Raw genomic sequence first — 60,948 nt, 5'->3', positions numbered from 1 at the left:
TTGATCCAGATGGGTATCAGACCGGTATCGGTCATGATCAATCTCAAGTCAGATACATGGATTACGAATCTTCGGGCTGGCCTGATTGGGTCATATTTCCCAACGCATAGTCACCGGTCTTACCGGTCATTCTTCATACTCTTCTTCTATGTCTAATTTTTAAGTCTTAGAGCTTTTGAAGTGCAAGCGTCTGCAAAATTTTCACAAAAAAAAAAAAAGAAAAAAAAGAAAAGAAAAGAAAAGAAAAGTCTGCAAAAGTTTAAAGATATCGCCGAATTTACCAAAAAAACAAAAAAAAAAAAGAAATCGCCGAGAAAATTTCATTTAAATTTGTACGACCAGTAGGCCCAGTACTGTACAGCAGGATCGCATTTGCTTTTCAATAATTTCAATTTCCATTTAAGCGTTGCAAGAATACAAATTTACAAACTCCTCTTTTCCTACCACCCTCCTTCATTCCTTCTCTCACCTTCCTTTCTTTCTCCCTGTCTTCTTCTCCTTTCTGACTCTGCAGACGAAGACTCTGCAGAGTAAGAGAGCGGAGAAGAGAGAAAGACAGGGAAGCCCTAAAATACGCTCCTTAGTCCTCCTTCTATGGAGGATTATCCTCGTGCTTTCCACAGAAACCAAGCCTCTGCTACCATATCGAAGAAAATATCCCCTGGAAATGGCTTCACTCCCAAAACTGTTTATGAAGACGTTTTTGGTGGTCCCCCAAAGTTTGGAGTACAGACCTTTTCGTCTAGGATTGAAGATTACACTGAGATATTTGGTAGCTTTCGCTCCTCACGTGGTTCCTCCATTCCAGTTCTAGATCTCCCCGTTCCAGACTCAGGCGATGTTTCTGTTGATTTCCGCGACTTCAAGTTTGATTACTCGGAAATTTTTGACGGTTTGAATGGTATTGATTTCTTCGATTCTCACGAGCAGCTGTTTGACGACTCTAAAGGAGGAGAGAGCTCCTCTGAGGAAGCCTGGTATGTATTTCCACTCAACTCTCACTTGTTACTGCGGATTCTTCTTCTTCTTTTTTCCCAAATAACAATAACAAGAAGAATCTTCGTGCGCAACACTGCTTGACATTGTTTTCTGTTCTCTGTTACTTCGTTTATGGCGTTCTTGTTGTTGTTGTTGTTGTTTATCAACTTTCAATTTCAACCTACAATCTTTATAATTTAGTACCTCGATACTCTGACCGGTTTCAGTGGAAGCTTGTGGAACAATGGCAAACCATCTGACCACTTTGACAATGAAACTAACCTACAGGCCTAATCAATGTTAACTTTCCTGTACCAAGGTCTGGGTGATACTACTTCGTAGGTATTACTCATTGTCCCAATTCCTAAACTAGATTATGTTACCTTGCCTATGAAACAATAATATTTGGTGAAGTATCTTTTGTGAAGTTATAGTAGTCTTTTGTTAACACTCTCTGACAGTTTTTTTGAAGCGTAAGGGCTTGAGAAGTACCTTTTATTTTTCAAATCACGGGATAACCCAATGCATCCCAATGCCAATCGATTCTGTTTTGCTATACAGTTGATGACCCTAGGCAGCCTCACAATTTCTAAAAGACTGAAATTACCTGTGCCAATTTGAGAACTTGAGGTCAAAGAGTTCTGTGAAGGCAGCCTTACAATTTCTAAAAGACTGAATTTACCTGTGCCAATTTGAGAACTTGAGGTCAAAGAGTTCTGTGAAGGCAGCCTCACAATTTCTAAAAGACTGAAATTACGTGTGCCATTTTGAGAACTTGAGGTCAAAGAGTTCTGTGCTCTGAAGTGTTAGCTGAGCAAGAGAGTTCCAAGCTCTGTGCATATCAGTCACAAAACTGGAGGCTAAGTCCCAATTGGACCCTCCCCCCAAAAAAAAAATAAAATAAAAAAAAATAAAAAAAAATTAAAGGCTCTCTCATACACAAACTACCAAGATTTGTTGTGCACGATAGATGCTCAATCTTAGAAGTATAACATCCCACTGCTCTGCCATCTGGATAATGGATTTATTTGTTTATATTGAAAATGTTATTAGCCCTGTTGTAAACCATAGACTTCTCAAAGCTGAAGCAATTGGCAAATGTGAAATTTGATTATACCAATTGTAGGCCACATAGTATGGACCAATTAATTGAAAGAAAGTTTAATTTCAGTGAAAGCAATGCAACAGAAAGTCCATAGTAATGCCATAATTCTCAACATAGAGCATGCAGAAGAAAATCATCAGTACCAACTGAACATGCCGTTGATAAGCCATTCATCATTGGCATATTAAGAGCTAGGGAAACTGCTCGACGGGCTGCCAGCTGTGCCTCAGAAAGTTGTGAACCTAAGTTGCTAACCATTCCCATGTTCGTGTTGGCCTGGCGCTTTCTTATAATGGCCCACCTCTGTGATATCAGAAAGTTCGGAATCAGAATTAGGAGAATAATTTGACTTGTCATTAATGACGGAAATCCACTTTATTTACAATGATTACAACCGCAAGAGCAAAATAGTAAAGAGGGAAAATAAACAAAATCCTAAACATAAAGAGAAAATATTCCAATCCTACGGTTCTCAACACTCCCCCTCAAGTTGGTGCGAAAATATCAAACATGCCCAACTTGGAGACTAGTGGATGGAACATCTTACAATTTAGGCCCTTGGTGAAAACATCAGCTAACTGATTATATGAACTAACAAAAGGGATGCAGATCAGTCCTTCTTCAAGCTTCTCTTTAATAAAGTGTTTATCGATCTCAACGTGTTTGGTGCGATTGTGCTGGACGGGATTATGGGCGATACGATGGCTGCCTTGTTATCACAGTAAAGGCGTATAGGATCTTCAGTAACAACTCCCAAATCGCCCAAAATCCCTTTAAGCTACATCAATTCGCAGATGCCCTGAGCCATGGCACGAAACTCAGCTTCTGCACTGGAGCGAGAGACAACTGATTGTTTCTTACTCCGCCATGTGACAAGATTGCCACCAATAAAAGAGCAATATCCAGAAGTAGATCACTTGTCATCAACAGAACCTGCCTAATTAGCATCAGTAAATATCTCAAGCCTTAGGTGTCCATTACTAGAGAAAAGGAGACCCTTCCTAGGGGCAGATTTCAAATATCGCAATATGTGATTGACTGCTTCAAGATGAGATGTCCTGGGGTCACGAAGGAAACGATTGAAAATTTCCACAACATAAGCAATGTCCGGTCTAGTATGGGACAAATAGATCCCCGACCCACAACTCTCTGGTATTGTTCTTTATCTACTGGATAACCCATACCACTACACAGCTGATGATTTACCTCAATAGGGGAGTTTGCAGGTTTACACACTAACATGCCAGTGTCTTGGAGAAGGTCTAAGACATACTTTCGCTGGGAAATAAAGATGCCCGTAGTAGATCTTGCTACTTCAATCCCAAGGAAATATTGAAGGGGATCCAAATCCTTGGTTTCAAATTCTCTTGCAAGCAAGGACTTCCAATGGGAGATTTCATCATCGCTATTCCCTGTAATCACTATGTCATCGACATACACAATTAGGGCAGTAATTGTGGTCCCATCCTTCTTCACAAATAAAGTATGACCGGCCTGACTTTGACGATATCCGAACTTTTGCATTGCTTTCAGAAATCGACCAAACCATGCTCTGGGAGATTATTTAAGACCATATAAGGATTTTTTCAACTTACAGACTTGACCAGTAGCAAAAGGGAATGAGAATCCTGGAGGTAGATCCATATAAACCTCTTCTTCAAGATTACCATTCAAGAAGGCATTCTTGACGTCCAATTGTTGGAGATTCCAACCCTAGTTGGCAGCATACGATAGTAATGCCCTAACTGTGTTCATATTTGCTACAGGGGCGAAAGTCTCTTGATAATCAATCTCATAGGTTTGTGTGAAACCCTTTGCAACCAGATGTGCTTTGTATCTCTCAACAGTACCATCAACTTTCTGCTTTACTATGAAAACCCACTTGCAGCCTACTAACTTTTTCCCTGTAGGGCGAGGATTGACTTCTCAGGTACCATTTTTATCCATGGCTTGCATTTCTTCGACCATGGCAGCCTTCCACTTGGGATTTTTTATGGCTTCCTTCCAATCCTGTGGAATAGACATAAAAGACAGAGAAGAAACAAATGCCTGATAGGAGGGGGATAAATAATTATATGAAACAAAATGATTAATAGGATGTTGGGTACACGAACAAACTCCCTTCCTATGGGCAATGGGATGGTCATCAAGGGCAACAATAGGAGCAGAATCAATAATAGGAGTAGTCGGAGAAATGTTACCTGATGGAGAGGGTGGATCTAGTGGAGACGCCACAATGGGTAGTGGTTGCGGATCAGCCATGGTATCCTTTAGCCTGGATTTGTTCCGAGTGTTGGTGATCTCGTCTGGGACAGGGACAGAAGGTGTCTCCCCCTTGAGTAGAAACAGGAGGAAAAGGAATAGGAAAACTACCAACAATAAGCATAGTTCTAGAACTCGCGAGATCTCGCCGAGTTTCTCGGTTTTTGGAAAAGCCGAGACGAGACTGCCTACGAGTCTCAAAAGTGCAATATCTCGGTGAGATTTCAGATCTCGGTTGGATCTCGGTTTGACCCATTATTTTAACCCACCTACCACTTAAATACCTTACCTAATTGGACAAAACTCGACATATCTCGGCGAGATCTTGGATCTCGGGTCCAGATCTCGGGTTGACCCAAAGTTGAGGCTTCGAGTTGACAAAAAATAAATGCATCAACTCGGCGAGATCTCGACTCGTCTCGGTTTTTCCAAGAGTTGAGTTGATACCGAGACCCGAGTTTTAGTACCTTGACAATAATTGTAGGTAGGGACAACTCTTCTTCCTCAAGACTCTCCCCTTGAAGAGGTGTCGTGTAATACGGTTCGGATTCATGGAAAGTAACATCAAGGGTAATATTGAGGCGGCAGGGAGGGGGATGATAACATTTATACCCCTTTTGAGAGGCCGAGTACCCCCACAAAAATGCACCGTATAGCACGAGGATCCAATTTGGATCTGGAGGGAGACGAGTTATGGGCAAAACAAACACACCCAAATATTTTGGGGGATAGAAAGGAAGCAATGGTTGGATCTGGGAGGAAGGAAATGGGGGTCTTAAAATTAAGAACATTAGAGGGAACCCGATTAATAAGGTAAGCAACTGTAAGGACAACATCACCCCAATAAGTTTTAGGAACCCTAGTAGTGAACATTAAAGCCCGGGTAACATCTAAAAGATGCCAATTTTTCCTCTCAGGGATGCCATTTTGTTTAGGGGTTCTTACACGAAGTTTGAGAGAGAATCCCATGGGAAAGAAGGTATTGTTGAAAGGCACCCTCAAGATATTTAGTTCCATTATCACTTCGAAGAACCCTAACGGTGGCATTAAATTGGGTACGAAGCATGGCATGAAAAGATTGGAAATAATCAATAACATCAAATTTATTGTGCAAAAGATATACCCAGGTGAGATACGTGCAATTATCAATGAATGTAACAAGCCAACGAAATCCATTACGATCAACGGTTCTGGAGGGACCCCACACATCAAAATGAATAATAGAAAAAGGAATTGCACTTTTAACATCACTAATAGGGTAAGAATCTCTAGTGTGCTTTGCAAATTCACACACATCACAATGAAGCTATTCCAAACCAAAAATTTTAACCAAGTCTGGAAATAAAGAATGCAAAATATGAAAACCAGGATGTCCTAAGTGACGGTTCCAATGTTGAAGCTTGGTCAAGGCACTATCAGAACGAAGGGTGTGAGCAGAATAGGGAAGAGGTGCTGATGGAGGAGAATCCAAGTAGTAGAGACCATCATGGACCCGACCATACCCAATCGTTGCGTCCGTCACCTGATCCTCAAACACACAGTGAGTAGAAAAGAAGTTAATAGAACAATTCAACTCAATAGTAAGGCGATCAATAGATAATAAATTCGCACATAACTTCGGAACATGTAAAACAGAAGAAAGGAAAGATGAGGAGAACATGAAACAAAACCTTTACCAGAAATAGAGGACATATACCCATCGGCAACGCATACCTTATCCCGCCCAGAGCTAGGGGTGTAGGTACGGAATACCTCAGAATTACTAGTCATATGGTTGGTAGCACCAGAGTCAATTAACCACAAAGGACTCAAGGAAGAAATAAGGAAATTATCTGACTGAGCAAGATTGGATGCAGAGGAAGAGGTAGAAGTAGAAGTTAATTGTGTCGCCCATTTTTGGATAGCAGCCATCTGATCAGGAGAGAAAGGTGCCACAGTAGAAGTGGGAGGTGCAGTTTCAGATGCCTCAGTAAGGTGTGCCTAGGAACGATTGCCGACTGGCTTAGGATTACGCCCATTTTTGGGGCGCCCATGTAACTTCCAACAGGTTTCCTGTGTGTGACGAGGGTGACCACAATAATCACACATCATGGGTGCTCGTGTAGTAGTGGAAGACTTGGAGATGTCCGTAGGTGCCGGAGTAGTTGAGGGTCGGGAAGTAAGCAGGGCAGATCGTACAGTAGCTACTGTAGGCATCATAACAGTCCGACGGTGCTCCTCAGATTGAACCAAATTATATGTCTGAAGGAGAATAGGAAACGTGTCACGTCCCAAAATTTGCACCCTAACTTGGTCATACTCAGGATTGAGACCAGTCAAAAAATCGTATACACGCTTCATTTCCCTTCCTTTTGAAAGGTGCCAACATCATTAGGACACACCATAGGAACTGGATGGTAGAAGTCTAACTGTTGCCAGAGGGTAGTCAGGGCAGAGTAGTATGCCGTGAAAGAGAGCTCCTTTTAAGTAGTATTACGAACTTGACGTCGTATCTCATAAATTTGGGCATAGTTTCCTGCGTGGGAGTAGGTTTGGCGAACAACATCCCATAGTTTCTTGGCCGAATTAAGTAAAACAAAGCTGGGACTAATAGAGGATTCCATTGAATTCAGCAGGAAGCCAGGAACGACATTACCAGTGCATCATTGGACAGCCAAGTAGTAGCAGCTATAGGATCAACTGGTTTGGGAGTGTCTCCTGTGAGAAGGCTAGATTTGTTGTGTCCTCGAAGTGTGAGAAGACATGCTCGGGACCAAGTGAGATAGTTCTGACCATTTAGTTAATAGCTCCAGGTTGGAGAGTGTGATGCCCAATGGTGCCAGATCAACCAATAATTTGCCCTGCAGAAATCCCAGAAGTAACGGTACTGGTATTCTCATCACCCATGGGAACCACAGAGAAGAGAACTCAGAAGCAGCGCAAGGAGAAGGCCGCAACACCACCGCGGAGAGGTGCGGTGATCGACGGATCACGGCGATGGCAGTGCCGGCTAGAGGAGGTCCGACGGATTTGGCGCGGCGACGGGATGTCACGGCGAGTAGCAACATCGGCCAAAGAAGAGGCCAGCGGATGTGGTGCAACGACGGGGTCGGGGCAAGAGGCAGCGCTGGCAAGAGAAGGATCGGTGGATGTGGTGCTGCAACGAAGGTCGCGGCAAAGGCAACGCCGGCAAGAGGAGGGCCAGGCGGAAAAGGCGCAGCAACCGGAGGTCGCGGCGAGGCAGCGCCGACAAGAGGAGGGCCAGGCGGGATGGCACGGCGACGATTAGTTGTGGCGAGGCAGCACCGGCAATAGAGGGGCCGGCGGGTTCGGAGCGGCGACGGAGAGGTTGCGGTGGGCAGAGGAGGTGGCTGCAGAGAGGATGCCAGTAGGGAGAGGGCCGGCGGACAAAGGCAGCAGCAGCAGCGGAATTGAGAGTGCTGGGAGGAGGCGCGGCAGAAACAGGAATCAAGTGTGCATGGTACGAGATCCGTCTACCATGCTAGACGAGGCGGCGGTGGAGAGAAGACGATGCAAAAACCAAGAAAAAATCTTCCTAGGGTTTTGCGCTCTGATACCAAGTTCGGAATCAGAATTAGGAGAATGATTTGACTTGTCATTAATGATAGAGGTCCACTTTATTTATAATGATTACAACCCCAAGGGCAAAATAGTAAAGAGGGAAAAATAAACAAAACCCTAAACATAAAGAGAAAATATTCCAATCCTACGGTTCTCAACATAGAACAATGTCATTACAATTAGCAGAAAGAAAAACAAACATTAAGCAGAACTGTATTCAGAAAAATATTTAGAACTTGGAATCGTAGTCCAGATCGGTCATGGGTGATATCAATCTAGATCACTCTGAATCAGACAATCCAGACCAAGGATTGGCCAACCCAGACAGATTATTTATTTATTTATATATATATGTATATATTATGGACCACAATCCTGCACTGTCCCAGATCGGATCGTCCTAGTCTACTATTGATCAGGCTGAACCCAGACTATGCAAAACTGACTTTTAAAACCCTGGTTCATAAAGTTAAAAATGTTTTCCTGTTCAGTTAGCACCAAACTAGCATATAACTGTGATTTAAATTTCACTTGGGCCTCTATTTTCAGAAACAATTATGCCATGTACCTTCACAGCATGAACAAACCAGAATCATCTGGTCACTTAAAACTGTAAAGAGGTTAATTGCTACATGTTTCGGTTAATAAGAATCTAAATTCGAATTGGCATCAAAGTATCAAAATTCGAACAAAGCCCAACCATACATCCATTATCTTTTAAAAGTTTCTCTCCAAAATCAGAAAGGGACCTCTTCTGAGGTCACAAAGGCTTTCCACCCACCTGTTAGTGTTGATCCTGCCTGTGAACTGCACCAAGATTGATCCTTTGAACAGAAGGTCAATAAGCCACTTCACCAACTCAGGATCATATTTTGAAACTGGTTTTCGATCTTTTGAGTTGCTTACCTTTTCCCCTCTCACATTTCATTGTCAATGATATCCCTTATCTCCTGAGGTGGAATCAGCCCTTCAGTCCGGATTGCATCCTTATTTGGGTGCTCAGAGTTCAGCTGGCAGTTGAATTTGTTCTTCCCATAGTAGTTATCCTTTATGACTTTTTTGAACTTTTCCTCTGGCTAGGGCAAGCAATCATCCAAAACAGTGAAACGAACCTGCAGTGATGAGAATCCACTTTTAATTACTACCTCGCACAGTATAATTCCAGTAGTGCAAATAAAAAAATGCAATTGAGGTCAGCAAGAAGTAATAAAGCAAATTATATAAATAAAAATTAACTAAAAGATAAATAATGTAGAGCTAGGTCTCTAGTAGGGAACTATCAACCCTGTCCACAATAGGATCGTCCAACACTGATAAAAGTACAATGTATCACTAGTTCCCAGAAATTGAAATGAGAGAAAAACCTAGACAGTAGGTAAACAGCAAAGGTAATGTGGTTATTCACAATGTCTAGCAGTGTCTTAAGATGATGCCAGCCACCATAGAATCAAACAACTTCAGTTCCAGGAAATAAATGGGCTGGAATGGTTGACTTGATCTGGAATTTCAAGTCTCTGTAGAAAATCTCCAGAACCAGGGAGCCGCTAGGAAGAAAAGTATGATCGATAGGTCTCCTCCTCAACTGGGCTTGATGGACTGCTATTCAAACATGAACAGAAACTTGATAGTGTCTACAGCACCTTTGAGTGTTTAATACTTGCTTCATATTTGCAGACTCAACAAAATAGGAAGTAGATATCACTGGAGGGTGTTAAAGTATGTACCACAGGGGTACATTAGTCATGTGGTCATGTGTGTGTACATAACCACGATAAGGGGAGTGTTCCTATCGAGGTCTCGGCGAGTTTTAGAACTATGGGAATGGTTCCTCTGTAGGGTTTTTAGATGGTCCAACCCATTAATGCATGTGGATTTTCCCTCCTCTTTTTCTCCTTTAATTATTCATTTTTCCTTTGATCAGAATATTGCATAAACAGATTCTGTTTGGGCTTGGATCATGCTGAACAGTGCAACCTTAATGGACTGGAAAAAAATACTTAAACCAATTTTCTATATTTCAAACTTTTAGTTTGTTTAAGGTTATAGATTGGAAAATGAAATAGACTGGAACTCCTAGTTAGGGTTCTTCCCAGTAAGACCCACGATGGATGCTACTTTCTTACTTAGGAGGTTCATGGAAAGATGTAGAGAGGGCAAGAGGGATCTCCATTGGTCTTTATTGACCTAGAAAAAGCATACGACAGAGTCCCTAGAGATTTAATATGGCATATATTGGAGAAGAGAAGCGTTTCATCTGATGTTTTAATAGATGAGAAGCAATATTTTCATACTCTAATGTTATGGTTTTTTGGTGGGATCCAATGGTCTAAACCACATTTTACTAATTGTGTAACAGGTGTATGTAATAGATTTTTCGTTTGCCAAAATGCATCTTTAATAAGCAAAGAATAAATGCTTTGTCAAGTTTATAGGCTTGTAGATTTTGGCATTCATCTTTTTGCAATTGGCTAACTGGCCTTCTTATTGTGGAGACTAGTCCTCATATTGCCCTCTTTAATATGTTGAGATGAGGAAATGTCTTGGAATTCATTCTAGCGTGTTTCAGATGTGTTATTGGGTGTAATTAAAAGATATACTCCTTGCTTGGGGGACTATTGGGAACTCTATGGAAGATTACTCCTTGCTACTATGTACATTTGCCGAAAATCTACTGCTACAGACCCAAAAATGCACTGTTTGGTTTACTGTCTTAATATATCTTTCCACATGGTTCAAAAAATTTATGATATCAATAGGAAAGAACAACTACATAGTTGTGATTTGATCTAGAGAGAGACTTATTTGATCAGTCATTGTGTTATTTTCTTTGTTGCATGTGTAGGACCCCGGATGGGAGAGGTTCTCCTTCAGAAGGCTCCAGTGTTGATACTTTGGCTTGTTCTGAAAATAACCGGTTTATGTCAGATGGATTAGCTGATCATAAATTTGATGGTGTGAAGCAATTCAATGTTTCAAATCATGAAACTGTGCAAAGAAGTGAAGAAGATGGGACAAATGGTACAACATACACTGCCCAACATCAAACTGTTCGAGGGGCTGTGTTTGTTGTTGATGGAAGTACTCCTCCACAAAAGACTGAAGTTGTCAATACGTCACCCCGGGGAGTTAATGATGTTGGTGGCAATATGGATTTCAATGGAGGCACAGTGGAAGAAAAAAATTTCAAGAAAACCATGTCACTCCCTCCCATTTACTGTTCCATCACAAGGTCTTCTGGAAGTGATTTCAAACCTTCAAATCATGAGACTGTGCAAAGAACTGAAGAAGATGGAACAAATGGTACAACACACACTGCCCAACACCAAGCTTTTCTAGGGGTGATGTTTGTGGCTGATGGAAGCACTCCTCCACAAAAGACTGAAGTTGTCAATACGTCACCCCGGGGAGTTAATGATGTTGGTGGCAATATTGATTCCAATGGAGGCACAGTGGAAGAAAAAAATTTCAAGAAAACCATGTCACTCCCTCCCATGTACAATTCCATCACAAGGTCTTCTAGAAATGATTTCATGCTTCAAAACAGATCTCATGGGAATGGTTCTAATTCTAGTAATATATTTCTAACTGTATCTGAAGTAAGTCTTCAGACACAGCCCTCTCAAGTGCCTCCACCAATGAGACCGCCACCAAAATTATCAATCAAACAGGGAAATTCTAAGATAGCTTCTGAAAAGTATGGTCTGGAGGGTGCTACAGGTGACAATTCACCACCTTTCTTTGATGTGGAGGTAGATGCAAGTTCATCTGCTGCAGCATCAGCAGCTGCTATGAAAGAAGCAATGGAGAAAGCCCAAGCGAGAATAAAAAGTGCAAAAGAATCAATGGAAAGAAAAAGGGATGGCCTTCAAAGCCGGTTGAAGTTGGGATTGAAGGATGATTTGAGTAGTAGGGCCAGAAAAGAGGATATTAAAGCTACTCATGAAGCCTTCAGATTTAGTGGAGAAGAATCTCAGGAGACATCTGAAAGAGAGAAAGTTGGAACGAAAGGGTTTGGAAGGCAGGAAGGGCAACATGATATTAGTACAGCTCAGGTAGCTCCAGATTTTGAAGGGAAAGAAAAGAGTCTAAATGTTGGTAAAGAATTTGTAGAACCGAAGGTTATGAAGGAACCTATAACTGCCCAGGAATTTCATATTCAGAAAGAAGCAGTAGAGTGGAAGGTAGAGAAACAATTCTATGAACTTGCGAAAACAGGTAAGTTGAAAGCAGCTCCTGAAGTCCTTGAGCAGGCCAAAATTGAGAAAAAATTAATTTCACCAACAATAACCCAGAAACATGAAGAAAGTGAGAAGGTAGCAGCAAAACAAGTATTTGAAGAGGGAGAAGAAAATGTTAAGATATCAAAAGCATCTAAAGGGGCTTGTGAACAGGAGAACATTAGGATATTAGAAGCAACTAAAGAGGCACATGAACTGGAAAAACAGCAGAAGAAACTGAAGGTGGCACAAGAGACAAGTGAGAGTGAAGAAAATGAGAAGAAACTAAAATTGGCACCAGAGATTTCCAAGTATGAAGAAGAAGAGAAGAAATTACAAGTGGCTCATGCGTTGGAAGGACATGGAAAGCAGCTAGAAGAGGCTCATGAACAGAAAGAAAATGAAAAGAAACTAGAAGAGGCTCGTGAATGGGAAGAAACTGAGAAGAGACAAAGAGAGGCCTCTTGGAGGGAAGTAAGTGAGAAAAAATTAAAAGATGCTGATGAACAGGAAGAAAATGGGAATAAGCTAAAAGAGTCTTGCAATATAGAAGAAAATGAGAAGAGATTGAAAGATTCTTCTGAGCAGGAAGAAAGTGAGAAGAAACTAAAAGAGGCTTGTGATGAGAGAAGACTACAAGAAATTCACGAGAAGGAAGAAGATGACAAGAGGCAAAAAGAGGTTTGTGAGGGTGAAGAAAATGAGAAACGACTGAAAGAGGCTTGTGAAAAGGAAGAGAACGAGAAGAGAATACAAGAGGCTCATGAGTGTGAGGAAAATGAAAAGAGACTAAAACAAGCCTTTGAACAGGAAGAAAATGAGAGGAGACTAAAAGAGGCTCAAAACATAGAGGAAAATGAAAAGAGACTAAAACAAGCCTTTGAGCGGGAAGAAAATGAGAGGAGACTAAAAGAAGTTCATCAGCAGAAAGAAAGTGAAAATAGACTAAAAGAGGTCTGTAAGATGGAAGCAAATGAGATGCAGCAAAAATTGGTTTTTGAGCTTGTAGAAAATCAGGGAGAGAGAAAGGCTAATGAGGAGGAAAAATATGAAAATAGACAAAAACAGGCTTATGAAGGGGAAGAAAATGAGAATAAAGTAAAAGCAGATCAAGCGGCTCATGATCTCAAAGTTGACAAGATTCTTATGACGGCTAGTAGGTCACGCGAGCCTGTTAACAGTAATAATTCTGAAGCAAGTCAAGAAAGCCTCGAACATGAAGAAAGCAATGGGAAACTGAATCTGGCTCGGGAAGCAACTGAGCATGAAGGGAGTGGTAGGATGACTGAAGCAGCTAAAGATGTCTGTGAATCTCAAGGGAGTGGGAAGGAATTGGAAATAGCCAAAGCAAGAAATGGAGACGATGAAAGTGGGAGATCTAAACCTGCCAATGTGTCTCAATGTGCCCCTGAACAAGATAGGTGTGAACAGATCAAAGTATCCATGGAATGCCTCTCATTAGATGAACTAGAGAATAAATTAGGAGAACCTGAAAATGCAATTGATCTGGAGCAAAATGAAAAGAACAAGAGAACATTGCCAGAGGCTTGTGACCAGGAAAGCCTTGGTAAGTCTCAAGTTGCCTTTGATCAGGAAAGTTACAAGAAGAAGAATGAAGCAGCTCAAGGGGTGAAAAACTGGGTTGAAAATGAGAAGAAAACTGGATTGACTCATCCTGTTATGTTATTCGAAGAGAAGGGGAACATGTTGAAGGTAGCTCAGCAGGTTAGCAAGAGCCAAAATACAGAAAGAAAAGAGAGGAATTACCATGAAACATGTAACAATGTAGAGAGAGAAAAAGAAGTAAGGTTGCAAAGAGAAAGAGAACTGGAAGCGGAGCATCTGAGAAAAATAAAAGAAGAGAAAGAGAGGGAAAGGGAAAGGGAAAGAGAAAAAGATAGAATGGCTGTTGAAAGAGCAACCCGTGAAGCTCGTGAAAGGGCATTTGTTGAAGCCCGTGAAAGGGCAGAAAGAGTTGCTGTGGAGAGAGCAACTGCTGAAGCACGTCAAAGAGCAATGGCAGAGGCCCGAGAAAAACTAGAGAAGGCCTCTACAGAGGCTAGGGAGAAATCATTGGCTGAGAAAGCTTTTATGGAAGCTAGACTGAGGGCAGAGCGTGCTGCGGTGGAAAGAGCAATCGCAGAGGTTCGGGAGCGTGCAGCAGAAAAAGCAGCTTTGGAGGCAAGAGGATGGGTAGAAAGATCTGTAGCTGACAAATTCCCCACGACAAATTCTAGAGACAGTGGAATGAGGCGGAGCTCTTCTTTCTATGTAAGCATAATGAGTTTTAATTGTACAATATTTTCTCTTTTGTTCTTCTATGAAGTGTATTTTCTATGCCCGCATGTTAACTAAATTGTGAATGGCAGGAATTGCGAGAGACACAACTTAAAAGCTCAGGCTCTGACAGTAGTTTAAGACCTACAAAATCTTCAGTTCATGGTGGTATGTGATTCTCAAAGTGCTACTTTTTCTACAGTTGTTTACCTACAGTTGTTTACCTTCATTTATTACATTTATTCTAAGCAATATTTCTTTTTCATCATGAAGCCTCCTATACTTCTGTTAAGTTTCAAGGAACAGAAGGTGAATCAGCTCAGAGGTGTAAAGCTAGGTTAGAGAGGCATCAGCGAACTGTTGAACGTTCGGTAAGTGTTCTTTAGGAGAATAAATTGAGATTGAGTTTTTTGATCTAAAATAAATATAAACTTGTATTTTTTCCTGTTTCAATTTCAGGCAAAAGCTCTTGCAGAGAAGAACATGCGTGATCTTCTTGCACAGAGAGAACAAGCAGAGAGAAATGTGAGTATATTGCTTCTTAGAATTGAAAATTTTCTACTTCTTGCTTAGCTTCCATTGTCCAAGATTGATAATGATTAACTAGCTTTTTGTTGCTCTTTGAATGCCTTGCCTTGTATTATGATTGCAGAGACTAGCAGAAACTTTGGATGCTGAGGTCAGAAGGTGGTCTAGTGGGAAAGAAGGGAATTTGCGTGCATTACTTTCAACACTACAATATGTAAGCACCATTTACATCTCTTTCTTTTTATTTCTATAGTAAGGGATTAGGTGGACTGCTACCGTATGTGGCATATGGCATCTTTGGTAGCACCCAATATACATGAGAGCCTACTCTTCCGCTACTCATATCAAGTTTCAATTCAAAAGAACTTTTTGGCAAAAGTAAGTTCTTCCCTTGGCAATTTTGACCTAAAAGGTGAAATTTGGACCGCTGAAAATACATGGGGAAGAGTCATATCCATGGTAGGCTGTGGGATCGAGATTGGCCTCCAGCTGAACATAGCTTAATTGGGCCAGTATCTTGCTTAGCTTATTTGGAATGTGCTTTAGTTTATTGCTTCTATTGTAATTCTATCTGGTTGAAATTTGATGAATCCATTCAAATACGCCATATTAGAAATTTAATTCTGCCAATGTTTTCCTTGGGATAGGGATTGTAATGGGGTAGGTATCGTCAATTCCATGAATATTTCATATCTGCTCCCAACCTACTCTATAGTCATTAGACATGCATGGAGTTCCCTAATTTTACAAGGAAACCAAGGTGGGTACCTGTGAAGTGGGTGCTCTGGGTTTTCCAATACCATACCTGAGCCTGACTCTTTACTGGTAAGTGATGTAGCTGTTGGAATAGGCTGCTTACACGATTGGGGTAAGCAGTCCTAGTTTGATTAGGATTAGTGCTACTAGTCCTAGCTGATTAGGATTAGTCCTAGTCAGATTAGATTCTTTTCTTTTATTTTATTTTTATTGTTTTACACTCAGCCGAGTCCTATTCTGGCATTCCTAGTTGTATTAGGAATTCCTAGTAGGACAAGGACTGAGGTGTTATTATTCCTATTTGTACTTTGATCAGATGTACTTCAAGTTAATATAAATAAAGGGGTTTGGGTGATCGATTCTAATCACTCAAGCATTCATTCCAAGGCTGTTAACATGGTATCAGAGCAGAATCTGATCTAAGAACAGCTTTCTCGATTTCTGGTTCTCTCCTGATTTTTCTCTGTTTTTTTTTTTTTTTTTTTCTTTCATCCGATCTTCTTCACTTTTTTTGGTTTCTTCTTCTGAATTAGGGCAGATCTAATGAGGTGATCTGTTGTTTAGATGCTGCCCTAATTAATCACCTCATCCCTTGATGCTTTAAGAAGCCTTTTTTGGATCGATAGCTGCTGCACCTTCCTCTGCGATTTTGTTTGGAGTTCTCCCCACCTGCAGATCAGTCTCCTCTATCAATTTGACACTGGTTTGATTATTGGGATCCATTCCTGCAGTTTCTATTGGACAGCTGCTATCACATCTACTTCATCAACAATCAGTACCATCAATGCAGATTTTTTCTCAGCCTTTGAAGACCTTATATCTGCGGATTTTTTTCTCAGCACTTGAAGACCCCTAAAACCAGATCGATTACCTTTCTTAGGGTTTTTTTTTTCTTAAACCCTGCTTCTCGGTTTTGGTTTAAGGGCAGTTGGTTGCTGTATTCCAGCCTTTGTTTTTGTTACCACAGGGCAGCTCCGAGTTTTTCTGCCTGGCTGAATCATGGGTGACTCAGAGATGACTACTGCTACTTCTGGAGGAGATCAAACTAGGTCTGATTTTCTCCCTTATGCTGCTGCCATCAAGCTTGATGGTACAAACTATTTAATTTGGGCCAGATCATTATCCCTAACAGTGGCTGGAAGGGGACTCACTGGCCATCTTACTGGCACCACCAAACATAGTTGTCACGGCGATCCAAGTCGGTGGAGGGGTGTCACGTCGATATATCGACATGTCGCCCGCCATGGCGAGCATGTCGACCATGTTTTATTTTTTATTTTCTCTATTTTTAATGTCATTTAGTATGATATAATATATATCCTATAACATCAAAATCAACATGAAAGTGTACTACTCCAATATACTATGGTTTAATTCATGAAAGTGTAATATCCATTAGTGTATATGAAAGTATGAAAACATAGATTAGTGACTGTGCAAGCCTGCAACTGCAAGGCAAGAAGAATGACAAAAAAAAACAAAAACCAGAGAGAACTACTTGCTGTAAATCTGTAATAAATCCCTGCCCCCACCTTCTGTCTCTCGATTCTTTCCTTGTCTCTGTGTGTGTGTAATTGTATATGTGTGGCTGTGTGCAGGGCAAGAAGAAGGGAAAAAAAACACCTTCTCTGTCTATGTGCAAGCCTGCAACTGCAAGGCAAGAAGAAGAAACAAAACCGAGAGGTCCATGATTGTGTGCAAGCCTGCAACTGCAAGGCAAGAAGAAGAAAAAATGAAAAAAAAAAAAAACCAGCGACTGTAAGCAAGCCTGCAACTGCAAGGTAAGAAGAAGTTAAGAAGACGAAGAAGTGAGAAGAAGAAGAAGAACTGACGGAGAGAGTTGCCAGAACTGAAGAAGACGAAGAAGTGAGAAGAAGAACTGAAGAAGAAGAAGAACTGAAGACGAAGAAGAAGAAGAAGAAGAGTCGCCGGAGGACGGAGGAGATTGGAGAAGAAGAAGAAGAACCAAATAAATAAAAAAAAAAAAATTACTTACCTGGAGGTTGCCTGAGGGGTTTGAACTTGCCGAGAGTTGCAGCTTCAGTTCTTCTTCTTCTTCTTCTCACTTCTTCGTCTTCTTGACTCCGTCAGTCTCAGTCTCAGTCTCTGTGTCTCTGTCTCACGAAGTCTCTCCTCTGTCTCGACAAATCACTTTGTGATTTCTAAAATCTCCCACATTCCAATTCCAATTAGGGATTTAGGGTATAGTAGTAAAGTGTACTGTTTAATGTTTAATGGTTTTAATTTTGTATGTTAATGTGACCAATACAAATCAAGGAAAAAGCATTTAAGCTTTTAAATGGTTTAAAAAAAAAAATATTAAAACCTAAGTTTTTTACACAAATATCGACCGATATGCCCATATATCGTGGTATGGCGTCCATGGCGCCATATCGGGCAATATTGGCGCCGCCATGGATGCCGTATCGGGCAATATTTATACATAAGCCATGTCGGAGCTCGATATGCCATCTTCTCCAACGCCAGGACGCCATGGCGACGCTATGACAACTATGCCACCAAACAACCTACTGAAGAAGGGGCTGCTCGTACTAAATGGGCTGCCAATGATGCAATGGTAATGTCCTTTATTCTCAACTCTATGACCACTGACCTCTCTAGTCAGTATCTTCTCCTTGACACTGCTACACAGATATGGACAGCTGTCAAGGGCACTTATGGTCGTTCAGGTAGTGGTGCTCAGGTTTATGAAATCAGGAAGACACTCCAAACCACTATCCAGAAGGAGATGACTGTCACCAAATACTATGCTGCCCTCAAGTGTTTATGGCAGCAATTGGATCACTATGCTCAGTTCCAGCCTACTACTACTACTGATATTACTGCCTACCATACCTATGTAGACCAATTCCGTGTCTATGATTTTTTGGCTGGCCTCAATGATGACTATGACCCTATTCGGGTGCAAGTCCTTGGACGGGTTCCTTTCCCTACACTAGAGGAGACTTTTTCTTATGTTCACAGTGAGGAGACACGAAGGGCTGCCATGATGATTACTCCCAAAGTTGAGAGATCAGCCTTACAGACTACTGGTTCCACTCCTGTTGCTTCTGCTGACAGTGTTGCTACTTCTACTACCAAAGAGCCTGTTAAGTGTGAGCATTGTCACAAACCATGTCACACTAAGGCTCAGTGTTGGAAATTACATGGAAAGCCAACTGATTTTGAGACCAAACGTGGTCGTGCTAAGTCTAAAAACAAAACCAATCATACTGAAAGTGTAGCTCCAACTTCCACTGCTGACATTGGTTTCTCCTAGGAAGAACTCCAGGCTTTGCGTCGTATGTTGAACACATCAACTGCCTCTACTACGTCTGCTGCCAATTCAGGTTCCTTCTTTGCCCGTATAGGTATTTCTTTTGCTGGCCATTGTGCATCAGTAGTACCCACTCCATGGATTATAGACTCCGGTGCTACTGATCACATGACAGGTTCTTCTAGCCTTTTTAATACATATTCTCCTGCCTCTGGTAAGGATAAAGTCAAAATTGCTGATGGTTCCCTCTCCTCCATCTCAGGGAAAGGATCCATTGGTTGTTCTCCTTTCCTTACACTGTCATCTGTGTTGCATATTCCCAAATTTACAACTAACCTTCTTTCCATTAGCAGTATTACTAAATCCCTGAATTGTAAAGTGACCTTTTTTCCCACTCACTGTGTTTTTCAGGAACTGGACTCGGGGAAGACGATTGGATCGGGTAAAGTGCATGGCGGATTGTACCTGCTTGATGGCGATCCTCCTCAGGCTTTACCTTCGGCATCTTTCTCTTCTGATTTACATAAATGGCACTCTAGACTAGGCCATCCCCCTTTAGGTACTTTATCAAATTTATTTCCAGCATTAGTTAAAGACTGTAATAAGGAAGAATTTTTTTGTGAGCCTTGTGTCTTGGCTAAACAGACACGTTCAACTTATCCTATTTCTAATAAAAGATCCTCTTCCTTATTTCATATTGTTCATACTGATGTGTGGGGGCCTAGTAGGAAAGCTTCCCTGACTGGCTATCGGTGGTATGTCACTTTCATTGACTGCTATTCTAGGTTCACCTGGGTATACCTTATGCACACAAAAAGTGAAGTTTTTTTATGTTTTCAACACTTTCATCACATGATTAAGACCCAGTTTAATGCCACTCTTCAAATTTTGAGGAGTGACAATGGGAAAGAGTATATGGAAGGTTAGTTCCACAAATACCTTGCTGCACATGGAATCCTCCATTAGACCAGCTGTGTCGACACTCCAGCCCAAAATGGTGTGGCTGAGAGAAAAAACCGCCACCTCTTGGAGGTGGCTAGGGCCCTTATGTTTGCTCGAAATGTCCCTTCCCTTTATTGGGGGGATGCTGTCCTTACTGCAGCCTATTTAATTAATAGGCTGCCCAGTCGGGTTCTTATTTCAAATGCCCTTATTGAGCTATTACTTGGCTCTCTTTCCTTTATAGTCCCACCTAAGGTGTTTGGCTGCGTTTGTTATGCTAGGGATACTAGGTCCCCTGGTAAACTTGACCCACGTAGCCTCCGCTGCATTTTCTTGGATTACTCTGCTACCTAAAAGGGGTACAAATGCTACTACCCTCCATTCTGTAGGACTTTTGTCAGCATGGATGTTGTCTTTCATGAAAATGTTCCATATTTTGTGTCCCCATCTCTTTAGGGGGAGAGTGTTAGTGAAGATGTGCTGACTATTGACTCTCCACCTCCACTTCAGTCTGTTTATCATGAGTTTGAACCAGTTCGGCCTGCCCCTAGTACTCCCCTTGAGTCAGGGGGAGAGGTTCCTATACAGGGGGAGACCATTTCTATTCAGGGGAGCAATCTACCCTGGTCCAAACTCCTATCCAGAGGACTATTAGTGAATTTCAGAGGAGGATTGATGCCAGTAATGTGAAGACCTATGCAAGGAAATATAAGCAGGTTCAATCAACTGTTGCTCCAGTACCCATCCAATTGCCGGACCCAGATCCAGAACCTGCCTCTCCACCTGGTAATGATCCTGACTTATCTATTTCTCTTCGCAAAAGTGTCAGAACTTGCACTCAGCATCCCATATCTCATGTTGTTTCTTATGATTCCCTTTCCCCATCATTTTGTGCCTTTGTTTCCTCTCTTTCTTCTGTTTGTATTCCTAACAATTGGTAGGAAGCTTTATCAGACGGAAAGTGGAAGGCAGCTATGATGGAAGAAATGGATGCCTTGAAGAAAAATAACACATGGGAGCTTGTGGTTCTTCCACCTGGGAAGAAAACCGTTGGATGTAAATGGGTGTTTGTGGTGAAACAGAAGGTGGATGGCACTGTGGATAGGTATAAGGCACGACTCGTGGCCAAGGGGTTCACTCAGACATACGGCATTGATTACAAGGAAACTTTTGCTCCTGTTGCAAAGTTAAATACTGTTCGTGTGTTATTATCTTGTGCAGTCATCCTTGGATGGGATTTGCAGCAGCTAGATGTAAAAAATGCCTTCCTAAATGGAACACTGGATGAGGAGGTGTATATGGACATTCCACCAGGGTTCTCTTGTGACAAAAACCAAGGAAAAGTATGTAGACTGAAGCGTGCACTTTATGGGCTGAAGCAGTCACCTCGAGCATGGTTTGGCCGGTTCCACAAGGCCATGATTTCTGTGGGCTATAAGCAGAGTATTGCTGATCACATACTCTTTATAAAGAGGGTTGGTGAAAAACTCACTGTTCTTATAGTCTACGTTGATGAGATCAGACGGTTGAAGACCTTCCTTGGACAAGAATTTGAGATTATAGATCTAGGGAAGCTACGATACTTTCTTGGGATTGAAGTAGCCAGATCTTCTAAAGGAATTTTTCTCTCCCAAAGGAAGTATGTCCTAGACTTATTGACTGAGACCGGGTTGCTAAGCTGTCATCCTGCAGATACTCCTATGGACCCTACTGTTCGACTCAAGGAGAAAGAGGGTGAGCTTGTTGATAAAGGCCGGTACCAAAGACTTGTAGGGAAGCTGATTTATACTTCACACACGCGTCCTGACATTGCTGTCGCCGTGAGTACTGTGAGCCAGTTTATGCATGATCCCTACTCTTCTCATATGGAGGCTGTTCTTTGTATCTTGCACTATTTGAAGTCAGCTCCTGGAAATGGAATTCTTTTGTCTACGCATGGTCATCTACGGATAGAAGCATACACTGATGCTGATTGGGCTGGTTCTGCAGATCGGAAGTCTATTTCTGGGTATTGCTCCTTTGTAGGTGGAAATCTTGTCACATGGCGTAGCAAGAAGCAAAATGTGGTTGCTCGTTCTAGTGCCGAAGCTGAGTTTCGAGCTATGGCACAAGGTATTTGTGAGTTACTATGGCTTAAAGGTTTGCTGCAAGATCTTGGTGTTCCTATTCGTCTTCCTATGATGCTGTACTGCGACAACAAGGCTGCTATCAGCATAGCACACAACCCAGTACAGCATGATCGTACCAAGCATGTTGAGGTAGATAGGCATTTCATCAAAGAGAAGTTAGAAGCTAGGCTGATTTGTATTCCCTTTGTGACATCTGCGGGTCTACTTGCTGATATCTTCACCAAGGGATTGTCTGGAAAATTGTTCCATCCCAATCTAGTCAAGTTGGGCATGATCGACATCTTTGCTCCAACTTGAGAGGGAGTGTTGGAATAGGCTGCTTACACGATTGTGGTAAGCAGTCCTAGTTTGATTAGGATTAGTGCTACTAGTCCTAGCTGATTAGGATTAGTCCTAGTCATGTTAGGAGTAGTGCTAGTCAGATTAGATTCTTTTCTTTTATTTTATTTTTATTGTTTTACACTCAGCCGAGTCCTATTCTGGCATTCCTAGTTGTATTAGGAATTCCTAGTAGGACTAGGACTGAGGTGTTATTATTCCTATTTGTACAATAAAGGGGCTTGGGTGATCGATTCTAATCACTCAAGCATTCATTCCAAGGCCGTTAACAGTAGCATACCTGAACCATTAGGGGCAAAGTGTGGAACGTACCCACGTTAGTCAGCCCCATTGCCATCCCTACTTGGAGACAAGTTTCATTATCTAATCATGAGTCATGATCAATTTATTTGACCTTCTTGACCCGGTGTGAGCTTGTCTAAGACAAGCTTGTGGTTTGCTAACAGCTTGACTAGGCATTCTGGATCATTAACTTTTGATTGGTTACCTTATAGCTCATTCATTGGTCCAATCTTGGGGCTGCAAACATTCTTGTTGTGGCTTAACCTTTTTTGTGTGGCCTTGATTCATGAGTATATGGGTGGTTCGTCTGCATTTATATCACATTCATGATTCGTCCTTAGGTGTAGATTACCAACTCACTATTTCAAACTATGAACCTAAAGTTAACCTCTTACAACTTTGGGTACATTTGTCATAATCTCGTGGGTTTTACAACTCTTTTATTGACCATGAACTGCATCTCCCATTCCACACTTGACATCCAAAAAGCACGAGGAATTGTCTTACAAGTTGTTGTTGATTTCATCAACTGGAATATACTTTGGCATCATATTTTTTAGAAAGGAAAAAATTAATAATGAGTAAGGGTGAAAGATTAAAAAGCTTCCACGTTCATATTAAGGCTGCGTTTGGTATGCATTCTAGGTTGATTATGCATTCCAATAATGCATACAAAGCATAGATATTTATAGTTTTTAAATATGAAATATATGTGCCTGCAAAATGTTGTGATTCTCTTGATTATCATTCTGACCATGCTTGTCAAGGCGTCACCAAGGCGCTGCCTAGGCATCCAGGCTCTTTCTTGGGTCCAAGGTGACAGCACGCCTTGTTGACATTTTACGTGTTTACGTTGATTTGTATTTATTGCTTTTTTTTTTTAATGAATATGCTAATATTAGGTCTTATACTTTGTTTATTATGTCTTGCTCATATTAGGTTATTACTAGCATAATTATATCATATGGCGTTGATATAACTTTTATGTTGCGTACAAGCATAATTATATAAAATTATTATTGCTATATTACATATAGCCTTATACTGAATGCCTAGGGCACCTAGGCACCTCTTCAACGCTTTGGGTCGCCTAGTTGCCTTGACAACCTATGATTCTAACACTGTCAAGGTCAAGTAACTCCTATTAGCTTTTTATGTCCTAATCATGATATTTCTTCTTTTACTGGAAATATACATCACTTCTTTTCTTATTTTGGGACGAGACTGGAAATATGTAGCTGTTACATCTTTGTCTTCTGCATCTTTAGTTGTTCTTTGTGTTAAAATTTTCCTACATTTAGTGATGATAATATTGTTACTCAAGGACCACCACCAGTGGATGTTATGACTAGGTTTTATTTTTCTTGGGCAGATCCTTGGGCCTGATAGTGGTTGGCAGCCAATTCCCTTAACAGAAGTTATAACAGCTGTTGCTGTAAAGAAAGCATATAGAAAAGCCACCCTTTGTGTTCATCCCGATAAGCTGCAGCAAAGGGGTGCAAGCATTCAACAGAAGTACATATGTGAGAAAGTTTTCGATCTTCTGAAGGTATGTTCCTGGCTTTTTTTTTCTTTCACCACCACTAGTAAATGATCTATTTGGCATTAAATTCGTGAGGATGTCATAATGCCCGAGCATCCTAATTGGCTTTGATATATCAAGAATTTGAGCCAACTTCTCTCTTTTCTAAATGGTGTTAAAACTTTTTACTTACAGCATATCCCAAGGCCTTAAAGAGGTCTAAATTAGAAAATATCAACATTAGAAAGGCAAACTTCCCTCCCCCGTAATTTATTTTTCTGTTCCCTAGGTTTGGGTGGCATGCTTAATGCTTCTTATTTTGGCAAATGGTGTGGATAGGGTTCGGAACAGAGTTTCCGCTAGCAAGGCTGTATTAGCTAACAATAACATCCTCTTCGAGCCATGTAGAGAAACTAAAGAAAGGCCAAAAAACTAGTCACTTTGAAATTTGTCAAATGAGATGCATGAGCCCTCATTGGGCCCTCTACCTAAGCTACAACATTTAGTATAGTAAGACATTTTTAAATCTTCAGTTGACCTGTCTACAGAAGATTGTAGCCAGAAACAAATGCATCCAGGAGAACTCAGGTGAGTAGAATGTGGGATAGGAGGATTCACTCGGTGAGCCATAAGGTTAGGACATTGATTGATTCTTCATGTTCTTAGATTCCACCTCCTCTTTTGATCATACAATGTTTTTAAGAAAGCCCATGATTCAAAATACCATTTGCCAAATGAATTTCCACTTTCCTATTTCTTTTTCATTTTTTTTTGGGGGGGGGGGGCATTTAGTGTTTTAAAGGATCATCAACTTCTTGAATAAAAAAAGGACTATTGGACCAGGTTTGACAATGAGTCTTTTTTTCTTGATCCGCCCTATAAAATTATGATTCTGTATGGATTGTTAAATTTACTGAATGGGTGGACCGTCAATCTTTTTCCTTGATCAATCCAATCCCTGGTCAGCATGAGATATTCTAAGCCAATATAAGGTGATGTCTAAGGTAAGATTTGTCACTTACTTTTTGTTTTTTTTTTTTTGGGGGTGGGGGGGTGGTGGGGGAGGAGTATGCTATGAGTAATATGGCTTTGAGTGTCTGCTTCAAGGTGGTCTTGCTGTTCCTAAGTCTTATTTAAAATGGTTTAAACTAAATGATTCCCTCCAGGAAGAGGCTGAGAGTCATAGGCCTCATGGCTCCATGTTTTGTTTCATTTTTATCCTGAATGATACTAAGCTCTGACTAGATATTAGATCCTGCTATATTCTGTTATTAGATATTAGATCCTCCTATATATTATGTTCATTGTTAGCTGTAGAATGATGATGAAATGATGAAGTATAAAGATGCCTTTGATTGCTCATATATGTTTTCTGTCTGACCATTATTTGTTCATGAAATCCTCAGGAGGCTTGGAACAAATTCAACTCAGAGGAGAGATAAATTTTTCCTTTTACGTCTTCTGTTGAAGCATGCACAATCTGAAATCATGTGCAGTTTGTAATTTTGTACCGAGCAAAATATATCTCCATGGAAGGAAAGATGTCTTAAATATTTGTAAGCATTCTTTCAACCACTTGCAAACGTAATTGAACTCCGAACCTGGCATTGTACATGCATTAAGGAACGTGAAAAAATACCGTACCACATTACAATTGAAATGCTTGTAGTAATCCTTGCATACTTATTCACACACACCCCCTCTTCCCTCCCCCCACCCCCAAAAAAATAAATAAATCCCTTGCATACTCTTTCCTCCTTCCCCAACAGGTGGCTCATGACATCTAATAAAGTACCTACTAAGATGGCCATACACAACAAAATCCTCCAAGACATAACTAGTTCACTCCATCAGTTACCTCATCCTGCCGAGCTTAATTATAGTTAGAATTATTGCTTATTTACTTCATTACATGGATTGTCAAATAGGTCCTAAAGTTAGGGTAAAATATTTATTTTGATAGTTTGCACTTTGCAGGGCGTCAAATTGAACTGAATGAGTGGTACCCAAAAATGGATGAGCAAGATGTAGTTGGGATGAAACAGTCGATTTGGTAATTTACTTGGTAAGATCAAGATACGAGTCAACAGGAAAGGGTGAGAGGTTGGATGTTCAGTGTTACCATATTAGATCCACATAAAAAAGGGCCAAATTTTAGTGGAGAGGTAGATCGTAGAGTCCCTTACTAACACGTTAATTTCCAGGTTTGTGGTATTCTATGCATAGTCTTCCTCTAAAGATGTATGTCCTATGTTACAAAAAAGGAAAATGATTTTGTGATATCAGTGTAGATATGGCTTTTCCATCTGCCCCCACAAATTTTTATCCTTTCAAGTGCAATGCATTATCCAGTGCACCTTTAAAGTGCATCCAACAGTGACCAAGAATATGTTCATGAATTTTTACCTTCTCAAGTGCAGTGGTCATCGTCGGATGCACTTTAAACGTGCAATGGGCACTATACCACACTTTAGAGGATGAAAATCCATGCCCTCACCCTCCATTTATTTTTTTTTTCCGATAAGAATATATGAAGAGGAGCATGGTTTTTGGAATTGGTATTAGATCGGTCAAATAGACTTATTTGTATCGGTATCGGTAAAGGCTGATAACCAATCCACTAAACGAATTGAGGGTAAAAAGGTAATTAGAAACAAATTCTTATAGAATACATGAGTAAAATTGTCTGATCCGGATCAATATGGGCTGATCCAAATCAGTATCTGCTGAGACCGACACTGTAGCCGCCGATACCGATTCCTAGGGGAACCCTTAGATATAAGCAAAGAATGGAAAGTGCCCATTGAATCCGATAACAAAAGGTGGGAAAGAAATGAAATTAAATCCCCCCCCCCCCCCCCCAAAATGGCGATGAGGAGGACGGTAAAGCAAAGAAGAGATAACATTGTCATAAGATCTAGAAGCGAAGACTAGACTTCTTCCTGGACTTGGTAGCCAAGCGCTTGAACAAAAACATCACATCACTATCAGACTGAATTTAGGAAACCTTACCAGCAAAGAGACAAGAACTAATCAAAAGAGTAGAAAATGAGTTCCATGGCAATAGAACGACAACCTTTACCAAGTCCGAATGATGCTCGACCACCAGATCCGTTGGTCTGCTATATTCATTGCAGTCCACAAGCACAAATTCTTGGTGCAGAATATAATCCTAAAGTACTCCAATGATTCAAATATAATCAATCAAGAAGGTAGTAAGACCTTTGCAGAGTTCCCCAAACTTGTCCTGCTCCAGCACCAAAGCCTTTAAAGTCTGAGAATCTGTCTCAACATCAACAACAATCAAGCCTAGCTAGGCCACCGCTAAAAGGCTTGAAGGAGACCTCTGGTTTCAGCTTCAACTTATTGGCCTATTAGCATGTAACCCAATTCTATCAAAACAAAATGGCATTGGTACAAGAGACCTTAGGACCAACTTGAATCGTTCAAGATGCTGTTAGAAGCTCATGTGCTATTGTGCATATCAAAACAGGATAATTCAACCGTTGACAAAGAAAACCTTTTATTAGAAACCATGTATCCTGGTTTTTACCCAAAAACAAAAAAGAAACTATCCTGGTGGCAAACCCAAGAGGAGGGAAAGACGGAAAAATAAAGAAAAAGGGTGGATATCCACCAAACTCTAATTTTTACATTAAAAGCGAGAGCATCGTAATTATTCAGCCCTGTCACAAGAGAACCACGCTCAGAAACACTACAACACTGAAGATTAGAACTCAGGCTATGTTTGGGAGCCAAGAAAAAAAAAGAAAAGAAAAGAAATGTTGCAGTCTTCAACAAATAAACGCAAAATAGGCTCTAAGGATGTGAGAAATGTTAGGGATCCTGATGTGTGGCTATTCTTTTTGTCATATGTGTGGATATCCCAACAATCTCCCCTTCCATGCGGATGGCAAACACGTGGAGCCTAAGATCAAATCCAAGAACCCTCGGCCAAACTGGAATTTTTACGCCCCGACTTTGATACCACTTGTTAGGAACTTGGGTTTTATCCTCAAAAGTTAGCTGTTAAGGAGATGATGCCCAAGTACCTATTAATCCACCTACATCCCCTTTCATATCCGATGTTAGACTATTCTTTTTACCTTATGCGTGGATATCCCAACAAGAAATAGTTGGATTTGAAAATAATTAAACATCAACGACAGCCACACCATTCAGATTTCAGAGTCCAAGTTCTCGTACGCTACAAGACGCATAGATGGGATCCAATTGAGTGATTGGATTCCATCGGTGCGGCTTGCAGCGTACAAGAATGGTACTCGTTGAAGAACCTGATCCAGCCTCTACGTGTAGCAGTTACTTATTGAAGCCTGTCATATAGAAACCCACCCCCTGTTAGATTCTGTTTCTTTGCCTGTAAAAGGGGAAACTCTGCAAATCAAATTTATCCCAACACGAGTAGTTGTATAATGTTGTACGTAGTTGGTCCTCGTTCAATTCAGGATTTACATGCTTGAAAACAAAATTATTCCTAGTACTCTTCCATATTAGAGTTTAAATTAATGATACAGACATATAAATGAAAAAGAGGAAAATTTCACCAAGTCCTTGACATTAATTAGTTTCATTCATTCCGATCCATTAAGATTCCAACAAAGAAATCACACCAATATGGATTTCAGAAACACAAAAGAAACTCTTGTAATAAAGACAAGGAACCTATGCCTAAAGTGGAATCAAGTTCTTCTCCCTGCATGAGCTGATAGCTCCATCAAACATATCCTCCGTGGTGTACTTGAATTTGAAGCCTAGATCCGTGAGTTTCTTTGAAGAGAAATGGACAGGCTTGATCGATTCATCAATACCCTTAAACCTGCAAAATAGTATTTTTCATAATGAAAACTATATTAGCTCATGAGGCCAGCTTAACCTTGTATGGAACTGAATCTAGCTAAATAAGGGCCTAAGTCCAGGTAATGAAAAAACATGGAAAGCCTTAAATAATTGTATAGGGAGTGTAATACGTGGTAGGAATGTTGTATTCAGGGTATCTTTCCCTCAACATCTTTGCAAGCTCAAAGATGGTGATGTCCCTAGAGGAGCAGATGTATCTTCCCTCTGCTTCGGAATGCTCCAATAGGAAAATATGAGCATTGCACAGGTCATCCAGGTGAACCAGTTGGTGCTGCTTCAGAATTGAATAGTGAGCTTCATTTCCTGTGAGCAGAGAGTGAATGAAGGGGAAATTGAATAAAAAAACACAATTAATCCTGAGCTTCAATGAAGCTAAATTGGAAAGACAATCAAATATGAGTGTTTATACATAAATGGAGATACCCAAAATCAGAGCCAAGGCAGTGAGCATGCTGGGTGGCATGCTTGACATAATAAAGGGACCAACAACTAGGGTTGGGATGATACTTATGAAGTCTAAGTTGTTCTCCTTTGCAAACTCCCATGCAGCTTTCTCTGCCAATGTTTTCGACACGAAATACATCTGGACAAACCAAAATTGCAGCAATCACCACTACTAATTAATACAGAGAAATAATGCTGCTTCAAAATCGGGTCAGGTACGAGGCGATTTCAAATGTGGGTTTAATTGCAAATGCTTAATAAATTAATGCAGTATCTGGGTAATAGAGATCAAATGAAAAGAAGCTAACCCAGCCGGTCATCTTGGTTCGTCTACAGAATTCAATATTGCTCCACCAGGTTTCATCATATTGCGGAGGCTGCTGCTCTTGGACGCCCATAGTTCCGGCGGAAGATGTGAAGATGATACGTTTCACAGTCTGGGCTTTCTTGGACGATCTCATTACACTCAGAATTCCGTTGACTGTGGGCTTGATCACTTCGTTCTACATTGATCAGTGAATTACATTTACATAAATAATTCTGTACAGAGTTTAGTTTAATTTCCTATAAACTTGTTTGGGTAATTTAAATTTTTTTTTTTTAAATCGATGATGAGTGAAGGGGAGCTTGTGTGTCGTAGGTTACCTCAGGGTCTGGAGAGTCAAAGTCCATCGGGGTTGCCACATGGAAAACTCCAGTGCATCCCTGGAATGCCTCATCGAAGCTGCCTTCGTCTTCCAGGTCTGCCTTCCAAAGGGTAAGTTGCTCGCTCGCTTCTGGTAGGTCCAACAAGTGCTTTGTCTTCGTGAGATTAGCTGCAAATTATTATATAAATAAATAAAATTAGGATGCTCTGTTCTGTGATATCTTCATCCGGAGAAGAAGAAAGAATTGAAAAAGTCCTGTACAGAATGATTCTTCAAGTTCAGTTAGAAAGTTGAAGTAACTTATAAGCAGTTAAGCTACCACTGTAGCAGTGGGAGAAAGAAAAGAGTTGGAAATTTGAAGAGAGAGAGAAAGATAAATACTGAACTGGGATCCCGAACTGTCGCCCGGACTATGTAACCCTCTTGAAGAAGCCTCATGACAAGCCATGATCCGACATAACCAGCAGCTCCAGTCACTACTACAGGACCCTTCATTTCACCGGCACTTGCCTTCCTCCCGATCTCTCTAGGTCTCTCTCTCTCTCTCTAGTTCCAGGAGTAGTTGTGCTGTTGCCCTCCGGTCTCATTTTAATATCTCTGATTAACCCTTTAAATAAAGTTTAGTACCTGACAATCCAGGAGGTCACAACTCACAACTCACAACTCGTAACCATTGCCTGCTTATTTTAATGAGGGAGAGCATAGAGATCCACATATTGAGACCATGAGAGGGAAGACAGACTGCCCCTTGGGGGTGGAAATCAAGTAAGCAATGGCTCCCTCCATCAATCCTTGGATTCCTAATTTCCCCCTTCGGCTGTTCTTTTTCCCTTGTCGCGACATGCTCCACAAAACGTGGCTTTCTTCATCAATTCTCCGACCAGGAAATGTTCCAGATAGATGCTCTTCCCTCTCTCCCCCTCCCCAAAACTTGGTGACTTGATTCCTACGCATCCAAATAAAATAAGGGAAATAGCTAAAATACTAAAAAATCATTGAAGATCACAGACCGATAGAGATCTATTATTGAAAAAGGAAAATCAAAGATTTAAAATAGAGTCGCAAGAAAATAGTTCAGTCCTTAGCCCTATAGCATTGAGCCTGGGGTGGGCCAAGGTTGATATTTCCAGGCCTAAGGTTGGGAAATCTATAATTTATATTTTCATCATATCCAGCTTAATTGTCTAGGTGGGTTTATGACTAGCATTCTAACATTGTCCATATTGAACCCAATCCTATTGAAGATCAGATCAGGTTTTATCTTTGAATGATTACCAGGGTTATCTTCTGTGGATCGGTCTGTTATTATTTGTGATGGTAGCTATAATCTTAATACATGAGGCATGATGGGCCTTAGTCTTAATTGTTTTGACTCATAATTTCTTATGGCCGACATGAATTATGATGTTTCAAGATGTACTCGGGATTCAGAAATTAGAGACTTCAACAAGGATTACGAGGGGCATATGACCAAGGATGGGAAACAGAAGACTGAATGCCGAGATATGATACTTTGGTTGCCTCAAGGTCCTTACCAAAATATAAAAAAGGGAGTAAAGCTTGTTGCCCATGGGAACTATTTTCAATCTTATATGATGTATTTAAATTAAGGGAAATGATATTTGTGGGGGAGCATGGTGTCTGCTCCCAGACACATTGGGAGCGAAATGACTGCCCCTCCCCCCAATGAAATGCTAAATGATGCCCTTATTGATGTTTTCATATGCAATTCCTTTGGCTCCCGTGCACGCTTAGCGGTCATGCTCCCCTACAAGAAACACCACCCTTATATTATTTACTTTTATTAAATTTGTAATTATGTTTTAAAAAAAAAACGCTAACCGATCTCGTAACCCCTGCGCCTAGACATAGGGAGATACAAAATAACCACTCCACCCCATGGAAAGATAGAAATCCCATCTCCCTTAATGCTTACCTGCATGCTCCCATTGGCCCCATCAAACCCCATCAAACATATCCTCCGTGGTGTACTTGAATTTGAAGCCTAGGTTCGTGAGTTTCTCTGAAGAGACATGGACAGACTTCATCGACTCATCAATACCCGCCTTACCGCTGTCCGAGCACTGTCATTTCTCGTTTTGCCTGGAGACTCTGGACAACACGATCCTATCGGACAGCTCGGAAGGATTCAAATTGCTTGAGGTACGGATCAGTCCACGTACCGTGTTTGGGATCCATCCACGTGTCAGTCATCAATTGTCAAGAAGCTACAAAAGCAAAAAAAAAAAAAAAACCCACTCTCCAGTATCCACTCTCTAGTCTCTCCTTCCCTCTCTGTTCATGACTCCGAGCTCTTTTTCCTTCTCAGAGACTCTCTCTCTCTCTCTCTCTCTCTCTCACTCTCTCTCTGTTTCTGGAATTTGGATTGGGCGAGCGATTTATTGTGAACTGTAGTGGCGGTTGCGTCTGTCCTGTGAAGCTCCTTCTGACTTTCAATCTTGTTTCTTTTGGGGGATGCAGGTTGGTTGCACTTAATAACGGGGTTCAGTAGTCGAACTTGTTAATTTTGACCTTCGATCTTCCTCTTGTTTATTCTTTTTCTGTTTGAACTTTTCTACTGGGTATGGCACTTTTTTTATATGGATCTCTCTCTTTCTCGACTCCTCGGTTGCTCGCTTTCTTGCTCTGCCAATATTCCTGACTGTTTTTTTTTAGAACCTTTCAAGTGGCAATAATCTCGATCTCTATTTATCTCTTTCTCTCTCTGTATGTGCATCCTTAAGCTCTGCTAATTAATTGTCTTTCTAATCGGCGCAGGCTGCAACATAACTCGCTGATGGGATCCTACTTCCTGCCTTTGTTGTAAACCCGTTTCAACACCTGTGAGATTTCGACACTTCACTTGGGTCTCATGAGACGCTTCTGTATTTTCTTTTGTCCTGCACGTGCATATATGTCTCTTTTCCTTCCGCACCTGTAAGAAGTAAATTTGCATTTTTTATCAACTACTTTTGCTTTGTGTAGGTATCAGACATAGGTCAAAAGAGGGTCAATTATGTGTAAACCCTTTTTTTTTTTTTTTTTTATTATTATTTAAAACCCGAATATTCACTGGGATTCAGGCCAGCCCCTAGAAATTAATAGCACAAAAATTGATTACACGGGGGAGGACATAACCCACCTAACCCTAAACCCACGAGAAGAACAATATAATTCTCTCACATAAGACATCCTGGAAAACCCATACATAAGACCAAAAACCAAGAAATACTTTCTAAACACTGGCAAGCCAGCTTTATCCTCACGAATAATGCGTCAAAGGTCTGCTGATAAATTCTGCTCAGAAAAATAAGTTTTATTATTAGTCTCTGCACAGGCCAAGTTAGCTAACCAGTCTGCTGCCCGATTACTCTCCCTGTACGAAAAAGATATAACCGCTCTTAATGACTCGCAAAGGGAGATGACCTCTTGAAACAAATACCTGCAACTCCACAGATTGCATTTTTTCTGGACAATAAAATTCACAATCATGGTGGAGTCAGAATTAATATAAAAATCCGAAACACCCAACTCTTCACACAACTGGAGGCCATCCCTGAGGGCTCTAAGCTCAGCCATAGAGTTGGTGCAAACACCATAAAAATTTGAGAATGCTGCCAGCACCCTGCCTGCACTGTCTCTAACCATTCCACCTCCTCCACCCAAACCAGGATTTCCTTTGCAAGCACCATCAACGTTTAATTTCACCGAATTAAAAGGCGGACACCAATAAATAGGGCGGGGAGGCATCACATTTGGCCTGGGCTGATTAATGTTAAAAATCTGCAAAATCATAGGCTCTCTCATTTAGGGCCTTACTTGAAGCTTGGAAGGATAAGGAATTTCGCGAATCCAACCTTTAATTTTCTCAATAATAGCTGACGCCGATCGCTGAATTTCTCCATGCCTTCTATTGTTCCTTTCTCTCCATAACCCACATGATGAGGGAAGGTAACAAACCTGTAATGAAAGCACATAACCTCTTTCCATTAGCATGAGACTGCCAGGACAACACTCTACTATGGACGTCATGTGTAGGAACTAATTCCACATCCATTAATTGCACAAAAAAGCCCTAGACTTTCATAGCAGTCCCTCCCATGACTAAACAGTGTACCGCCGTTTCCCTTGAAGGACTTCCACAACACACATACACTTAGAAACCAAGGGAATACCAATTCTCATCAAAGCATCATTCGTTGGAATTCGCCCATTCATGAGTTGCCAAGCAAAGAAACCAATTTTAGGGGGAATCAAGCTGTTCCAAATCCATTTAGCATATGTCACTAAGGAGTCTATACCCGAATTTCGTTCCAAGCCGATTTCGTTTTGAATTTTCTATCAATGGCCGGTATCCAAATAAGCCTATCCGCCCTACATGAGAGAGCAATGTTGCTTTGGAGTATACCATTCCGAACATCAGTAGAGTCAATGCCGCCCTACATGAGAGAGCAATGTTGCTTTGGAGTATACCATTCCGAACATCAGTAGGGTCAATGAAGTTCAAAACCTCTTGATCCCAATCCCCATCATTATTAAGAACGTCCCTAACTCTGAGAGAGAGATTCAACCGATGGGCTCCATCCACAAATCAAACAGGGGACCCATACTAAGCTAATTGTCCAGCCAAAAATTAACATTACCTTCCCCAATAATCCATTTTGATCTATTAAGCACGAGATCCTTCTGATCCAACGCCCTTCTCCATAATTTCGACCCAACTGCTCTTGACCCAGCTAAAACAATATGATTCCCACTACCCTTTTAATCTCAGGGATAGGCTGATGTCTTCCAATCGTCTAACACCAAGTCCTCCCTCCAACAACGGCTTGCAAATCTATTGCCAATTTACCCAGTGATGCCGTTTCCCCCATTCCGAATCGCCCCACTGAAAATCAGCACACAACCTGTAAAACTTAACCATGATTAACTTGGGAACATCCAACGTGGAAAGAATATGAATGGGCAAAGAGCAAAGCACATGCTTGAACGACCCCCTGAAGAGTGAAGCATTCCTTTCCAGCCCGATAGTTTATTTCTGACTTTCGCCAAAATATCTTCAAAATAACACACCTTTAACTTGCCAGTGTAAATAGGAGAACCCAAATAAATAATAGGCAAAGCTTTCCTAGAGAAGCTTGTTACCTCTCCCACCATACGATTACATGCCTCCGAAACCTTGGAGCTTAAGATATAGCAACTCTTTTGCTTGTTAACCATTTGGCCTGAAGCAGACTCATACCGCTTAATGAACCCCAAAGTTTGCTTCAAAGAAATTTTCAACCCCCTGGTAAAAATAATCGTATCATCAGCAAAAAGGCTATGCGAGATGCTCGGACATCCTCTAGGAAGCTGATAGGATGCCGCCTTTCCTTCTGCAAACAACTCCTTCAACCCCCTACTTAACACCTCTTCAACTAAGATAAACAAACTGGGTGACAGCGGGTCCCCTTGCCGAAGTCCTCTAGAGGATTTAAAAAAACCAGAGGGACCACCAAGTAAAACAATTGAAAACCAACAATTCTCAATTGTTTTTTTTTGATTAAAGCAATCGAATCCCTGTCAAAACTGAACCTGTGCAACACTTCATAAAGAAAGTTCCACTCCATACGATCGTAAGCCTTGGCCATGTCCAGCTTCAAAATCACATTACCACCTCTGACTTTCCTGTGAAGGTCTTGAGCCATATCTTGGACTAAGGCAATGTTGTCATGGATGCATCTACCTTGTACAAAAGCTCCCTGTTCCTCTGACATCAAGCTAGGGAGAATAATAGCCAATCTAGAAGAGATAATTTTTGCAATAATCTTATAAGCAAAATTACACAGGCTAATAGGTCTAAAGTCAGACATTACCTCAGGATTCTCCTTTTTTGGGATGAGAAAAAGATGAGCTGAAGTAAAACTTCTTGGCAAGAGTCCACCATCGAAAAAGTCTTTGACCGTTGCCCAAACATCATGACCTACCACCTCCCAACATGCAGTAAAAAGTGACCAGAAAAACCATAAGGACCAGGTGCGCTGTCCACCGACAAATCAAACACTGCATTTTTAACCTCCTCCAGCGACGGACAGGCAAGAAGCATCTTATTATCCTCATTGGAAACAAGTCGCGGAATGTTCCCAAGGAGATCTAAATCCTGTGCACAGCCCTGAGTAGAGAAAATATCAGAAAAATATCGGACTGCCTCCGCATATGATAGTCATTATGTTTTCATATATCATGTAATCTTCCTTTGGACTATTAAATCAGCAGGTTTCTTGTTGTGACCTTGCTGAATTTTACACCAATATGTTCTAGTACCAAAAACTAATATAATTAGTAACTACCATATCAATCTGATCAAGAGAACAGAGAACCTCTGTCAAATTTTTTGGAGAAGAGGCCAGTAGAAGGAAGAATTCACGGCAGAAGTTGATTCTACCAGATATATATATATATATATATATATATATATATATATATTAAATCAATGGTAGTAAAGCTGTACTTATACAATTTTTGGTAAATTACATTTTATTTTTATAGTAAACCACATTCACCATTTTTACAAGGGTCACTAACGAGTACTGTAAGGGTACCAAAGGATACTGGTTAAAGTGGTTTAAAGTTTCATTTAACCCATATTGCTATATTAATTGAAAAGAAAAAGGAAAAAATGCTTTAATGCAAGGCATCAACATAGTCTTAGTTGTGGCAGGCGACCAACTTAGGTTTTACATTTAGACATTTAGAATGCAGTCTACAATAAAGTTGGTGGTATACTTGTACAGTGTAAAATAAGCTTGTTGATATTAGATGAAGTGAATTTGTGGTGTTAAGAAACTTTTCAGAGTGTTCGGTACATGGATATCTAGTTTGCTGTTTCACGGGTTTTTTTTGCCCCACAACTTTCAAGTTTCTAAAAACTAATTAAGTACATAACTAACCCATAAAGAAAAACTAATTAATGTCTAAACTTTTAAACATAAAATCCATACATCCGCTCTGATCTTCTGTAAATCAATTAAATTCATGTTGCATTGCATGCCTGAAAATATTACTTGAAGTATTCAACCTGCCGAGCTTTGCTTTATTTATTTATTTCTGGAGTGAATAAAAAAAAAATGCAGAGTAGGACCTGACCTTCTAAATTAGAAAATGGGGGGGGGGGTAGAAGGATGTTGTTGTTTTGATTGGAAGCCATAGTTTTGATAAGATAGCCAAAATCAACTGCTGGCTGGTTTTGATGCGGAGCTTTCAATTCACTTCGGTGGGTTCTTTCTGTTGGGCATCCAACCACAAGTCAGCCATTTGAGTTAATGTATTCAATACTAATTTTATGAAAGGAAGAAGCGTAGTAAATAGGTTTTCTTTGGATATAAAGAAAATAGTGTTGTAAACTGTGAGTCATGAAAAATGTGGGACTGTTTTTTTTGTAGAAAAGACAAAATATGGACTAACACTCTCTCTCTCTCTCTCTCTCTCTCCCTCTCAGTTTTCTTGGATACCGACTGTTAAGTGAGTGAATGCTCCAAGTTTCGCTAAACTTTTGGCTTGTCTATTTCCAACGGAAGAAAATTTACAAGAATAACTGCATTTCTCTGCAAATTATTAGTTATACATGTAATTGATCACCATGGTTAGCAAGCATAGTGGATTGATGAGATTGATTGAACAAGAATTTAGAATTTGCAAATCACTTTATAGTTGTAACATGTAAATTAACAACTGCGGGATATTTTGCATAAATTAACTTTAGTTTATTCCTTTTGGATCCTGTAGATTTTAGGAAGTAATCTCCACTGGGAATGCATATGAACCTTAAGGCGGAACTTCAAGTTCATGTACTGGTCTTTGTTGACAATGCATATACATAGAAAATCATAACTTATAATCAAATATAATTTGATATTACATATTTCTCCTAGCAATGGAGACCAGTGGTCACCATTCCTTGACTTCAAATTACTGTTTAATTTGTGAATAAAATACTTTGTTTTGTTGGCATAATGAATTAGTATCCTCTGTTTGTTTTTGGTATGATAATTGAAGTTTTCTCCTCCCCCGTCTCTCCATGTGGATCAATGCAAATCCTCAGATGAAGTCTGGACCCTGGCCACTGCCATCTGGGGATCAACCAACAAGCCTCTAAAAGGAAGCCCTTATTTTCTCAACCAATTTGAGATCTTCCAACTTAAAATGCTGGACTGTGGTAACACTGACGCAAGACCTGGTGTATCTATGCATCCTTATCATTCTGTGTGGATGGCTCATTGGATGCGAAAAAGCTGCGACTCAACATCAGGGGTTGATAATCATTTATCATTTCATGATGAGAAAAAGAAAGATGATCATGATAATAAGCAGTCATCCTTTCTGGTTCAAACTGATGAATGTAGGAAGGGAACTAGATCGGATGTTGTAAGAGTTGGTCCAAGTAACTTTTCCAAGCATATAAGTGCAATGAGATGCCGGGGAGGCTTGTATATAGAATCTGATGGTCCTCATTCTTCCAAAGAAGTTGTAGCAGTAACTGATGCTGAAAGAGTTGAAATGAGAGATGGGGCACTGCCAATAAAGTTATTAAACTTCAGCAATGTCAGAAAATGGCAATCCTTTCCAATGATTAACTTCAATGAAAGGAAGGAGAGTATTTTTACTTCAAAGAAGGATTTATATTTCAATGGAAGACATCAACCAATATCTCAAATTGACGTCAGGTCTGAATTTGGTCCTACTGTGCTTGAGAATGAGGCACACTTTTCTTCAAGAGTTCTTGCATCAGCTCCAACTGGAATACAATTTTTTCCAAGAGCACATCATCCTGCCGAAGGTGTGCCTCAAAGTTCTGGGCAGCTGGTGAAACCTGATGAGTCTCCAAAGAAAAAAAGTTTCCCCGTTTCAAGGACTTTGCAGGATGATCATACGGTCTCAATATATGGGTTTGAGACCAGAGGATTACTGCTACAGTCTTCTAAGTTCAGAAACAGGGAAAATAATCCTCCAACATTCAATGAATGTGTCACAAAGTGCAATTTTGGTGCTACTGAACATAAAATCTGTAACTGCTGTAGATATTCAACATTTTTAGTTTGTGATGAGAAGATCGATGACCGACTAACTGCTAAATATTCTGGACACCCACCCCTGAAGCAACATGGTGAGAGCCAGCAACTACGTGTTCTTTCAACGAGTGATGTGAGATTCCCAATTACTGTTGGCAAACAGAATGAAAGGTGTAACTTTCCTGGTTCTGAATGTTTAACAAGCCACAGCTGCCCTCCTGGGATCGCCAAATCAGAAGAGTTGAATTATGGTAGTCATTCACTACACCAAATGCCTAAGTGTTCTGTTCATGATGCAGACACACCGAGAATATGCCCAACTGTGGATTCTGTGGAGGCCCTGCCTGGAGGTTCTTCAAAGATTTCTCTGCCAACTCATAATATGCTGATCACAGAAAAGACTGATGTTAACCTTTCTGAGGATGGTAAGGTGTGCAGGGAATCAACAGTGTCAAACGAACTCAAAGGAAATGCATTCCATGAATTGCTAACCTTGCCTCCTGATTTTGGTTGCCATACTAGAGCTAAGCTTCATTCTCTAAGGAACTCTGTAGACAATGAAGTAACAGGTGATGTTTGGAATGCCAAGCTAGGTTCAGAAGGTTTTAAGAATGTATCATCAGCTGAAACTGATGCAATGGATTTTGACATTCTTCAGGAAAGAAACTCACTTCCAGGTATGTATATTGGACTGTAACCTATATGTTCAGTGGTTAACTGAGCACTTAAGAAAAGTTTAATGCGGGTAGATATGTCCTTGTAATACTTACTTGCATATACAACTGAAACATGGTACTGTACGCATTTGCTCTTGGAAATGCTCTTTCTATTTCCTTTACTGATGTGTTGTTTTTCTTCTATGTTATTCAGATCCAGCTTCTTATCCATCAAACAAGGTACGATTGAACCTTGCTACAATTTTGACTACACATACAACTATTAGCCCCCAACTTGTTCATTTTCCCTACTTGGTTTTTCTGTAATATCTCAGCTGATGATGCCAACCAGTTGTTTCCTGGGTTTTTCAATATGTGCATTTCATCTGTTGCATCTCAGTGGGGCAATCTGTTCTGTGACACATCATTTGCCATCAAAGATTCTAGGGTCCATGGATCAGCCAGATCGGATTGGCTGATCCTAAATACAGGCAATCCTGGGCTATTTTCCTTGAGGATCTGGCCGATCCAATCCTAGTTAAAGATGATCCTGGGTTCTTTTCCTTAAGGATCTGTCAAGGTGGATTGGCTGGTCCAATCCAATCCTGGTTCCTGATCTATAAAACCTTATTTGCAATCAACTCATCCTTTTTTGGGGTCAAAAGATCTGCCATTACATGTTCAATCAAAGGATGTAAGATCTTGAATCTTGAGCATTTCTTGGTGTCTGTATGATCTTGGATAGGGTTTTGAGCTTTTGATAGAGCTGGCACCAATAAGCAAAATTATGTTGGCAACACCCTGCACAAAAATATGCACTAGCCAATGAAACCTTTTCTTTAATTATTGGTGATTTTTTCCCACATAAGTTCATCTCTAAATTTTATCGATTAAACACTGTTACTTATCCTAAAGAAATCTTGAAACTGCCAAAGTCACCTAATTGAAGTATTGCCAAAATTCATTTTCATAAGCTGAATGCCATCATGTATTCCGATCATACCCTTCGCAGATCAAATTGGGCTTACCAGATCTTGGGCTGTTATTGATTTATGAAAAAACTAAATATTGGCACAAAAAGTAAAGCTGAAAGAACAAGATTTGACCATGTTTCAAAAACCTCGCCGAAATTTTGCCCAATTTCAGTGATATCGAAGGCCTTGAGATAAAATGCCTGGCGAATTAAGGGATTGACCTTATTTCGGTTGAAATTTCGGTGTTTCGCTGAAATTTCTAAATTTCGACCTCATGTTGTATCGTTTTGGTGATACGGCTTTTGGGGGTATTATTTATACCCTGTTTCGAGCCAGTCTGGTTGACCAGACTCATCCTGTTCACCTGTGGGAAGAAGAAAACCCACTTTTCTTGCTGATTTTTGTCACCTCACCTATACACACTGCTGGAATATGGTGCTGGGGGTTGCCTTGTCACTCCAACAACATCGTTTGCTGCATATTGGTGAAGATATGGCTATATTCAACAGTTCAAGGTATGAGCTTCTATATATATATATTTATATTGGTTTCAAAAAATGGATTTTTCTACAACAAAAATATGAAAAAATTAGGGTTAATATCAACTGGATGGGGCTCAATTTTCTTGTTTTACTTGCCTTTTTCTGTCTTTAATACTAAAACAATGTGTAGAATAGGCAATATTACACAAGGTATACAATATGGTTCGACATATATTGCCAACCAAGGGTGCAAATCCAAACCCCCACTTTGTGCGACCTTTTTTCCTTTTTGCGTATGGCATCACCACTCCCTTTGGCAGCACCTACTAATTCAGACTTGATTTGAAAGCCATATGAAAGTGTCCGGTAAGCTATATCTAGCAGCTCCACCCGTCCGCGATGCATGGAAGGATTGGGGTGGCGGATCAGGAACCGGCTGATCAATCCCAAACTGCCGTAACACTCTCTCACCCAGGTACCACTCGACGTGGTCCAGGTATATCAGCTCCACTCGGGCAAGGAAGTACGGATCAGATATAGCTCTACAGCTGGCCTAGCAGCAGAAGGCCTATCTCCAAAGAGCCTCCAGGTGATCTACATCAACATAGCATCAATCGGCCAACCTGGACATTTTCAGGATGCCCCTAATAACCAACCAATGTTAAGTGCTTTTCCTTGTGTAGATCCTATTTCAATGGGAGCTTGATGAATTGATCCGCCTACACATCTTGCGTATGTCTTGGATTCATATGTATAGAATCATTACTATTCTATTGTATATTGCTATTATTAATATTATTATTATATGAGATCCAAAAAAAATCACAAGAGAAATTGTATCATTGGAGAAAAGAAAAAAGTCAAAAACAACAATGTGAAAAACAAGACAAGGATTCTCTACAATGACATGGTAGACCAATTAAAGGGATGTAGCACAACTCCATAAAACGGCACCAAAAGCATGAGTCAAAGTGCCGTTTTGATTTGATTTCGAACGGCTTTTGAACGTGCAGTATGACCATATGTTTATATAGGCTAAAATAAGGTTTCCCTGAAATATTGGAGTTTAATATGGCTGTTTGCCCCCCGAAATGGTCAACCAAAACATATTGGCAAAAAATGCACTGTTTTAGTGAAATTTTGGCAGTTTCGGTAGATTTCGATCTGGTTGAAATGAGGATTTTATGATGGATGTGTGGAAAAACAAGGAAGGATAAAGTACGAAATGAATATATAAGAGCGAACTAAGGAGTTGCCCCTATCAATGACAAGCTTCGAGAGAGTCTTTTAAGGTGGTATGACCATATTCAACGGAGACCTACAGACGCCCCAGTAAAGAGGAATGATATGATCCTGAATGAAGGAGCTAAAAGAGCTAGGGGCAGACCTAAAATGACCATAGCAGAAGTGGTGAGGAAGGACATGCATAGTCTAGGTCTAGTCCCAAGTATGACCTCAGACAGAACCTATTGGAGGGCAAGGATCCATGTCGCAGACCCCATCTAGCTGAGATTAGCCTGCGTGTTGGGCTGTGCCTCTTTCCTCTTGCTACCTTCCATCTCTCTTTTATTTCCCATCTCACATTTGTCCTTCTCCTTTGTCATTTATCATCTCTTTTTCCATCCCTCTTCTCCTATCTTGTCTTCAACTTTTATTTTTGAGTAGAACTATGGTTTCTCTATTTTTATCTGTTTTGGATCCATGTAGCCGACACCATTAAGTTGGGATAAGGCTGAGTTTGTTTTTGTTGTTATTGTTCGATCTGGCCGAAGCAAGACCAAAGTCCGAGTTTTTGAACCTTGGTTTTGACACATAAATTAAGTCCAGAGAAAAAAATGACCAGTTTTCTGTTTTGACTCTCTATAGCTTGTCCCGTTACATTTATTACTCCTATAACAATTAAGAGGCTCACATATCCATAAAGGCCACCACTGAAAGGTTGAAACTCATGTTAATGTTTTGTGTATAAATACCTTTTCAAATGAAGCCCCATTTGATCCCTCTGTTTCTGGATTCTGGGATTGGATCTTCCACAAGAAGAATGCTCTGTCTTCTTGGATACAACATGCTTCCATGTCAGACTCAAATGAATCTTCATTGGTCAAGAATATTATTTTCAGCTTGTATTATCTATTGTTTATGTTTAGCATGTTTGCATGCTCCATGAATCTTCATGGAAAGAATTTTTGGATGTTTGTCATACTTCACAGATGGCTGGCATGGCCATTTGGTGAATATTCATCCTTTTTCCTGCCCAGGTGGTTGGGGGGTTGGATCTGTTCAAAAAAAGTGTCTTTCTGTACTTTTTTATCTTCCAGAAATCGAAAGACTTTCTGAAATTGTTTATATGTATAGAATATTTTTGTGGTGATCTTAAATAGACAGTATGGATGCATATGCATATAGACTTTGCTGTCAGCATGCTAAATGCTTTTTAATCATGTCTAGTTCTGACTGAAGATGATTCCATATTTGAGTTGCTTGATTGACCCTTCGTGCCTTGAATCTTTCGATGGGGCAGTGGCTTCATGTTGATAATAATGGGAAACCTCTATATCTCAACTGTTACAAATACCTGTTTTTGCAGGATGTATGTCAAAGCCCAGCAAAATCTCAAGCGACAATTGCTTCCCTGAGAGAAAAGGTTGGAAGTAGAAAGGCAGAAGCTGATTTACCCGATATGTTCCAAGTGCCCCCTGCTTCAGCTGAAGGAGGTGGTATTGGCGACCGGGAATTGATCTCATCAAGAACTGAGAGTTTGGAGGTGGATCACCTCCTTTCCTTTGATGAGCAGCAGCTTGCTAAGTCAAGCTTCAGTCCACATCGAGACAGCCCCCAATGCCTCAAACCAGACAGTAGATGGGTTAAGCGTCGCCAGGTAAGTTCCTGGGACTGTCTTTCTTTTGGTACCAGGTATTCAAAAATGGGTGATGCATCTGCAAGTGAAAAAGTAAATAAGGTGTTCAGCAAAATTATGAATCGCTGCAGTAGTAGCTCACAGGACAAGTTGGGTAAATATTTTGGAAAGGGAAAAATGGACAATGAAACGATGGTGTTGCCAAGGAACAGGGAATCCTCTTCTATGGATTCAGTGAAGGAACATTTAGATTTTACATATTCTTGGGTTCAGAGATGGTGCCATAACAAGTCAGCAGCACAATTGGTGAAGCCAAGAGTAAATTTGGTTGGTGAGCCTCATAGCTCCAAGGCAGCTTTATATGAATTTGAAAGGAAGCAATTTCCGAGCATTGCTGCGAGGGCGTTGATGTGGAAGTATATAAATGGTTTCCGGTCATGTGAGTTCAGGAGAAGGGGTTCATTTGTAGTTTGGAATAATACTGAGGGGTTTTAAAATCATTCTGAGTTGCACATTGCAGAGTGGGGGGGGGGGGGTAATTGTGATTCCTCCCGTGTCAGGTGCTAGAGAAGAATGAATCAGAAAGTAGAGACTATCTTTGCTGTCAATAGAAAATTTAAGTTAAGTTTGTGATCTCTGAAGGCCAAGGGACTGCAATGGTATGTACTCCTGCTTTTCCTTTAGATATGCTCTGTTGACCTTTAAGGAGAGCAATAACCATTTTTCTCGCTGTTTTTCCTTAGGCAGATACTCCTAGGAGATGTTTCAGTGCTCCTTGTGTTGCTTTTATGTATTGTTTCAATATTGTTGTTCTTTTATGTCTTGTGCTCACAAATTTATCAATCAAATATATATCTTGTAAAACAGGGATCAAGGTATACTGTGCTGGGAAAATTTATTGACTCAATTGGCCTGGTTAAAATGATTTGTTAATTAGTCAATGTTTTGAGATAATGGTGCTCCACAAGGTTGATACAGCTGTGATACCTCCTGGATTTTGAAATCTTGGGTGCTTGATAAACTCTGAAACGAGGTCATAATATAGTTTCTTGAATCACAAGATGTCTAGATCTCAATTTGAGCCAGTGTTTTTAAACCTCAAACGAGTTATAGAAAGTAGGTCTGAATTAGTTGAAGCTGTTGTCTGTTTTTCATGTCAAAAGCAGTTGGTCATTAAGATTAGCCTAAGGCAGATGGAAGCAAAGTGTGGATGACTCCTGACACTGAAGTTTTCGAAAGTTTATTCAGTCCCACAGTCTCCTGTAGTGACGTTTACTTATAAGATTTCATGTTGGCATCAATTCCAGGTCCAAATTTTGAGCTTGTAGATACTTTGAAGCTACATATATTTTCTCCTTTTAGCGGCCATGTTTTTCTTGACCAGAACACAGGAAAGAACGAAGTACTTTTTTATTTTCACTAGTAGTTTGTTTCAAGTTTGTGGAAGAAGATTTATGTTTTTTCATGCAGCAAATTCGTTTTAACTTTTGAAAATAAACAGCTTTTGTGACCATAAGTTGTAGATGTCCTCTAGGAATTGGTAGTTGATTATGGAGTCATTGGCCTACCTGTTTTCACTGTGCCACAGGCTTCCAGCAATAGTCTCAACAGTTTCTCCACACTTATATTCAAGGTAAACACACTATCTTCCCTTTTGTGAATGTACAATCATTTGTATATCATGTTTCAGTGACAATTTCCAACTTAACCTGTGGCATTCTTTTGATTTCAAGTCTTACCTAAAATTTCAGATCAAACCTTTGAGATATCTTGCTTGTTTCCCTAACTTGCTCAAAAGTCAAAAGTCCAACCATTCTTCTCTTTCATTTTGTGTCTCTTTAGAATACCAAAAGATGGAAATGACAAAAAGAAGTTTCCACTGTTTTGGTTAGCTAGGATAAATCTACACTTCACCATGCCTAGTGAAGCTTAATGCTTCATTGCCTGCCACATGGTGGTAACATTGATGGGTCCATGTAACTGCAGGCCCCCATTTACCTGATGAGAGGCCATGAAGATAAGTTGCTTAACGCTTTATAACCTATGAAGTCATATGCTCTGATAGCAGTTGCAACCCAATGTCAAGGATTGATGTCTGGTATTTTATGGTTTGGGTTGTGGGTCGTCTCCGATGGGGCATATTTGGAATTTGAATCTTCATGTTTTCTCTTTAAACTGGTGGTGATGGGGATCCATTAGGGTTAAGAGGAATTCTTTGTAAACAGTGAGGCATAAGGAAGAGGGCTTGTAACCCTATTGTCGATTTCTAGTGAAGCTGCTTTCATCTCACTGTGAATGTAAGCACTTTGTTAAACCATGTATTCCGCTTTGTGGTTGTGGTTGTGGTTGTTTGATTATTTTTTTCATTTGTTACATTTTGTTTTCTGCATAATGGATAGGTTTCTGTTCTTACACCCAAAACCCGGCTTGTGGTATCGTGGCTGCAACCAAATGAAGCCAAGTGAGACCTGAACTGGTCCTAAATCTGGTTGTATGAATAATAATTCTGTTTGAAGGCTGAACCAAGAAAGTGATGGAATTTTTCGTCTGAGTTGATGTGGGCTCCAAGAGGGAATTATTATAGTTATCTCAGCATGGTATGATCAACTTGTTGTAAACCTTTGACAGCAGCTGTAAGTACACTTGGAAACCTTAATTTTTGTTTTAGTTTCTATCTTCTATCGGCAAGGCCACCTTTTATGAAATTTGGAAGGTCCAAAATGTCGATAGGTCATTCCCTAAAAATGGTTTGTTACTATGAGAAACAGATTAGATAGATGGGAATTGGAGTTTTACTAGTGCAATCGTCGTAAATAGCCAAGGGTAAATATAGATTTGAAACTTGGTAGTTAACTTGGACAACGCATCTCGCGAAGTCAATCAAGGGTTTAGGGAACCGATCCTGTTCGGGAACTAGGGTTGTTTTTTTTTTTTTGGCTGATATCCAACTATTCTGGATTGATTTTGGCTGATTCCGACCTGGATTTTGTTTGGAATCGGCTGGGACTAATTTGGATCCCAGTTAATTATTATTTTTTTGCCAAAAAAAAAAAAAAAAATCCAAGTCAAGCAGTTATAACTCCTCAAATTAAACGGAGGAGGTTGAAAAATATTGGTTTTGGCTACGGGTGAAGGTTGGCCTTGTTGGCCCGACCATGCTCTGAGCCTGGACAGGGTTTGAGCTGAGATATCGTGGCCCTGAGGGTGGGTCAGTGGTGGAAATTTTTGGATCTAAGTTAGGGTCGGACCAGGCCAGGGTTGAGGTCTCGAGCTATGCCCGACCCAGTCTAGTTGACCCTGTTTAAGTCATACTATAAAGTGTATATTGATATAATATATATATCATAAACTTTAAACATCACACACATTTTTGTTAAATAATATATTATATATGAAGATAATAAGTGACATAATATATTTTATCATAATATTATTTTATGTAAAATTGATAATTTTCTCTTCGACCCAGACCATCCCATGCATCTATCCCTTTTCCCCATAGTCAGGGCAAAATAGAGTCAGCTCGGCCCGACCCTGAGGTTGGGTCATGGTTGGATTTTTCAGGCCCTAAGTTAGGATCGGGCCGGGTTTGGGCCTAGCTATGGGAACTCAGGTTGGGCTGGGGTTTTAAAAAGTCTAACCAAACCCAACCTTTTTGGAGCTCTAGTCTTGACCTTGTCAATTAGGATGATTGTTGATGATATTTGACACTTTTCATCATATTGTGATTAGTGTGCTTCTCATTTTGTTCCAAGGGATCCAAGACCCTTGTTAGTAAGGCCCTGTCTATTACGGGTAAGACAATTTATCTTAATTCCGATCATTGTCAGTCTGTTGAAGTTGTTTCAAACGGCTAGATGGCAGAAGTGTAAACCGTGATCATCAGTAGATGTTCTTTCTACTATTTTTTTTTAACTCAATGATGAATAACATAACATGCACAATATTTGGGTTGTGTTTGGTATACATTCTTGCAATAGATTTTAGGTATAGAATGTATTTTGATGCCCGACTCTTTCCTATTTTCTCCTTCATAATGCATTTTAGTCTGTAGATATTTATTAAGGCCCCGCTTGTTTGACAATGACTTAGGTGGGGTGGGAGAATTGGGTGGGAAAGGTCTGCTGTGGCACTTCAAAATCCCACCCAGCCTTAGGTTGTTTAACTTGGGGTGGTGAATTTTAAAAGCTTAGGGAATATCATTATAAAAATAAAAATAAAAAGACTTCGGTTTTTTTTTTTTTTTTTTTTTACCGGTTGAAAAGAGATTAATTGAAGATAATCTCGCGCTATAGCCGGTGCATCAAGACAGCAAAGCTCTTGAAGCCAAGGAGAGGAAATATGCCAACGTATCTCGCGCGGAGAAGATACCGCTTTCCAGGCAAGGGAGTCAGCTACGCTGTTACTCTCCTTGAATACATGGTTAATACAAAAGCTCCCAAACATAGGACCAAGGAACCTAATACCTTGCACAATGGGAGCTATTTCAATAGGACTAGCTTTTGATGGATCTTGGATAAGAGTGGCTAGCTCCAAGTTGTTAATTTCGATCTGGACCTTATCCAGCACTTCTCTGAGGGCATGAATGAGGGCTGATCTTAGAGTCAACGCTTCCTCTACAAGTATGGACGACGCCTGGACAGACATAGACATGGCCAAAATGGGCTCCGCTCTCTGGTTTTGAATGATGAAATCAATACCACCATGAGATTTCAAACCAAGAGAACATCACACTAAGGACTTTGGTTAGTGTTTTATGGGAAAAGTAAAAATCCCACTTTGTTCTTCAATTACTACACTGTGGGATCCAATTCCATAACATTCCCACCCCATCTCCCGGTCAAACAAACAGGGCCTAAGGGAATGCATATCAAAGACAATTTCGTCTCCAGTGAATTGATACATGGTAGGTATTTTTTTTTGATAATACATACATGGTAGGTATGGAACCTTCAAAAGTCTGAGTGGGATGAGAGTGAACTCATTTGACTCCCTTGTCATGTTTCTTTCCCCCCCACCCCCAACACAAAATTTAAAAAAAGAAAAATAAAAAAAAGAGGGGCACCCCTCACGTTTATAGTTGATTTTTATACAAAAAATTGTAAAAAAAGAGTCTCTAAAGTTTTGACTTACAAAGAATTATATTTTGACTAACATAAGAAACTGCTTGACGTGACGTGACGTGAATAGAAGAAGCATGGGGTGTGAGGTGACCTCCATTTTTCTAGCGATCTGATTGGGTTTGCCATTTTTAAAAAGAAAAAAATTTCATATTTAAATGCGAAATGTTCCATGCTTGGGTTAACTAAAGGTCAAAGATTCTAATCGGACAATCTATAACCAACAGGAGGTGTTCTGATTGTCCTCCAAGCAAACTCTACCGTGGAGTGGACATCTGCTCTTCACCACACGTATTTCCGTGGGCTTCAAGTGTATATGATGAGGAGGAATACCTAACGGCAACGAGAGCCCTGACGTGTGGCGGATGCCCAAGCCCCCCCCCCCCCCCGAGCCCCCCATGTCACCATGACCAACCAGCTCATATCATCTACATCATCATCAAGCTGCGTTTAAACTTCAAAGGCTCTACAGTGCGCCTTTTCAAAAATTTTGCGGGCGAGGACTGACGAGAGGAGAAAGCTTGGGAAAGGGGTTTGTTTTTCTTCCGCACTTCTGAATAAGAAGGGAAGGGAAAGAAGGTGGTTTATAGTTATTGGAGCCGCCTTATTATTACAGTACACAACTCCAAAACCCTACACAGATCTCGAATGTGCTTCTGTCATTCCTCTATCCTCTTCTCAAAGATGAAAAAGTAATCCCTCCAAATATTCGTAGAAACTACTTCCCTTTTTTGTTCTTTCAATCAGTATCCAATACATCATAACATAATCGAAATTGTCATTCTGAACCTCTTCCGTCTCTTCTTCTTGTTGCGTAATTTTTCTTCGTTTCGGATTTTAATGGATTTCCTATTTTCTCAGGTCACCACTCGGCGTTTGTTGGGTTCGATGCGATTCAGTTATTAAGGCGACTGGTATTTGAATTTCAGCTTTGAATTGATTGCGTTGCCTTGCCTCGCTTCACATCTGGTTCCTGCTTTTTTGGGTTCCATGCTGCGGATGAACAAAAGGACGTCAATATATTGTTGAGTTTTGGGTCTCCCGTTCTTGAGCCCTAAAGAAACTAATTTAGGGTTTTGCTGTGGCTTATAGATTTTCGGTGATTTAATCTCTTTATTGTTTGAGGAGAGGCCATGCCGACCTTTACAGCCATCGCCCTTGATAGGTTTCTGGAACCGAGTGCTACAGGAGTTTCGAAATCCATCGGTAAACCTCCCAATCTGAAGCTGGAGAGAAAACATTCATCGACGGAAACGAAACAAACGCAGTTGCCACAGATATCTCCAGCGCTCTATGCCACCCCTGCGGTAACCCCTGTCCCGGATTCTTCATCATCCTCATCCTTCCCTCCCTCTCCTTACATCATCAATCACAAACGGCGTGGTCCCCGTCTGCTCAAGAGCGTCTCTCAAGACAACGTCTCCTTGGACCAACAAGCTCCTGAAGGAGGTATCACCGTTGATGAGAATGGAAGAAACACAGACAGTACCGCTATTGGTTCCGCCGAAGATGTTCTCCCTCCTGCTACTGTTACTATTTGCAGTCCTCATAATGAGGGGATGGGTCAGAACGGTTTCCATGACGAGGATATCAGAAGCAGTAATTTTGATAGCAATTTGGTTAGAACCGAGAATTCGTCATCAAAGTTGGTGGCGTTGAACTTGGAGAGAGACTCTGAGTGTGAAGATTTCTTTGATCCTCAGGATTCCATTAGTATCAGCAGCAATAATGATTTGGAACTGGACAATAGTGGGGGTGAGCGCTCGTTCAGGTTGACTACTCCAAGAGCGGAATATTATGATGCTTGGGAAGGTTAGAGGTCCTTCTTTGTTCTCTACTACTATATTAATCAATTTTATGTCATCTCATTGTTTCTATTTTGTCAACACCATGGTAACATCCTTAATCTTTGCTCCTGTCACTTAAAGTGTCTACTTAGATCTTCTATGCCAAAATTTAAGCTCGACGGATGTCCCAACATATAGACCTAATTTTGGACTAATATCATTAAAGGTCAGTCACCAGTTCTTTTCCATGATTCCACTCTAAATGTCATAATAGTACCTTGTCTCTGTCATGGCATCGTCACTACTCCGACCCAACATTTTTGTCCCTACTCTTGCCCTTTTACCACCTCTACTTGAACAACTTCTCCCATCGCTGGTATAGTCATTTGTCATTTGGGCATTACGAAACCATCTCAATGCACTCTAGGTCATCTTGTAATGTTTTGGTACCGTTCCTAATTTCGTACCTAGTTACCTGTGCACTCATTTCTGAAATAATTCATCTTTTCTTGTGTTGTTCATCCATCTCACATTTGCATCTCAGCTGTACTCCTTTTACATACTTCTCCTGTGCACTGTTTCTTGGTTTCCAAAGATTATGCTTCATAATTGTCACTGGTTTTATTGCCGTTTTGTGGAACTAGTTGCAACCCCCATTTGAAGAGCAAATAGGTAGAACTGCACAGGGAATTTGCAATTTGCAAGTGAAGTTGTCAACTGAATGTAATGCTTTGACTTATTATATGGAACAAATATGATGTATGTACGGTAAGATTTTGTTTACTGTCATACTAGTGTATTATGTAGTAAATAAACCTATGTTTTTAGAGGCAGACTGCAGCCGAAAAGTTTGGTCTGTGGTGCATGGTTGTAATCTCACCACCCATGCCAGATGGTCTAGGCCATGATGCTATATGTTCTGGTTTTCATAAACTGTATATCTGTACATCTCATATTGCTCTGAAGTAAAGCTTTATATCAATGGTAAGATGTGTCTTATGAATTGTCAAACTTATGCAGGAGCGCATTTGGGGTTTGCAGACTCGAATGGGATACACTTTAGCAATGGGCATGTGTAACTCTTTATATATTTAACTGTATCAGGTGTATATAATGCAGTGTTGTTGATGCTGATTACTCACATAAATGGGCTTATTTTATTAGAAACAAGCCTTGGGTTGGGTTATGTATGTGTTGGGCCTTTGATCCCATGTATTTCCATTGTAGTGGGTCACTTTAATGGGCCTAAAATATGGTTGAAGATAGGCATATGGGATTAGGCTTCATTAATTTAGTTAGTCTTTATTATGTGTTGTTTAATAGGCCTTAATTCCCCTCACCTTGCATGAGAAGGTTTCCTTTTGTGATTATGCTTTTTATTTATGTTGCTTAGTAGTGGGATTTTACTTTCCTATTCAAAATAGTACTATTACTAGATTTCTCTTTAAATAGCTTGTAAGAGCCATTGGTTCACAGACGATTTAATGAATAAAAGTTTGTTTTTCTACAATGGAGTGCTGTGTTATTCAGTAGAGGGAGGGAGATCGTTGGAGGACAGTGAGATTCTGATCCTTGTTCTTGGTGCGAAGCCATGGTTATCTTTCTTCTTTCTATGTTTTGTTTTTTTCCCCCTGCAATACTTATACTAGGATTGCTGGAATCTAGACTTCTACATGTCTGATTCGTGTTCTGATTTCAGAAATTCTTCATGGTCGATATTCTAAATGCCATTGTGTTATCAGTTTCTGAATTTGCTGCGTGAATGGTACAATCCTACAACAAGTGGGATTCAATTGATGGCTGTTCTGTATCTGATATTACTGCTCTGTTTATTCTGATATTATTAACATATACTGAGTTTCTGCTTGGCATATTAAATTTGTAATCAAATCAGTTATATGCCGCCTAGTTTGACTGGTTATGCCTAGTTCCACTAGGAGTTGCCCACATCAGCGGATCTATCCATTGGATCTGGCTGAAATTTTCAGCATTGATTCTACCCCATAAAAGAGGCACTGATCAGCTTTATAAGCTGATCTGATTTTCTGATCTTGAGTAATTACTTTTAATCTGACCGTTGGATCATTGCCATCTTCTTAAGAGTATCTATTGTATTTATTTGTGATTGATTGTTCGAGTTTAACCTTCATTTGAGAAGTTTGGTTTTGTTGATTTTTCTGTTTTGGGTGATTTGGGATCCTGTCTGAGGGGTGTTTAGCCTGAATCTAGGGTCCATCCTACCTACCCCCACAGTTGACTTGGTTGTAGTTGGGCCAATGTATCGATTTCTTCTACTTAATTGATAACGAAAAAATTATCTGACCTCAGATCCTAGCACCAACATAAACCTAAAACAGTAGAGGAGATAATATTTAGAAATTCTATGAAGGAAAGAAATGAAGTGCATGCTTCAGGTTAGATAAGTGTCTTTATTTCTTTATTTTAATTGTTATTGAGTTTTTTAGTTAGGATGGATTAGGATTCTATAAGTCCAGTCCTGTTTTGAGTCAGTTTCCTTTAATAGTTTAGTTTTCTAGTCAGTTTATGTTACCTTATTAGTTAAGGATTATGTTAGGACTTTCTTTTTTTGAAGCAATTAAGTCACCTAAAGGGCTTATTTTATTAAAAATAAGCATTGGGTTGGGTTATTTTTGTGTTGGGCCTTTGATCCCATGTGATCTCTTTGTAATGGGCTACTTTAATGAGCCCAAACTATGTGTAGAAGGAAGGAGTACGGGATTTACCTCATTAGTTGGTTAGTTGTAAGAGCCATTGGCTCATAGACGATTTATGATGAATAATAGTTGAAGCTTTCTTCATGAGTACTGTGCAATTCGGTCATGATTATAAGCCTTGGTGGTGGGGGGAGGGGTAGGAACAACTCTAAAACTGTAACGCCCCCAAATCTGGGTTAAAGATATGGGTGCAGGCCCTCAAGGGCCGCCGTTAAGTAACGGTTGGGTATTCATTTCTGTTACTTTCTATGTGCGGAAACTATAACCTCTACCAGATAATATCAGAGACATCAGGATATCGAAGCGGGAATACTTTAAATATTACTGGAACATCTGTGCACTCTGGTCTCAACCATCTCATATCATAAACATCCATAATCTGTTACATCTTTGAAACTACTGTTAATTACATCAAAAGGCATAATTACTACTGATGCCCTGCTTTTTATTAAATAGAAATCTCGTATTTACTGCATTTTTCAGTTTCGGATTTTAATATCTTCTAATTACTCTTAATCCAACTGTTAGATCATTACCATCTTCTGAAGGACATCTCTTTTATTTATTTGTGATTGATTGTCAGAGTTTAACCTTCATATGAGAAGGTTGATTGTTTTAGTTGACTTTTCTAGTTTGGGTTACTTGGGATCCTATCAGAGGTTTGTTTAGCTTGAACCTAGAGGTCATCCTTTCTACCCATCCAGCAGTGTTTTAGTCTGTTTTTAAGTTTCCTGTATAAGTTTGTAAGGGGGTCCAACATTGGACACAAATTTTGATTAATGAAAAGCTGTTACTGCGTTTGATCAAGGCTGGTTGGTGTTTGATCCATCCAAGCACCTTGCGTTGGGAAGCCTGGGTGCCTGTCTCTTTCCTTTACTTCTGTCCCCTCCATTAATCAAGTACTCTTCTGGTTTTCTGCAACTCAAGTTCTGATCTGGAATTCATATGCAAGTGTTTTTTAGAATGAATTATGATTGAGGGAATCTGGCCATCAGATCGTCCCCAACTTTTGAAGAAATCATCATCTCAAGAAAGACCATCGATCTTAGTTTGACCTATATCAGACTTGCTGATCTGGTTTTATTTTATAATTCCAATTCTGCCCTTGTATCCTCAGATTTAATACCATCTAATTTAATTGCTATTTGAATTGCTGTTTCTATTGTTTTTTTTTTTTGCTGATTGTTATATCATCTGACCTGAATTGATTGGCCATCATATTCCCATTATCTGAATTTCAATCTGATCTTGGAATTACTGATATGCCCCTATCCTAGTCCAACTATACTTGATCCATATTTCTGGATCCAACCGTTGGATCGAACTCAAACTTTCAGCAGGTGTTCTTAGCCTTAAGAATAGAACTCGACCTGAATTTCAGGTCCATCTGAACTCTGGATTTTGTCTTATGTAATTTCTCCTTAGTCTGATTTTTGTTTCTCTGAGAAAAGATTTTGTATTGGGACTGTTTTATATTCAAATTCAGTTCTACATTAGTTCACCAAATGATATCCAAAACCCGATCCCTCCCCCCCCTCCCAAAAAAAAAAAAGAGGTGGAATAAATGCCAGTTCTAGTGGTTGGTATCAAGTTCATCAGTTATCTACCTTCTGATTTTTTTTCCCCTGTGATTTTGTTAAGAAGTTTCATGGGCAGTCTCATGCCTTGTTACCATGTGACTCCATATTCTGTGATGATGTTCAGCAGTCAGCTTACAAATCTTGGATGCTTGATGCTTCAGTAATATATAAGTTTAACATTATCTGAGTCTTACACAATGAATAATTTGGATCCCTACACTATTCAATCTTACCAAGAAACTCAATGACCCATCCTACCGAAAAAAAGCCTTTTTATATCTTTTTCATATATCGTTGTTATTTTATTTTGTTTCCTGAACTCGACCAAGTTACAATAGTTCTTTCGAGATTTTCAAGTGGTACAGGGATAATATGAATTTTCAAATAATAAATGCTTTACCTCTTGAATTGAAGGTGGTTTTGATTGAAACATGTTGAGTTTCTGAAGCATTAGATAGGTTTTTTTTTTTTGTTTTTTTCAATTCATGTGATGACATAATACATATCTTTAAGAAGAAAAAGATGTGGTTAACATGTCATGGTCAAGCTCTAACATCTTAGTCGGTGCAGAACTCTCTAGTGAGGGGGGCCCGCTGTCATCTTTTCGTGACATGGAAGCTGAATTGCGTGAGATAAGACTGAATTTGTTAACAGAGATTGAAAAGCGGAAGCAAGCAGAGGAAGCCCTCAATAATATGCAAAAACAGTGGCAGAGGATCAGGGAACAATTATCCCTTGTGGGGCTGACAATCCCTCCAGTTTCAACCATTGCTGGAGAGGATGAAAATTTGGATCTTGATCCTGTGGAAGAGCTTTGCCAGCAGATAAATATTGCACGGATGGTATCCAATTCTGTAGGGAGGGGCACAGCGAGGGCAGAGGTTGAGATGGAGATGGAATCTTGGATTGAGTCAAAAAACTTTGAAATTTCTCGATTGTCGGACCGGCTACATTATTATGAAGCTGTGAATCATGAAATGTCTCAGAGGAACCAAGAAGCTGTTGGTGAGCTCTCACTTTGTGTGTGTGTGTATCACTCTGCAAAAGTCTTCTACAAAATTCAATATGTAGGCATATAGAAAAATTAAGGGAAAATGTTCTCTGCACTGGGGGCGCAGGATGCTCCCAGAAACATGGGGGTGGGGTGGGCAGAATGACTGGCCCGCCCCCCCGAATTACCAAAATGGCCGCCCTGTCCTACCCCATGTGTCTGGGCACAGCCTGCGCACCTAGGCAGAGAACATCGCCCCAAAATAAAAATACTGAAATAATTACTATTAGGTATATCCCTTTGAATTTAGCCTTTAGCTGTTCTGGCTTTCATCCATTTTTTATCCCCTCTCTTGGTACTGTATTTTGGTTATTATGATTCATGTCATTATTCTCTTCTTGTATGTAAAGAGGTGGCTCGGCGTCAAAGGCAAAAAAGTAAAATATTGCGAAGGTGGGTTTGGAGCTCAATAGGCACTGTCATTGCAGTCGGTGCTGTGGGCCTAGCATGGTCTTACCTCCCAACAGGAAGAGAATCATCGTGCTCCATGCCTTCTCAAGCTCTTGATGGTGATGATGCAACCATGCCATGAGCTTCCTGTAAAATGAATGATGATGATACCATCTTCTCAGTAAAACAAAGAGTGGAGGAGTCGAATGTATGATGATGATGATGAGCTTCCCATAAAATGAATGATGATGATACCATTTTCTCAGTGAAACTAAGAGTGGAGGAAGGTCAAATACATTGGCCTTTCATCAGTTACACTGTTTTCTCTTACTAGATAATGTGTGAAAGCACAAATTTGTGTAAGCAGTTAAGAACCACTAGTACCTCCTTCCTTGCAATGTGCAACAAGTCAGGCATTTGCACCAATTTTTGTAGCTTTAATTTATCTTGGTTTATAATGCTCTGTAGAATCAGTTTGAACCTTGCTGTGCACCAGATAAAGGATGCCTCTATTTTGAGAGAGGGCCCAGAATTCGGGAGTATAATGCTCTGTAGAATCAGTTTGAACCTTGCTGTACACCAGATAAAGGAAGCCTCTAATTTGAGAGAGGGCCCAGAATTAGGGAGTACTCATCTCATGAATTGAACCAGGATTCTACTTCTGATTTGCAATTCCTTGGTTTAATTTGCGTAGGCATTTATGACCTTGAACTAAGATTAATCAGTTGGGCTTTTTCAATTTTACTAGCTGACCAGAATGTTTTAATACTTGCAGGTAGTCTAATAACCATTGATGAGACTTATCAAAGAAGAAAAACCATTGATGAGAATGAGTCAGAATTTAACGGACTCCTGCATGAGTGGAAACATGCTGTAAAGGTTAATAGTAACCTCAAAGAAATGTGGTGCTATAACAGAGATCTCTATTCTCTTTTTTTTTTTTATCTAGCGTTGGTATCAAATGGTGTAGTAACAAAACTTTCTATAATAACGGTTTTGGGTTTGGGTAGGACTAGTTTCAATAGCAATTGTACTATTCCATATCCCAGTGATGTACATATGTTTCTTTAATTTAAAAAAAAAAAAAGTAAAAGTCTGGTTCTGGTCGTTTTATCCATGATGAACAAATAAATATATGGATCAAATTTTCATGAAGCCACAGGGAAGTGGAATCCTTTGATCGTGGCTTTCGAATGTGCGGGAGAGGGGGTATCAAATCATCTATCAACTTCGTACAATAGCCGGGAGGATTGTTTCAGGAATCAGGACCTTAAAATGTGGGTTGAACCTTACACTACGGGTGTAGGAAAACTTTTTCCTAAATACATAGCCAAAGAAAAAGGGTAGGTTTTGTTAGGCAGTATCACCTCTCACATGGGGCAGTCAAATGAGGACCTTTATCCGCTGCTGTGCATTGCAGCAGATAAAAATTCGTCAAATGATCACCCTATCCTACCCCCCTTGAATGCCCGTGCGATCCCATTGTCCTCCCTCTTTGTTGCAGAGCCACACTACCTGACAGCAAACCCCTTCCCATAAAATAATTAGCAGTTCATGGTATTACAACTTACAAGTTATATAACATTGTACTGTAAATAGGTTGGGAATACAGAATACTTTGGGCATAGCGGACTCCAGGGTTGGGGTTCTGGCATCGACATCCTCTACTTCCGCCTGCCCCTACTTTCGTGTGCGCCCTACATACTGAGGCACACAAAGACCACCTTACCCCCACTTGGGCAAGGCTCTCGGGCAAGGGTAAGGTGGTCTTTGCATGCTCCATTATGTGTAGGGCACACACGGCAGTAGGGGCAGGCGGAAGTAGAGGATCCGGACTCTGGGGTTCTATCCCTGTAAATCGAAAAAGATCTTGTGCAGACATGGCAAGAGCTGCACAGATGGAGCACCGCTAAAAGACAGCAAACACAGGGGTAAGGTAGTCATTTCACATGTGAGTCTCACCTAGGCCTCACATGTGAAATGAGATCTGAACTCCCTCCCTCCTGTATTTGGGGTGGTTTTCGTGCTGCACCTGTGCGGCTCCCGCCACGGCTGCACAACAGCCAAGTCCTCTGTAAGTGGATCTTTTATAATTTATCTCAAAATTTCCGGACAAAATATAATATGGGTTCCTTGCTCGAAAGATAAATTAAATATGAACCGATAAAGGAAACAGGAGGAACAAAGTTAGCTCTCCAGTCTCCTCCAATGGAGCTCAACCGGCACATCCATGCAACTCTTCCTAGAGAAAATGCTCTCTGTTATTTTTCGTATCATTTTCCTCAGGGTAAGGTCCTATTTCAGCGGTTGACGCGAAACCCCTTTAGGGGAACATTGTTGTGGGCGCGGAATCGAGAGGTCGTGTGGGAGAAGCGGCTTTCAAGTAGGCAAAATTTCAAGCAAGAAATGGAGAAACGAGAAAGGACGAGCTGCTACTCGGACGACGAATTTTCTTTTCTGTCTTTAAGTGATAAACCAGACAGGAATTTAGCTTTGCTCGACGACTACGAGATGGAAGAACTCAACTTTGAGACTGATTCTAATCATCGAAGCGGTTAGTCTTGTTTTCCTTTTATTTTATTATGTTTTTCATTCCCACGTTTTTATGCAGTTGGGTTTTTCTAGGGCCATGAAAAATCTTTACGGAAATAGGAGCGGAGAAAGATAATAATGCTGCGGTTAAATATAAAAAATGAGGAAGCTGACAGAAGTTGAACCCATCCCATCCTGCTGTACGAAGGATTGTGGTCCTCACTGTGTGCCCTACTATCCTTATTACTAGAGATGGTTGAGAAATAAGGTTATTGATTAGGATATTACTAGAGAAATTAAGGAATATGAGGCCAATCTTCTGAAAAGGATGGTATGGGAGGTTTTTCTTAGAGGTTTCCAGCAGTATAGTTTAGTGGTGATGGTTTGCTTGATAGTTTGATGCTGCACCAGGGTCCATGGGATTCTGGAATTGAATCTTTTTCCAGCACCAATACTTTTACTATTATCAACAGGCCATGTGACATGGCAACAAATAAACTTTCAAGCCAATATGTTGTTTTTCTAGTTATATACATCAGTTATTCTTTATGACTTTGGGTTCCACTTGCAGGTATTATAGAAGCTCGTGCTTAACTTCTGTGAAACTTTGGGCGTCTCCTCAAAGTTATCTTAATGTTGGTGAAATAAATGCAGGTTATGTAGCTGTGCTGGGTAAGCCTAATGTCGGGAAGAGTACACTCTCGAACCAAATGATAGGTCAAAAGCTCTCAATTGTTACTGATAAACCTCAAACCACGCGGCATCGAATTCTTGGTATATGTTCTGGCCCTGACTATCAGGTACATTGCATTCTACAACAATTACTCTTTTGTGGAATCTCTTACCTTGATTAGACTTAAGGTGTCATCGTTTCATGTTACAATTAAGTCATGGTATCTGATTGCGAGTGGTGCAAACAGTACGAAATGGGAACAGGCAGAGTCTTTTTCTCAATGGGATTGATTCGAGCATAAGGCTTTCTCGTAGGCACTTTCTTTCAGAAGAGGATCAATGTTTCGATTTGAAATTGGGATGTCTTCTCCCTCGCACTTAAGTGAGCTACCCCACGGCAAACTTCTAATGAATCATGGACTTTCTTAAACATTCGAAAAAATTTGATCGATTGATACGAGTTTCTTTTTGTGAGCATAGTTCGAAAACTCGCCGAAATTTCAGCGAAATTATGAATATTTCGGTAGTTTCGACATGTCCGAGACGAAATAGGATGTGAACGAAATAAGCACTGTTTCGCCAAAATTTCACTCATTTCGGTCTAAAAAATGCACTGTTTCATAAAAAAAATTGGTCATTTCGTTTCGATATTTCGCTCATTTTGGTCTAAAAAATCCACTGTTACGTCAAAATTTTGGTCATTTCGCTTGTTTCTGTCTAAAAAAATCCACTGTTGTCGAAATCAGTCATTTTGTTTTGATTAGCTCATTTCGGCCGTTTGCCCTTTGAAATGGCCAAGCGCAACTCATGGGGAAAAAATACACTGTTTTGGCGATTTTTCTCTCGTCTGGGTCTGAACGAAATGATGAAACGAAACAAATTTTCGAACCTCGTATCTGATTGCGAAAAAATATCTAAGGT

General features: G+C 40.3%; 5 protein-coding genes across 7 annotated transcripts in view; 4 read left to right on the top strand and 1 right to left on the bottom strand.

The window, feature by feature from the left end:
• Positions 1 to 441: 441 nt before the first annotated feature.
• Positions 442 to 25,839, top strand: LOC122662473 (auxilin-like protein 1). 3 transcript variants are annotated; one of them, XM_043858108.1, is made up of 9 exons: positions 443 to 977; positions 10,749 to 10,924; positions 11,207 to 14,394; positions 14,493 to 14,568; positions 14,674 to 14,771; positions 14,860 to 14,925; positions 15,053 to 15,142; positions 24,026 to 24,202; positions 25,582 to 25,839. In XM_043858108.1, the coding sequence occupies exons 1-9, from the start codon at positions 595 to 597 to the stop codon at positions 25,615 to 25,617; spliced, it is 4,290 nt and encodes a 1,429-aa protein (XP_043714043.1). In that variant the 5' UTR covers positions 443 to 594; the 3' UTR covers positions 25,618 to 25,839. The 3 variants fall into 3 exon arrangements, with proteins under 3 accessions (XP_043714042.1, XP_043714043.1, XP_043714041.1); XM_043858107.1 differs by having other exon boundaries at positions 442 to 977; positions 10,749 to 14,394; positions 14,493 to 14,565; XM_043858106.1 differs by having other exon boundaries at positions 10,749 to 14,394.
• Positions 25,840 to 28,864: 3,025 nt separating this feature from the next.
• On the bottom strand, positions 28,865 to 30,680 carry LOC122662474 (bifunctional dihydroflavonol 4-reductase/flavanone 4-reductase-like). The gene is made up of 6 exons (XM_043858110.1): positions 30,531 to 30,680; positions 30,143 to 30,312; positions 29,806 to 30,000; positions 29,477 to 29,636; positions 29,164 to 29,356; positions 28,865 to 29,012 (listed from the first exon to the last, which is right to left on the bottom strand). Exons 1-6 carry the CDS (start codon positions 30,637 to 30,639, stop codon positions 28,865 to 28,867), a joined length of 975 nt encoding a protein of 324 aa, XP_043714045.1. The 5' UTR covers positions 30,640 to 30,680.
• A 7,645-nt stretch (positions 30,681 to 38,325) lies between these two features.
• On the top strand, positions 38,326 to 44,831 carry LOC122661732. The gene is made up of 3 exons (XM_043857230.1): positions 38,326 to 39,868; positions 40,062 to 40,087; positions 43,891 to 44,831. The coding sequence occupies exons 1-3, from the start codon at positions 38,326 to 38,328 to the stop codon at positions 44,653 to 44,655; spliced, it is 2,334 nt and encodes a 777-aa protein (XP_043713165.1). The 3' UTR covers positions 44,656 to 44,831.
• A 5,482-nt stretch (positions 44,832 to 50,313) lies between these two features.
• Positions 50,314 to 57,315, top strand: LOC122662401. The gene is made up of 4 exons (XM_043858024.1): positions 50,314 to 51,092; positions 55,953 to 56,387; positions 56,784 to 56,992; positions 57,065 to 57,315. The coding sequence occupies exons 1-3, from the start codon at positions 50,414 to 50,416 to the stop codon at positions 56,963 to 56,965; spliced, it is 1,296 nt and encodes a 431-aa protein (XP_043713959.1). The 5' UTR covers positions 50,314 to 50,413; the 3' UTR covers positions 56,966 to 56,992; positions 57,065 to 57,315.
• Positions 57,316 to 58,986: 1,671 nt separating this feature from the next.
• LOC122662402 (GTPase ERA-like, chloroplastic) overlaps positions 58,987 to 60,948 on the top strand; it is an 11,753-nt gene continuing 9,791 nt past the window's right edge. Inside the window, exons 1-2 of the mRNA XM_043858025.1 lie at positions 58,987 to 59,377; positions 60,010 to 60,155. Coding sequence (XP_043713960.1) covers positions 59,032 to 59,377; positions 60,010 to 60,155 — 492 coding nt within the window. The 5' untranslated portion in view covers positions 58,987 to 59,031. The remainder of the gene's footprint in view (positions 59,378 to 60,009; positions 60,156 to 60,948) is intronic.

This window comes from Telopea speciosissima, chromosome 5 (assembly GCF_018873765.1).
Source record: "Telopea speciosissima isolate NSW1024214 ecotype Mountain lineage chromosome 5, Tspe_v1, whole genome shotgun sequence".
Lineage (NCBI taxonomy): Eukaryota > Viridiplantae > Streptophyta > Magnoliopsida > Proteales > Proteaceae > Telopea > Telopea speciosissima.
The sequence above is the reverse complement of the archived record's forward strand: the minus strand, read 5'-3'. Positions and strand labels throughout refer to the sequence as shown.

Bases quoted from the DNA above. Each gene is read 5' to 3' on its own strand.
- LOC122662401 (XM_043858024.1), top strand. From the start codon at position 50,414: ATGCCGACCTTTACAGCCATCGCCCTTGATAGGTTTCTGGAACCGAGT. The intron at 51,093-55,952 runs GTTAGAGGTCCT...TAGTCGGTGCAG, and splicing joins ATATTATGATGCTTGGGAAG to AACTCTCTAGTGAGGGGGGC. The intron at 56,388-56,783 runs GTGAGCTCTCAC...TTGTATGTAAAG, and splicing joins GAGGAACCAAGAAGCTGTTG to AGGTGGCTCGGCGTCAAAGG.
- LOC122662473 (XM_043858106.1), top strand. From the start codon at position 595: ATGGAGGATTATCCTCGTGCTTTCCACAGAAACCAAGCCTCTGCTACC. The intron at 14,926-15,052 runs GTGAGTATATTG...TTATGATTGCAG, and splicing joins GAGAACAAGCAGAGAGAAAT to AGACTAGCAGAAACTTTGGA. The intron at 15,143-24,025 runs GTAAGCACCATT...TTTCTTGGGCAG, and splicing joins TACTTTCAACACTACAATAT to ATCCTTGGGCCTGATAGTGG.
- LOC122661732 (XM_043857230.1), top strand. From the start codon at position 38,326: ATGCTGGACTGTGGTAACACTGACGCAAGACCTGGTGTATCTATGCAT. The intron at 39,869-40,061 runs GTATGTATATTG...TATGTTATTCAG, and splicing joins GGAAAGAAACTCACTTCCAG to ATCCAGCTTCTTATCCATCA. The intron at 40,088-43,890 runs GTACGATTGAAC...CTGTTTTTGCAG, and splicing joins CTTCTTATCCATCAAACAAG to GATGTATGTCAAAGCCCAGC.
- LOC122662474 (XM_043858110.1), bottom strand. From the start codon at position 30,639: ATGAAGGGTCCTGTAGTAGTGACTGGAGCTGCTGGTTATGTCGGATCA. The intron at 30,313-30,530 runs GTTCAGTATTTA...AATAATTTGCAG, and splicing joins GGCGACAGTTCGGGATCCCA to CTAATCTCACGAAGACAAAG. The intron at 29,013-29,163 runs GTATTACACTCC...ACTATTTTGCAG, and splicing joins GAATACAACATTCCTACCAC to GTTTAAGGGTATTGATGAAT.